We start from the raw sequence: 60,948 nt of genomic DNA on the forward strand, positions 1-60,948 counted from the left end.
TCACAGATATTGAAACCGTTCCTGCTGGCGGGCACCGCGTGCCACCAGCTGCCGTCCAGTCCAGCGCCGGCTGTCAGCCGTGGCATGGCTTGGCAAACGTCACCTCGTACCGTCCTGCCTGCAAGCAGGGAGCCCAGCGCCCCAGCTAAGGCCTGACCCTGCCTGCTTTAATTTGCACCCGTTCCACCCAAGGCTGGTCAAGGTTTGGTGGGGTCTTGTCAGCGAGAAGCTGCCCCAGACGCCTCCACGCTTCCTCAGCTGCACCCTGCGTCTACCGGTGGAGTTTTAACCCCAGTTGTTGTAGCTGGTTTGCTTCGCGAGGAAACCAGTGACCGGCAGAGGTTCGCTGGAGCCACAGCAGATACCTGCGTGCTGGTGGGACACCTCCCTCCACGGCGTCTACACGGTTCCGGACACAACCACCCACCCGAGAGAGCCACGGGCAAGGCCGGCTCCCCGGCACACCCACCGCCCGCCCCTCGCCTTTGGCGCGAAAACGTCTGTGAGGTGGGGGGGGAGGAGGGGAGGAGGGGCCTGGCGGGGCGGGACTCAGCCTCTTGGAGCCCGCCAATTGGCCGGCGCGGTGTCACGGCGGCGCACGTGGGGTGCGCTGTGGCGCGAACGGCGGCGGGGGCCGGGTTGAGGGGCAGCGGCAGCGATGGACCTGGCGGTGGCGGCGGGGGACGCGGGCGCGGCGCAGCAGCACCAGCAGATCCGCGATGAGGTGGCGGAGAAGTGCCAGAAGTTGTTCCAGGACTTCTTGGAGGAGTGAGTGAGGGGGGCTGGGCCTGCCGGCGGGTGGGTGAGGCCCTCAGGAAGCGGCGGGCCGCGCTGGGCCGCAGGCCTCTCACAGAGTGGGGGCCGCCATTTGGCGAGGGTGGGATCCCGTCAGGGCCTGCGGCCTCCGTCCCTCCTGTTCAGTCCGAAATGCTCTCCCGTCCCCTGGGCCCGCCGCTCGGGCAGTGCTCTGCCGTGAGGTGTCTGCCTGGCGAGGGGCGTCGGGGGGCGGCGAGCCGTGCTCCCCTGGTTGGCAAAATCCTTCCCAGACAGCTTTCGACAGCGCTTTTGGTCCCTTTCAACCAAGTTTTGTGACAGCCGCGTTGTTACGCCTTAGTACGTCCGACTCCCAATGTTTTGCCTGCCGAGGGACCCAAACAGTTAACATCACCCTGAGGAAAAAAAAAAAAAAAAAAAAAACCCACACTTTTCTGGTGCAGATTCATTGTTAAACCATTAATAAAATTCTGTATGGAATGCAGGTTCAGTGCGTCTGTGCTGAGGTGTTGACGTAATGGATGTAGCGGGGGGAGCAGAGGAAAAATGTTGTTGGAAAAGGCATTTGCAGGGGACTGTGGGGTGCCGTCGTTCTCTTGCACACTCCTTAACGTGTGCAATCCTTTTCTTTTCTCTCCCGAGTTCAGAAGTATTTGATTGCTGCCTGATGTGTAACTGTGAAACGTTTTCCTGAATCACTTTCAGATTCCAGAACAGTGACGGGGAGGTCAAATACTTGCGTGATGCTGAGGAATTGATTCGACCAGAGCGGAACACACTGATCGTCAGCTTTGTGGATTTGGAGCAGTTCAATCAGCAGCTCTCTACCACTATTCAGGAGGAATTTTATAGGTAAAGTGTAGAGATTACCTGAGAGCTCAGCAATGCTGCAGTCTCAGGCCCATAATGTCTTACCAGAGAGAATTTTATCTGCTTTCTGTATCCTGAAAGCACTTACATTTGAGATTTTTTTTTTTTTTTACTAGACCGAAACTTATTTCTAAACAGATTAATAATTACTTATTTTGCCTCTTTGGAAACCATTAGTTAACTAGACAATTGCGTTTATTCTGATAAAGAAGTAGATGGTCAGTACAGGAATACAGAATAAACTCTAGAATTTCTTGCTCTGAAAATGTTTTATTGAGCCAGTAGCTTATTTTGGCTATCTACTTCTTAATATAAAGATAAAAGTGTCATAAAATGAGACTTTTAAAAGTCTGTTTTAAAAGTCCAGACAATAAAGCAGATGGTATGATTATACAGTAATCTCATATTTAGCATATTTAGTTTTTTGTGTTCTTACATAATGTCCCAGTAAAAAAAACAAACCTGAAAATGTATGATACAAGCCTCTGATGTACTCTAAAGCAAAGAAGGTGTTTTGATAGCTTCTATAAAATTTGAACTTATTTCTCATATTTCAGGGTTTACCCTTACCTCTGCCGAGCAGTAAAGATTTTTGCCAGAGACCATGGGAATGTTCCTTCGAACAAGGACTTTTATGTTGCATTCCAAGATCTACCTACCAGGCACAAGTAAGATGATTATTAATTACAGAAATTTGTGTCAAAAAGTGTCAAAGCTGACACTGAAAATGTTTTGCTTACACAGCATGAAATATGCAGTTTACCAATGCAATTGTGAAGAAGTTTCCTGATCTTGTGCTGGATATTTTCTGAAACAGTTTTTCATTTGTGAGTCATCCTCAGGTACTTACATTCATCATATTCCATGAATAAATGTAACTTACCTGATTTAAAAAAAAAATATAGAGTATGTTGCTTTTGAAGCACCAGTGAAGTAATTTTTGCATTGGTTTGACCTTTACAATTAATCTAAAAGTTTATGTAAAAGCATAAAATGAAAAAGTATTCTAGTAACTTTGTTGCTTTTATCTGTTACAACTGTGTTTTAGTCTCGAGCTGAATGAAACAATATTGTGTCTTAGTACTTGGGTAGTACCCTGGGTCTAAAAATGTCAACTCAATAATTTAACCCCTATGAATTTCTGTTTTAAACAGAATTCGAGAACTGACATCAGCAAAAATTGGCTCACTGATGCGGATCAGTGGACAGGTGGTACGTACCCACCCAGTCCATCCTGAGCTTGTGAGTGGAACCTTCCTGTGCCTCGACTGCCAGACCATGATTAAAGATGTGGAGCAGCAATTTAAATATACACAGCCAAACATCTGCAGAAACCCAGTCTGTGCCAACAGAAGGAGATTCCTGCTGGACACAAACAAATCAAGATTTGTTGACTTCCAAAAGGTACAGTGGTGAGATTGGGGGGCGCCAAGAAACAATGATGTTCTTGTGGTAGCTGAAAGGTGTTGTATGCATTGAAGACAATTACTTTTGGTTCTGTTAACATCAAGACAAGACTTCAAGAAAAGGCACTGGAGTTTCTGGAAATAGTTTCTTTCTGTCTATGGAAGGCTTTTGGTGCACATCGCTTCCCGCAATAATCAGTCAAATGTCAGTCAAGTGAACTAGACTCTTCAAGTTGCTTTTCCTGGCCCTCAGAATTGTCATTGTGGCCCCTCTGCATCCTCTTAAGTTTCTCCTAGACTCTTTAGATACTGATTAGTGAATTTTTTTTCTTGTTCGTCTTATTGTAAGACAAATTTTGTGATTGACATGGATGGCAGAGAGCAAATGCCACTTACCATATTTATTAGCAGCTTAGCTTTTGAAGCAGTTTCAAATTTGGTGACATCTGTTAAGTGCTTAATGTTCTCTCCCTCCCCAGGTCCGCATTCAGGAGACGCAGGCTGAGCTGCCGCGTGGTAGCATTCCTCGCAGCGTGGAAGTTATCTTGCGTGCAGAAGCAGTGGAGTCTGCTCAGGCAGGTGACAAATGTGACTTCACAGGATCGCTGATTGTCGTGCCTGATGTGTCCCAGCTCTCAACACCAGGTTTGTTGCTACCGTTCATGACCTAGATGACATGTCCCTCCTGCTTGTTCTGGGAACTGCTGTTCTGACTCCCACTCTAATGGCAGGAGTGCGCGCAGAAACCAGCTCCCGGGTGAGCGGAACAGAGGGCTATGAGACTGAAGGCATCCGAGGACTTCGTGCCCTTGGAGTCAGAGAGCTGTCATATAAACTAGTCTTTCTAGCTTGTTATGTTGCACCGACAAATCCACGGGTGAGTTTGGATAGAAAGTACATTTAAAGGTATTGATGGTTTCTGCTCCTGTGCTTTTACCTCAAATTAGGGAGCAGGAATCAGTAATGCTTTAAATATGTATGTATACCTGTGCACTGTATGTATACCTTCCTGTGCATTTGACTGTCTTTATATTCTGATTTGATTTATATAGCAAGTTTTTTTTCTTGTCTTTATTGTTCATAGCAGTTTTCACAGATGTGGTTATTTAACAACATTATAAATTCATTCTAAAGAGCTAAATGGTCCATTTGTTTCCATTCAGCTTTCATCCATTTCTCCAGCATTTCCTTTTCCTCCAGGAAATTCTATTGCTTCATTTTGTCACAGGATAAACAGTGATCCTTCTTGTTCCCTCAGATTTATCACATAATGTCTTGGAATGTTACTACAACATAATAAGTAATGCTGACTGAGGCTGGGTTTTAGCATGGTATGGTATTTTCATCTATAATTCTGCTAGCAGCTTCACCATCACATAGCATTAAAAATTGTGTCTGTTGCTTTCTGGTTGTAGAAGTTTCCTGCTTCATTCTAGAGTAATAAAAGAGCTTGTAAATTCCAGTTCATGACGAATGCTTACAAAAGCAAATTTTAGCCAAAGGAAGCCATACTGTTTTACTCTGGTTTTAATCTCTGGACAAGCAGCTCTGGGGTTTTCTCACTATCTGAAGTTAGACTCCATTCATTTTTTCCCCCTAGGAAATTGTCTATTGGTTTTTAAAGGTATAAGGTGATGAGTTTCCTTAGCCTAAGATCAGCTTTTCTGTATGTGTTCCTCCCACTCAGCTTACAGAGAAAGTTCGTATAACCTCCTGTCTGCAGTACTCCCATTCAGTAGTGACCATGTTATTATTTTTATTTTTTTAAAATTTCTTTTGTTCAGTTTGGTGGAAAAGAGCTCCGAGATGAAGAACAGTCTGCAGAAAGCATTAAAAACCAAATGTCTGTGAAAGAGTGGGAAAAGGTGTTTGAAATGAGCCAAGATAAGAACCTTTACCATAATCTGTGCACCAGCCTCTTCCCCACGATCCATGGTGAGAGTCCGGTTGTTACTTCAGAGAGGGAAGAATTCTCTTGTGAAAATATTACTACTTCTTGATGTCTGTGTAGTGCCATTTTCTGAAAGATGGAAAGCCCTGTGCCAACTACCACAAACTCTCCCCCCTAGCACCAGTTATGCTAGAAAAGGAGAACCCATTTCCGGGGTACTTGCTGTATTTAATCACTAAGACCTTCAAGACTAGTCAAAATGGTTGGGTTTGCTATTGGGTGATCTGCTACTAAACCCTACAGTTGGCAGTTGGATAGAAGCTTTATTTTATTTGGGCGTCCTTCAAAAGATTTAAGGGCTCCAAATGCTTATGTACTGTTGTACATATGTATCTGTGTGTGTGTTTATATTTGCAGTCGTTTTTGGCCCAGAGCTACTTTGAGGACTTATGTTGGTTATATCTGAAAAGTTTGATTAGCTGAATTTGGTCCATATTCTGAGCCGCTACAGTGTAAAGGAATTCAGCCACTTCTGAGTCATGCTTCCCTGAAACAGTATCAAGCACATAAATGCAGTTTTAGTGGATGTTTAGCAAATAGGTAAATTCTGAGCGAATGTGCCCAAATACTCTATAATTCTAGTGGGCTGAAGTTTTTTTTTAAATAGGAAAAATATGATGTTTTCTTTGGATTTTTAATGGAGTGTCTTTTCTGGGGCAGGTAATGATGAAGTGAAACGTGGGGTCCTGCTGATGCTGTTTGGAGGAGTTCCTAAGACCACTTCAGAAGGCACTTCTTTGCGTGGGGATATCAATGTTTGTGTTGTTGGTGACCCAAGTACAGCCAAGAGTCAATTTCTAAAGTAAGCATCTCATTAAAATTCAATTTTTAAATATTTTCTAGTGTCACTACAGCTATAAATGTGTACTGTGCCTTTTCCATGTTAAACAGAGGAAAGGGAGGTAAAATATTTAAGCATATTTTCCAGGAATTGTTTGGATGTTGTTGAATTATTTGAATAGGGCTGAAGCAAACTCAACATGCCCCTGTGGTAATAACAAAGAATGAATTGAGATTTTTGTTGTTAGTATTAGAGTACAGGTAGCTATTAAAGTATAGGTTTCCAAATATTTTCAAAAGACATCAAATATTAAAAATATAAAAATTACTACATACCTTAAAATATCAGAGATAGATTAAATACTTTTTTTTTCTATTTTTAGCTTAGTCTAAATTGGTAGGCCCCAACACTTTGAAGAAATACAGTTTTTAACACTGAAAAGTAATTATGAAATATGTTTTATACAACATCTTATGCCATAATGCTTTTTAAAATTTGAAATTCTACTTAATAAGTTTTATTTTATTATGCTACTCATTTACCTCTGTGTTGTTCTCCGTGAAGCTGAGGTTCTTGCAGTATACACTGCAACTGAGCAGTGTAGAGGCACCACAAAAGCTGCCTTAGGCTGCCTGTGGTCAGTCTTGCTGATTCCTGCTATGAAGCCGTTTGTTCCCTTGTGCTGACATTTACCTGACCCATAAGGAGGTGTGTTAGCTTTTGAAGTCAGCAAAAAACTTGTGGGAGGAAGTCTGGATTGTTATTTTTGCTGGTGTGACCACGGGTCAATAGCAGACCTGTGACAGACAGCAGTTAGATAAGGATTAGATTCCAAGGCTTGCTCAAACATCATTAGAGGTAGGAGGACCTACCTAAATATTAATTGCTTCCTGAAGGAAGGAACAAGTCCTGGCCTGAGAGGTTGAAAGCAGCACTGCATTACAGTTACCTTGTTTCTACAGCTTTTAATCTGACTTTTTAAGTTTGTGCAACACAGTTCCTCACTATTATTTCTCTCCTTAGGCATGTGGATGAGTTCAGTCCTCGTGCTGTATACACCAGCGGAAAAGCCTCCAGTGCTGCTGGTCTAACAGCAGCTGTTGTAAAAGATGAAGAGTCTTATGAATTTGTCATTGAAGCTGGAGCACTGATGCTGGCAGATAACGTGAGTCCAGGAACTTGAGAGATTCCTGCATCCCTGGAATGGTTTTGGTTAATGACGAAGAGCCCCTTTAATGATGCCTTTTTTCCAAAAGTGTTTGAGTTTGGATAACATTTTTTATTTTTCCGCTGTAGGGGGTTTGCTGCATTGATGAATTTGACAAAATGGACATGCGGGATCAAGTAGCCATTCATGAAGCAATGGAGCAGCAGACTATATCCATTACTAAAGCAGGAGTAAAGGTATCTTGCGCTGTTTCTCTGGTTCTGTAGTCTGTACGATCGCCTGACTGCGTTACATGCACTGATCTAGCATCATCTGTCGGATTTTTGTGTCAGCTCTGCAGTTGCCTCACTGTGGCAGGACAGAGATCACTTGCCTGCAAAGTTTTTGTGTCATATAGCCAGAAAGAATCAGAAATGTTACTGAAAGGAAAAAAGAGATAGTAGTGGGCAAGAAGCAGAAAATGGGAAAATCCTAACCTTGAAGTAACCCCAAAAGAGGATATAGATTTATGTGTGTTTGTAGAAGTATAGTGTGTATTTGCACACCTGTTGAAAACAAGGTGTTGTGAAAAGCCGATTTAAGGGCTTGTTTCAGTATTGTTGTCAAGAATGTGACAATGTTAAAATATTGATTCATCAAATTGTGTCTTGGGGCAGAGACCTGGTTACAAAGGGCTGGTTAGAAAAGTTTGGGCTCTTTTGGGGAGTGGTTGTTGTAATACCTCCATTGAAATTCTGTCTGTAAGATTTTATGCTGACCCATTTATATTGCAATGAGTTGGTTTAGCAAGTGGTCATGGATATCATTATTCTTTTTTTTTTAATTTTTTTTTTTCCCCGTTGTCAGGCTACCCTCAATGCCAGGACCTCCATTTTGGCTGCAGCAAATCCAGTTGGTGGGCGCTATGACAGATCCAAGTCACTGAAACAGAATATAAACTTGTCAGCTCCCATCATGTCTCGCTTTGATCTCTTCTTCATTCTTGTGGATGAATGTAATGAGGTAATTTTAAGGAACTGTAGAATAATTTATGTCAGATAAGACCTCTGGATGTCTCTGGTCTAACCTCGTGCTCAAAGCAGATCATTGAGAACAGGTTGCCAAGATCTTGACCTAGTGAGTTTTGAATATTTCCAAGGATGGAGATTCTGCAGCCTATCTAGGCCCCTACCACAATGTTTGACAACTCTCTTGTATCTAACCAGAATTTCTTATGGTTCAGTTTGTCAGTTGTCTCTTGTCAATCTGTACTTCTAAGAAAAATCTGGCTCCATCACATCTATAGTCGCCAATGAGGCAGTTGCTTTCTTTTCAAGCGGAACAGAGCCAGCTCTTTCAACCTCTCCTCACACATTGTGTGTTCCTGCCCTCTGACAATCTTGGTGGCCCTCTGAAATCTTATGTGAAGCTGAACTCATGAGCGTGTCTTGCTCCTGCTTTTGTTGTCTGTCTGTGAAGTTAAAAGCTGTCAGTACAAATTTGAACATGCTTTGCTGAATACAAAGATACCGCCTTTTCATCTTGTAGCGATTTGACCTGCAAACTTAACACCATTAGTCATTTTTACAAATCGCTGCTCACTAAGGCTAAGACTGCTACCAGCTGTCTGTGTGGTGTTTGCCTTGGGAACACATGAGATACAGAGAGCAATGTTGGTTCAGTGCTATTCTCTCTGCTCTTTTGCTCAGAGTGATTATATAATTGAAAACACACTGATGAAAGAGGCAGGGTAGGCTGAAAAGGAAGAAGGCAGTTCCCACACTGCAAAGTGCTGCTTTCTGCCTGTTCTGTGGCTAACTTGTAACCCAGGAGAGTTCCAAGAGGTTATAAATCCTAAAATTACCCTTTACTCCTTTTCTACTATGTTTCCTTGTACTAAAAACCTCCAGGGCATTCTCCTGGATCTGTTGGCAGAGAGTCTGGCTTCTGGAAAGACTTGCTCTGCCATGAGGAGCAGAAGTGAGGGAAGGGAATGGGAAGGAAGAATACAGCTATTGTTTTGATATTTGGCTGATGTTGGGCAAGTGTTCTAACAGAGCAATAATGTCCCAGGTTACAGATTACGCCATTGCCAGACGCATAGTGGATCTGCATTCCAGAGTAGAAGAATCTGTTGATCGTGTCTATTCATTAGACGACATCAGAAGGTATCTGCTGTTTGCAAGACAGTTTAAACCAAAGGTAATTAATTCTGCTTTCTTAGAGAAGTTGTTCTGTGTGAGGAGGTCCAAAGGAGTAGTCACTCTATATCATGCTTTTTTTTTTGGGGCAAATGCAAAGACACTTAAATGTCAGCCCAGCTGAGGCTGTTACAATCAGTAGTCTTAACTGCTTTGGCAGCAGTTCTTAACCTCTGTCTGAAATAACTGAGGGATCGCTTCATAGCTTTCTCATACCTCAAGGACATGGGTTATTCAACATGGCTGCTGCAGAGAATTTTTTGTTTTATTGACTTAACACTTAATAAAATAGTTTGTTTGTCTTCATTTTAAAAGGGTTTTGTTCCTCAATATTTCTTTGCTTTTTTTGTGGTAAAAAACAGAACATGGGCAACTGCTCTCAGTACAGATTTTTGTGGTCTGTCCAAATAGCAACTTCGATGGTCTGTGTGTTAGATTTTTGAGAAGTTCTTCTAATGTAGTTCTTCTCAAATGGAAGGAGAGGACACCCTCCTTTACAGAGTTGTGAAAATTCCCATTTCGTTTCCATGTGGTGGGGAGTTTGTTTTCCAGTTGGATATGTGCATGTGCAGATAGACTCAGGTAAAAAACCATGTAGATAAAGCTGTAGTGTGTGTTTGCAAACATAATGAAAGGTAAATAAACATAGAACAATCTAGTAGAGACAGACATGAATTATGCCCAGAAGGAAGTTGGTGGAACAGAAAAATAGAAATCATCAAAAATCTGCTGTAAAATAATTGATGTGTCAATGTACTTAAACTTATTGTAATATTATTACTGTAATCATTGCAATACAATTTTAATATAATCTGATTGTCATATTTACCTATAGTGTGTGTATAGCATAGAATATTCCAGAGAAATTCAGTAGCTAGTACAGAAAAGTCTGGGAACTGCCAATCTAATGCAAGAAGCATTTACTTTAATACTTTTAACATGGCAAACTATCATCCTGTCTTATGTGACCAAGATATCTAAGGAGTCTGAGGACTTTATAGTGGAGCAGTATAAACGACTACGGCAGCGTGATGGCTCTGGAGTGACGAAGTCGTCCTGGAGAATCACAGTGCGACAGTTGGAAAGCATGATCCGGCTGTCTGAAGCTATGGCCCGTATGCACTGCTGTGATGAGGTATCAGTTTTTTTGTTAAAGTCTGTATAAATGTATATATAAATGTTGTGGGAGTTCTGGCTTTGCTATTTGACTATGGTATTGTACACAGTTAAATCCTGTGAGTAAGGAGGAGAGCTTGGATCATGTTTTCACTTGTGATGTGGTCATACTCGGTCTGAATTTGTATGCCAGAAATACTGGTTTTAAGGTATGTCTTGTAAAACTGAGATCAGCTGGTCCAAACTGAGAACATGCATGCATCAACTCTCTCAGCCTGTTACCTGTCAAATCGTGACAAATAGGAAGAACAATCATCTATTAGTATCAGCCAGGGCGGTTGGCAGTGTCTCTCCTAATCTTGTGCAGTTTGTAATCTCTCACAGCTCTCTTCTACCTGCAATCTAAAAAACCAAAGTTCATCAAGTATCTGAACCTCCCTGAGAGTACTTGTGTTTGTGATCTGAGCTCCTCCTCATGTCAACCAATGTTGACCTGTATATTGTGTTATGGCTATTAAACCCAGTATGACTATTATCCGTCTAGTCCCTGCTTTAAAACTCAGCAGGCTTTTTGAAACGTTGATTAGGGGTTACATGATGCAGGCAGTGTTAGGAACTTGCTCACTGATTATGCAAGGACACTCATGGTGTTCTTTTTAATGAAATTCAGCTTATAAAGAAACAGATAGCTTTTAGCTTATGGCTCAGCTAGAGATGATTTCTCCAGTGTTTACTTTTCAATTCTAGAGGACAGTCTCTTTTTTTTTTTTTCCATATTGTTTCTGTTCACACCCATTTCTTCCATGTTTCTTGCTCCACTGATCTTTCTTCAAAATATTCTTGGCTTAAGTAAAAATTTTATTAACGCCACCTGATTGCTGAAGCCTGAAAGATTCATCAGGCTCCTTATTCTCTCCATAACCTTGTGTGAACTCAGAGTATTTGTAGTGGGATATAATGTGACTTGCAGAGTCTTTACTGCTTAGGATTAATCAGGTGAGATGGGTAGAAAGACTCTTTGTCAGAGTCAGGGGTGAGTTTCTGAAGGTATTGGGGGGGAAAAAAAAGCTGCTTTTAACACTGGAAGAGCCACAATGCCTATTTAATGCATGTTTCTTCAAATCTTCCCCAGGTTCACCCGAAACATGTGAAGGAAGCTTTCAGGCTTTTAAATAAGTCCATCATTAGAGTTGAGACTCCTGACATCAATTTAGACCAAGATGATGAACAACACATGGAGGATCAAGAGGACCAAGGTGGAGTGAATGGTAAATTACTTGTAGAGAATTTTTTCAAAGGTGAAAGTACTTCTATCCCTTATGGCCTACCTTGTTTGAGTGTGTGCTTGTCTTCAGTTTCTCAACTATTTCTCATCTAATAAGGTCTAGGAATCTTGACTCCTGTTCTTAACTCTCGTAATTCAGCCTTCTTGTGGGTCCGCTCACCTGGTCGGTCAATGCAAGACTTTTCAGTGGCTCAGAGTATTAAACAGTTAAACGATGTTGCAGATTTAAATCGGGGCATTTGTCCAACCAGGTGAGGCAGAAGCTCCAGCTGGTGTTGGTGGTCTTGTGAACGGGATCAACAGCCATTCTGAGGACACAAACAAGGATGCTGCACCCAAAGCTTCTCTTAGGCTGGGCTTTTCTGAGTATCGACGGATTTCTAATCTCCTGGTGCTGCACCTCAGGAAAGCAGAAGAAGGTAAGAATTTGTTTATTAAAAAGATGGCAGACCCTGAGTTGTTGCTATGTGTGCATTGGCTCTTTATTAAAACAAATTCACCTGAAACTCACAAGGGAAGGTTGTAGCTGTGAAGAAAGCTGTATCTTTCAGCCACTTTGGAGAGAAAGGACTTGAGCATCTCATGTATTAAAAATTCCTTTGATTAAATTCAACAGATGTCTGATAGCATATACCAGTGCTACAAAGTTTTTGGATGAGTGCAGAAACTACAATATCTGCACCCAAAATGCTGAGTATTTGTAGAAGGATGATCTCTTCAGCTTTGCATGACAGTGATTTTCTTTGACCCTCGCTTAGAGGAAAGTTCTACAACTCCTTACAACTGCTTTTTCTTGAAGCTGAAGGCTGATGTGGTTGCTGGGCTGCTCGTTTTAAGCTGTAAGCCACATGGATGCATAGAACTAAAAGCTTCAATTCTCAATCTAAATATCTCCAATTAAACTGTAATACAATAGCCTCCTGTACAAAACATGCTGATTTAAGAAACAGAAGAAAGTCTGATGGCCTATTGCACATTTCTCTCTTCAGCATTGTAAATGTTAACATAGAAATCCTTTTCTCTTGTGGTTTGAACGGTGTCTTACTGGTGCTGTTTATACAAATTATTTTCTTTGCAGAAGAGGACGATTCATCATTAAAGAAGAGTGAACTAATTAATTGGTATCTGAAGGAAATTGAATCTGAAATAGAATCTGAAGAAGAACTAATAAATAAAAAGAAGATCATAGAAAAAGTCATTCACCGACTTACACATTATGTATGTATAGATATGTGTGGATAGTGAAAAGGGTTTTTACTTAGATAGTGCAATGATTCATTTTTAATAGAATACATTGCTAATTTGAGAAATGTGTTTTGTGCTTCCGTATTATTGACTGATGCAGTGTAAATGCCTTCTTTGTTTAACATATGTTAAAAATAATTATAGGGAAAACACTGAAATAAATTAGAGATGTGTATAAGTAAAAGTTCAAAGCGTCACATTACGTCCCTAAAAAAGTGTAAGTGGTATTTTTCTGTAGTTCTGTAGTGTTAGTTATACATTGTAATTAACATTAGAAATGCAAACAACACTTTATTCAGTAGATAGCTTTAAGTCACTGGGGCACTAGGGCAGTTTGGAGAAAAAAGTATGAAAATATAAAATACTTCTAATTTTTAAAGGTACAAAACCACTAGACTGAAGTGTTGCCAGAAAGCATACAACATTTGAGAGATTTCCACAGAACATAATTGTTCAATTAATCAATAAGGGAGGCTGCCGGTTTAAAAGGAGATGCCTTTCAAAAAGTACAAACAAATCTTTCTTGTTCTTGTTCGAATACCAATTTTTTGTCTGTTGCAGGACCACATTCTGATAGAACTGTCCCAGTCAGGACTGAGAGGGTCCACAGAAGAGCAGACTTATGATGAAGATCCATACCTGGTTGTCAACCCAAACTATCTGCTGGAAGACTAAGGACTGAGAACTGGATTGTAGAACTGACTAGTTACATGTTGGAAAATGCATTCTTTTATGCGTTCTTGCAATGGTTGCTGTATAGCTAACGTCTTAAATGAATACGAATGCTTTACTGTGGAATGCGCCAATGTGCGGTTAGTAATATATGATTGCTCATTTACACTGAGCATACCTGGAAGGTTTAAAGAATTTACACACTTAGGTAGTAGTTTTGTTATTAATTCTGGATTTCACTGCCATCTTCCAGATACAGAGGAGAATAATTCAATGGCTCTTTTCAGCATCAAGCTGTGTAGATCCTTCTGTTTTAAATTAGAGGAATTTTGCATTTTTCTTCTATTGTATTTAGTAGACTTTTTATGGTATAGGTTTTTACTATTTTTCTTATTAACATAAATAAAAGTTCATTAAATGTCTGGAGATATGTGGGGGTGGATTTGTCACTCATATGTGGGATTGCTATTTTCTATGCCTATGCTTTGAGGCTGAAAAAATAGTGATCTAAATGCTTAATGTCTTAAGAAAGATTAAATATCCTGGATGACAGATGGTGGTTTTTAAGAATTTTTTTTTAACTTCCAGTAACGGATAATGAGAAACTCTGATTGCTTCTCTTTCTTTTTAGATGGACTAAAAATGTGTATGCTGCTGTTGCTTATGTAAAATAGAAAATTGAAAATAGCCAAGCCCAAAGCAAAGCTGTAAGTCAGGAGGTCAGAAACCCCCATCTTGATGAATGTCTTGACTTGTAAGTGAACTGAAAACTGCCATCCATCATTTGTGAGGGATTTTTAAGAATGTATTTGTAAACTTGTTTGTAGATTTTTCTATAAGAAAATTTTACTTACATTTCTGTTGCTCTCAATTGTTTGCTATATACTATGGGATTATTAAATAATCTATTAAGAATTAAAAGTACCTGAATATTTGTTTTGTCAGCCTGATACCAGCACCACAAGATCAAGAAACAATTGTAATAGCATGAAAAATACCAAAGGTATGTATTCTAAGTATAAATAGTGTGAAATAACTGGTTTTGGAGCAGATCCAGTAATGGAGCTGGTTTGTAAGACAATCATCTTTTTTGTGTTAGTCCCAGCTTTGCAAAGATATGCCTTAGTCTAACAAAGCAAATCATTAAAGATAAGTTACATTTATGGAATGGAAGGAATCATAACTATTTGTCACCAAAACCACTGCCTTATCACTGGGCACTAACTCCAGCTGCAGTGACTTTTCTCCACTGATTTATTTCATAAACTGCATCTGGCAAATGCTACAATTCACCTGCAGCAAGTTTCATGATATTCTGTGTTCATGTACTTCAAAATAAGGACAGGAAGATTACATGTTTTCCCCTCCTCTCCCTCCATTCTTTGTTTGGGAATAAATATTCTTCACATGGGAGAAAGTATTTTTTCTGCTTCTCTTCCCCCAGTTCTATAAACTTTGTAGACTAGAAGGGGTATTCTCTCCCTGAGTTAACACTGCTCTACTGAAAAATAAGCAGCAGGTGGTGCTGTAAAGTTCCTGTTCAATCTTGTGATTCAAACGTCGGGAGTGGTGGGGGAGGGAAAAAAAAAAAAAAGAGTATGTAGGTGTCCAGAACAGTAAGCACAATATTTCAGCAAGCTTTTCAAGGCTTCCTAAAAAAATAGTAACCTGGGAATCAAACAGGGTCAAAGTACACAAATTACAATCCCTGCATAAGCTATAAGATTGGCTATTTGAGTAACAGCAAATATTGAGAGACGTTTTCTACTTAACTTAAAAGATAATATTGCTTGACAGAGCAATAAGTTGCCCAGATGATTCCAGGTATGCTTCAGACAAAAAGCTGGTTATTAAAGGAAATAAATTCAGAGATGGAACTGACTTTTCAATATAGTTATGTAGAATTTTCTGTTTAGTTGATTTAAACATGTTCTGTATTTAGACAGCAAATGGTCTCGGCTCTTCAGTTTTGCTGCATTTAAATGTAGAAAATTCGAGTTATCTCTTCCCTGCACCAGTTCAGGTAGGTAGGTGATCTGTATGTGTCCACCCTGCTGAGAAAGCATGTGTGTTCAAGGCTGAAGGAAGGAGTACTTTGGAAACCAATAAAATTATATTCACATTCCTTGATGTTATCAGGTGTGAGGACGCACATTGTTGCTACTGCCTGAATTCACGTAATAGCCACTTTTCCAAGTGGGTAAGATGCCACATCTCAGGTTTCCTTTATGCAGCCAAGAATTAGAGCACAAACATGCCTCTTGCTGTCCTGCACGCCCTGAGCCATGATGGTACCCAGTCCCACCAATGCAGATAACTATCCTCTTGTTTTCTGCATCCAGAGCTGTGCTGGGATTTCTCTTAAGCCGAAAAATGCCAAGAGCAGATTAAAAGCATTGTCTACTTGTTTTATCTTCCTCTGAAATGGAGGCAGTATCAGCAAATGTCAATTGATGTTCAAGCATAAAGGGGAACCTGAGCATCTCAGAAAATGTTTCTACACGACCTTTCTCCAACTAATTGTTTGATAGTGTTTTTCTATTTGTCCATATGTTCATTCAGCTATTGATTGAAAGTCATGATTTGTTATCGTTCTAGTGTCAGCTAGTTCTGGGAGCATTTATCTGTGTAATAGATAATTTTAGTTAAATATTACTTCTACTGTAGTATAAATAGCGTGGAGTAACTGTTTCTGAAGCAGGTCCAGAAATGGAGCTGATTTGTAAGATAGTTGTCTTCTTTCTGTTAATCTCTCCTAGCCTTGGGATAGATGGGGAATTTGCTCAGAATTTTATTGCCATTGCTGGACCTCTACCCAGTCAGTTAGTAGGTAGATTGCGTCTGCAGAACCAAGTGCTACCCAAGGAAGATCAGGACCCTACCATGGCTGAAGCCCATGATTACCTGTGCCAACAAGATCTTGTGACTCATGAGCTGCCCCAGTACTTCTCTCACCTTCATGAGATCGGGGTGACGCACTACAAAATTTTCCTGCCGTGGGCACGCATTCTTCCAAAGGGGGATGCCAGAAAGCCAGATGAAGCTCAAGTTCAGTGCTACCAGGAGCTGCTCAAGACCCTGGTTGCTGCAGACCTCACGCCGGTGGTAGTTCTGCACCACCAGCGTGTCCCTGGCACTGTGGCCACGGGTAGGAAAGCCAACACTTTTGCTGACCTTTTTGTGGAATACGCAGAGTTCAGCTTCCATGTTTTTGGGGATTTGGTTAATGTGTGGCTCACCTTCAGCGACCTGCCAGAGATCCTTAAAAGCCTGCCTTACGATGACCCCCAGTACGGAGCCCAGGCCCTAGCTGCCGCTCATGAGAGAGTTTACACTGTCTACCACGAGAAATACGCGCTGACGGGTAAGGAGAATGGTGAGAGGGAATTTTTAATATGACTTTTTCACAAATATTTTTTGATGGGATTAAATGGCAACTGCTACATGGCATCTCTCTGTAAATATGCTATCAGTGCTCCAGAACTACTTAGAAATCCTTGAGTAACAAGTTCCTTCAAATCCATATTTTGATAATTGTTTTATCATTTACTGGTAATTGCATTTTTCTTTAAATGATAGCCAAAATAGTTGGGGATAATATGTATGTGTATGTGTGCATATTTAATCTTTTAAGCATCAGGGAATTATTAAATAGCTTATGGTTAATTTGAGTAACACAAACCAGTACTTCAAAACCAAACATTATAATACTTTTATATGCTTTTTCTTTAAGGGCTGTTGTCCACATGCTCTTAATTTAAAGACCAGCAGATGCCCCTGATGAACTGTAGTCTCATACTGTTCATATACCAAACCTTAAATGTGTCCTGTAATGAAAGTGGGATTCTTTGATTCTTCTCCAGTCATCTCATTTTTAAAGCCTTACTACTTATTTCAATGTCATTGAAAACTGGGATTGCAATTGCTACCATTTCAGCTAAGAGAGGAAGATCATGCCATCAGTCAGCGGCTGTGCTCTTATGTATAATGGGTGTGAGTTTTTTCGCTAAGGCATGATGTGTTCCCAAGGAATACAGCTTTGAAGGTCCAGATCTAGCGGTCAAATTCAACTATCACTCTTCCACCCAAAAAGTGGAAATCTTTGTAAACGTATTTACAGAATCCACTTAAACGCTGGTCATGGTTTAAAAAGACATTTCCCATGTAATCAAAGGGAAATTATTTTATTTAACTTTAAAAAGTCAATTTAAAAAGTTAAATAAAGCAACATGAAACAAAATATTTACTTTTTAGCGTAAAATCATAGAATCACAGAATGGTTAGGGTTGGAAGGGACCTTCAAAGGCCATCTAGTCCAACCCCCCTGCAAGGAGCAGGGACATCCCTGACTAGATCAGGTTGGTCAGAGCCTCATCCAACCTGGCCTTAAACGTTTCCAGGGATGGGGCATCCACCACGTCTCTGGGCAACCTCTAAAATTACTCAAATCCAGTCTTATTCTATTTTTTTCTGTGTACAATGACAAAGTCGTAATAATCAAACTGTTTTGTAGATAGCAATGTATTTTTGTGTACCTCTTCCTGACACACAGAGGAAAAACTAAAAACTTCCTGAAATGTACCTCAGAACATGAAGAAATAAGGCCCAAGAAGTCTCCTATGAGATACTAATAGCGTGAGGACGTCTACAGTGTCCTTTGTTTGACTTTCCTCATTGCAGACATTGGGATTTTAAAGTAATTAAATCTTAACCCTACCTGTGTTTCACAGAGCGAGAGAATTTCACGTCTTCTATGATGGACACCTGGGATTTTCTAAGTAGTTGTCCTCTTGGGTCTGCCTTCTTTGTGCCTGGAGTTTTTCTGTCCCAGGCAGACAACTAGTAGAGCTGTCTGAGTCATAATTTTTCAAATTTTTAATTAATTAGTTTATTTTTTTTATTCTTGTATTTGTCAGGAATACTTTGCAGTACAGTTCACACTAGCTGGTGGTAGCCCATGGAAATTGCCCAGCTTCCCTCTCCTGCATCACCTGTCCCCCCAAGTTCCCAGCATCCCAGCAGCATCCAGCGCAGAATGGATTTTTAAAAATAACCACTGTAGGACCAGCAAAAAGGCATGAAATTAAAGATATTACTTAGAATTATGTATGGAGTTGCAAGGCACTGGACAGCTGTATTCAGATACACCTTCCGGCAAGCCACAGTGCTAAGATGTTTATGAGCATTCATGATAAGACAGGGTTTATTGACAAAGATTCCTTGAACTCTGCCTTTGAATTTCTACATTCTTCAACTCTCTGTTGAAATCATAATGGGTATTCTGAAATCAGCTACCTAAGTCTGTCTGATGTTCCACACCTTCAAAAATTTCCAACTGATTTTAAAATAACTGTAATGAACTGATATTTTTTTATTTGTCCTTAATATACTACCAGTAGACTGCCTTTTTTTTTTTTCCCAAGGTGGAAAGCTATCCATTGCTTTAGAAATGGATCACGTCTTGGATAGCGCATCATCAGAATTGCTTTCAGTTTCTCTTCAGGTAACACTTTAATAGACATTATTTCCAAAATTTGATTCAAATTAACTTGATTTTTATGTATAGGATCAAGTGACTTGTTGCAAGTTAAATAAAATTTTATCAAGTTGACCAATTGATCAACTTGGTAAATTTTACTTATTTGATTGGTTTGATCATGTGAAGCTTGCTGATTTTAAAAATGACTTCAGCATCCTTTCTTGGCTAGTAAGCACTGATTAAGATATATGGAGACATATTTGCTCTCATAGTTTATCAATATACATGCTTAAATGACAAGGTGCCTGCAAAAAGTGTACCCATTGTCATTTTCTTTGCAATTCTACTTAATGCACTACCAAAGAAATACATACTTTGTTTTTAAATCCACTTATTATGTTAAAACACAGACTGAGCTGTGCACAGGGATGGCGCAACGTGAGGAGAATATAATCTCTACAAAGATGATGCATCCTTTCTGTAAAGACCAAATTCTCTGTTAGTAGTCATCTTCACCTGATGTAGAATACTGTGAACAAATGACACTGCAAGTTTTTTCCTTGTATTCACAATCCTTCAAAACTTAGTAACAGGGCAAGCAGTGTTGTAGGCTTAACATTTCAAGGCTATTAGCAAGGTGTGGTTTTTAGGGAGAGGAAAGATGTTGTATTAGATGAGCTGACTAAACTACAACAAAGCCTTGGACTGATAAATAAACTGAAAGCTTATCGGTTTTTTTTTCCTACTTCATCAGCTGGTTTAATAAAATAATATGATCTATTCCTTTGATGACTTCTAGTGGGATAACACTTGTAGTTTGGAATGATTACAGATTTCTGCAGTGGACTTTCCCCTAAGGATTACTGATAAGGCCTACACGAACGACATAGTTGCAAAGGTTTCTCTGTCTGATTAATCATAGACAGTGTTACTAATTAAAGAATCAACTGTAAATCATTAATACTAAATTCATTAAATATGGCTAGAATTTTGTTTAGCCATTTGAATTTTACTTTGTTTAGAAGGAGAGATACAAGATGCATCTTCCCATATAGCATCCAACTCATTATATTGTCCAGCGCTCCCATATAGTGGTAAGGGTTTTTACTCCAGTAGTGTATCTGTATCAAACATTTCACAATTTTATATATTTTTTAATGTGATACCTGCAAAAACACCCAACATTTTACTCCACTGTGATTCTTTTCATTTTCTTATTTCCAGGATTCGGTAGACTTTCTGTCTCTCGGCTTTCAGTACTGTTGTGGAAATGAAACGGATTTCTACAAGAAATTGAACAAATTCCAGGTAATATTGTGCACAGTGCTAAAACTATAACAGCAACAACAGAGCATGAATAGAAGGGGAATTTCATGTTTCTTGATGCATGTCTAAACAGTTCTGATTTTCTGCGAGAGCTCAGACAACAGCTACACTAGGAAACAGGTGCCCACTTAGTTCTCTGTTGTTATTCTGACTTAAAAACAGGTGTTCGAAAGTGCTGGAAAGGGTCATCTTGGTAATGCTCATTACTGATGCATTGACGACTGGAATGGCATAATTCTTTTGCCCAGGACTGAAAAACCTTCTCTCTCTCTCTCTCTCACCCAAGTGTTTGATAAGCTGTTAGGCTAATACCTATACACTAAAAGACACTATTTTATTCTAACATGAGTTCTGCAGTGGTACTACCAAACTTCACAGCTCCTCATTAGTAGAGGCACTGCTAGAAATCTTCATGAGGATGAGTTTGTGAAAGGATGAGATCATGTGGCAGCAACAATGTCAGTGATGCTATAAGCTAGTACCTAATACCAGACCTCTGGTAGTGAACTGCATTCTTAAAATCAGTAAGGCGAGAGTCATCCAGCAACTGAGTAGCAGAATAAGGAGCTATGCATATGATTCATTCTCTTTAGGGTTACAGATTGCTGTGGTTACTCTAAAAATGTGGAGTGGGCTATTTATGGCAACAGATTGTTACCAAGTAAGCTTGCAAAAAAGGTGTCCTGGTTCTGGCTAGGACAGAGTTAATATTAGCTTGAGCTGGGAGGAGAACCCAGTTGGTGGCCTGTATGGCTGGGGCACCCAGCTGGGATAGTTAACTAATTAGCTAACAGCTAACAGGGGTTAATTTACCCAAATTAGCCAAAGGGCTGTTCCATCCCATGTACACATGCTCAGTGTGTAAGTGAGGAGGGTGCAGAGGGGAGCCTCCTGCTACGTGGGAAGAAACTGAGTGTGGAGACTTGTTGTAAGCTGTTGTACTGTATTTGTATTCCATCACTGATTTGTTTTCTTCTGTTATGGCTCTTAAATTTATTTTTTGTTTCATGTCAACCCAGGCATTTTTGCTGCCTTTTGTTTACCAGTTTTCCCTTCTGTTCCACTGGAGGGTGGGGGGAGTGAGAGAGAGACTGTGTAGTCTGGTCCCGACCAGGACTAAACTACAACAAAACGACGTAGTTCCTTGTGCCTTTTCAATGATGGGTCAAACACATAAGGTTTCTGAGGTTTATGGTTTGATTTGCATTGGGCTTTTTTTTGGATCAGAATGATGAGTGGTATCTAATGCTGTTCTGGTTTTGTTAGTGAGGGGGGGGCCTAAGGTGGCAGCTTCTGTAGGAAACTGCTAGAAGTCACTCCCCTTTGTTCAGTGGACTCGGCCGGGCCTAGGGTGGACCCACTGCTGGTCAAGGCCGAGCCAATTGGTAGCAGAATGTCCTGTGATAACATATTTAAGAAGGGGAAAATAGGAGAGAGGAAAAAAAAAAAAAGGGAAGAGAAGATGTGAAGAAGCTGAGAGGGGGCAGAGGCAGAGAGGAGGAGGCGCAGGCCTCGTGGGCCTTGCAGGCCTCACCCTCTGGCCTCTCGCCAGGCAGCCGACTGAAGAGATTCTGAGAGGCGTCTGCCAGCCTGTTGTGAAGAACTTTACTTGTGAGAGAAACAGCTGCCGACACCAAGGTCAGTGAAGAAGGAGGGGGAGGAGTAATGCAGCTCCTGGCCAAGATTCCCCTGCAGCCTGTGGTGAAGATCATGGGTGGAGCAGGTTGTCCCCCTGCAGCCTGTAGAGGTCCATGGAGGGGCAGAGATCCACTTGGAGCCCGTGAAGGACCCCACACCGGGGCAGGTGGATGCCTGAAGGAGGCTGTGGCCCATGGAGGGCCCTTGGGGCAGCTGTTCTGGACGGACTGCGCCCCGTGGAAGAGATGACCCACGCCGGAACAGTTTCACAAAGGACTGTGGCGTATGGGTGGGACCCCACAATGGAGCAGGGGAGGAATGTGAGGAGTTCTTCCCCCGACAATGAAGCAGCGCTGTAAAACAACGTGTGGTGAACTGACTGTAACCCCCATTCCCTCTTCTCCCGCCCTGTGCCGCTCAGGGGTGGAAGGTAGTAGAGATAATGTTAAGCTTGGGAAGAGGGAGGAGTGGGGAGAGGTTGTCTTGTTCTCTGTCTCATTGTCCTGCTAGTTTTAGTAATAAATGAATAGTTTTCCCTGAGTCGAGTCCATTTTGCCCGTAATGGTAACTTTAAGGATTTTCTCCCTGTCCTTTGTCTCAAACCTCGAGCTGTTTTTCCTTATATTATCTCTCCCTGTTCTCTTGGAGGGTGGGGGGAGTGAGAGAGAGACTGCGTAGTCTGGTCCCGATTGGGGCTGAACTACGACAAAATCTTACTCTGTTGATTTATGAATTTAACTTTGAAGAACTTTATCACTGATTCTCAGTCTTCTAGGAATTTCCTATTCTGTGTCAAAAGCAACAAACACCAAGAACAGGGTTTTACTAGCTGGCTGATGCTTCTTTTCGTACTAGTCTCTGACTTCTGTTTTTGCAGAGTGTCTGGAAGAACACAGAGATCTTGATTTTTAGTCTAAAGTTCCTTGATTGTGGTTCCATGGAAGAGAATCCTTTCATACCAGTAGCTGACATTGTCACAGGTGAGTGACATATTTCAAGAAGGAGAGGTTTTTTTTAGCTAAGCTCTGCATGACAAATTATAGAGGAAATTCAGAATTGTTCAGTCCAGACTGCTGCTATTAGATGAAATAACTTTCTGGTTTCTTTCATAGCCTTCTTGGAAAACTAAGGGTGGATGGTGAGTGTTGAGGGAGGGGAAACAGGAAATCTTCTCCAAAGCTTTTAATAATTTTCATCAGCCTCAGGTTGCACCAGGGGAGATTTAGGTTGGATATTAGGAAAAATTTCTTCACCAAAAGAGTTGTCAAGCACTGGAACAGGCTGTCCAGGGAAGTGGTGGAGTCACTGTGTCTGGAGGTATTCAAAAGTGGAGCTTAGGGACATGGTTTAGTGGTGGACTTGGCAGTGCTAGGTTTATGGTTGGACTCAATGATCTTAAAGGTCTTTTCCAGCCTAAAAGATTCTGTGATTCTATGATCATTTTTTAACATGAAATTGTAAATATCTAACAAAAACCCAACCTAGTTGATCTGAGAGAAATAGCTGTTAGTTATAAAAAGCACTTTGTTTCTAAAAACGTAATTGTATGTACAAGTAGTGTCATGCAGTCCATGGTATCTAAAGTGTGACTAAGTCCGTTACTTACCATTTATTTGTTTTCAGCCGTTAATAAAGAAGAGGCACATACAATTGGGTGTGATGTTAATGAATTCTTGGACTTCTTATCATCTCATGTTTTAAGGTACGGTTTTTGTCCTGTAAATCAGATATTATGATAAAATGGTGTCCTCTAGAAACCTATGTGCAGGCAGGGACAAGGTAGTTTTGGTGGTGAAGTCTGCTGTTAGTTGCTGAAAGAATTGAGCAGGAATGCCTTTCTGCTGAGCCCAGCCTCCTGCTATTATAGGCAATCCTCTATCCTAGTATTACCCCAATGTAATCCTCTTCCACTCTCTAATCCTTGGTTACCCAAATTGCACCTTCAAGCCAATAGTAACAAGTACGTTTTCCAAGCCTTCTGCTCTTTTCAAGAGCAAAATAGTTAAATAAATAAATAAATAAAGGCAATAGAGGCTTTCCTAGGGGAGAAACCAACTGGGCCTACAGAAATGTAGATGTCATTGCGCAGGGAGATGCTAAGGATTACAGAAGCAGAGCTGATTAATTTTAGCTTATCCCATGGAAACTCATGAGAGCAGTTGTAGCATGTGAAATCACTACACACTGCAAGGATTTTGTTTGCACCTTTGACCTAGCTGTAACGAATTATGAGAATCTGCCTGCAAAGAAATGGTCAGATATATAGCACTTCAGCTTCTCTGCAGTTAGCTCGTTGCACTCCTTTCATCTGCTGGCTGGGTGGCAGTAGGTTGGATTGGTCAGATGACAAAGGAACTATACCTTAAGTGGCTTATGTGAGCTCAAAGGGAAGCAAACGATTCCTTTATCCTCCATGTTTACAAGTTGTGTGGCACTGGCATCCACCCTGGAGATTTTAACTTCTTTTTATTCTTTTTCCAGCAAAACAAATACTCTACAGGAGAACCCAGATGCTGTTCTTGCCCCTCGCTCCTCCTATCAAACAGTTTGGGAAATGTTTGCTCAACAGTCTGAATTGGAGAGGGATTCTTTTCTGCAAGATGTTTTCCCAAGTGGTTTCCTCTGGGGCACATCCACAGGTGCCTTTAATGTTGAAGGAGCTTGGGCAGAGGATGGGAAAGGAGAGAGCATCTGGGATCAGTTTGGGCATGCAGGTCATGTCTACACAAACCAAACAGCAGACGTGGCATGTGACAGCTACTATAAAACCAGCTATGACATTTACCTCCTTAGGGGTCTTCATCCACAACTGTACAAATTTTCTGTATCCTGGCCTAGGATTTTCCCTGCTGGCACCAACGAAACTATCAACTCCAAGGGTGTTGATTATTACAACGAATTAATTAACCAGTTGCTAGACTCTAACATTGAGCCCATGGTGACTCTGTTCCACTGGGACCTCCCACAAGCTCTTCAGGTTCTTGGTGGCTGGCAGAATGACAGTATCATAGATGCTTTTGTAAACTATGCAGACTTCTGCTTTTCCACTTTTGGAGATCGAGTCAAGTTCTGGATTACTTTCCATGAGCCTTGGGTTATCAGCTATGCTGGCTATGGCACCGGAGAGCATCCTCCAGGAATCATTGACTCAGGAGTAGCATCTTACAAGGTAGGGATGCAGGAATAACTAGGATTCTGCAGCTGCCACTGTTGTATTGTTTTCCTCTGATGGTTCTGTACTTAGCTATGTTCAAGACTAACGTGGCCTCTGAGAGAACTATTTGCTTGTTGGATTTATGATACTTGCAAAAAAGGGGTTTGTTAATGGATGCTAGATGTTTAAATTTCATTTTTCTATTCTGAAAGCTGTTGTTGATGGATAGCCAGGTTTTTCTGCTTATTCCAAAACATACTGCACTCTCTGGCTATGATTATTTGTTTTGTCAAGGTTTCCTCTTTTGTATGGAGGCAATGTTCTCATGTGGCAATAATGTCAATGCTTAAGAGTTCTTGTGCAAAGCAGTATGACTCATATTCCTCTGCTTTCTGTCCTCAGGTGGCTCATACAATTCTCAAGGCTCACGCCAAGGTCTGGCACCTCTATAACGACAAATACCGTTCACAGCAACTGGGAAAGGTGGGGCTGGTGCTGAACTCGGATTGGGCTGAACCTAAGACTCCAACCAACTCCGAGGATGTGAGGGCATCTGAGAGGTACCTGCAATTCATGCTTGGCTGGTTTGCTCACCCTGTATTTGTTAATGGTGATTATCCAGATATCCTGAAGGCTCAGATCCAGGAAGTAAACCAGCAGTGCTCCACAACTGTTGCACAGCTGCCTCTGTTTACAGACGAGGAGAAGTCCTGGGTGAAAGGAACTGCAGATTTTTTTGGTCTTTCCCATTACACTTCCCGCCTGGTCAGTGCCAAGACTAATGGGACCTGCACACCAGGCTACGAAAGCATTGGGAACTTCTCCTTGCATGTAGATCCTTCTTGGCCACAGGCTGCCTCTTCTTGGATCCATGTGGTCCCTTGGGGATTAAGGCGGCTGTTGAAATACGTGTCTCAGGAATACACGGGGACAAAGATCCCAATTTACATAGCAGGAAATGGTGTGCCGACAGAAGACACAGGAGATCTTATTAATGACACTCTGCGAGTGGATTATTTCAACCGGTACATCAATGAGGCTCTAAAAGGTATGGAGAAGTTTAATTAATTAATTAATTAATTAATTTAATAATGGCAACTAGTTGTTCTAAGCCTTCTATGGTGGTTAACTGTAAAACATCACCACTTACATAATGATATGAGGTCAGCTGCCTGTAGTGTGACCTCATACACTTCAGCCTATCTGGTGTCCAGATATGAAACTCTCCATTCTGTTTAGATATGGGAGTAGGTTTTTCATATATATGGGTCGGACCCATATACATTCATATATATGTAGCCTGGACCCTAGCATCAGTATTTATATACTTCAGCTCCCCTGAAGGTGTTTTGCTTGCAGGCAGGCTCTTGCCTGTAGATCAGGACTGTACTGTCTTTACTGATTAGGAAGATCTAACTGACATCATCCGGTACCATTTCAGGTTAGAATTTTTAGGGAGATATTTATATCTCAATCACTTTGAGCAAGGTTCAAGGTATGCTTGTATCTTTGCAAACTGTGTCTAATTGACGTGAAATAATATTAGTAACTGACGTTCTGGACAGGTATAGAGATTAGAGATTTTGAATAGAGATTTGGTTGATACTCTCTTGAGATACAAATCAATACTGTCAGGAAATTTTATTAAATATGCTATATTAAATAGGTTGGTGATCACTGTACAGCATTTGATCTTCTTGACCTAGTTATCAAGATACTGATAGAATTGCTAAAGGAGCTACAGAAAACACAATTTAGGATTGCTGCTATGCCTCAGCAGAAGTAAAGAAGATGGACTGCATATGGGAAGTGAGCTTTTCTGGAAAAAGAGAGATTTAGTGCTTTTTTGTAGGCAATGTGAGAAAGGATGCTGGACTTGCCTCTGCTGGTATTGGATACACTGTTCTGCTAAAAGAAACTCCTGTGCTCAGGGAAGATAAGCAAGCACTGAAAAGATGTGATGTTTCAGTTTAACCATAGTGTTAAATCTAAAAGTGCACCAAGTACCTAAACTGATGAATTGCGTTGAACACAGGGAAAGGGATACCAGTGGCACAAATGTCCTGTACTCGGATATCTCGACTAGTATTTCTTCTGTCATGCATTTTTATCACTAAGCATTTGACCAGCTCATACTACGGTGCTGACTGTTTTTCTTGCCAGATACTCTAATTGTTCAGGGGGGTTTCTTGCCCAAAAGACCATTTGTAGATGTTTGGCTTGTGACACTGTTGCCTTCCATTGTGCTGTGCTTGTATTGTGCTGCATTCAGAAAATGTTCGGATCAATAACAGTGTCTTGTATTGTTTCTGTGACAGCGGTAAAACTAGACGCCGTTGATGTTCAGTCATATATTGCTCGATCCCTGGTTGATGGCTTTGAAGGCCCAGTGGGGTACAGCCTAAAATTTGGGCTACATCATGTGAATTTTGAAGATAGCAACAGACCAAGGACTCCCAAGGCATCTGCTTATTTCTATTCCAGTGTTATTGAAAAAAATGGTTTCCCATCCAAAGTCTTGGACAGAATTTCTAAACCGGTGGTGTTTGACCTACCCGTGCCATCAAAGTTGCTGAATTTGCCAGCATCAGAAGTCCCTTCCAAGGCAAAGGTGGTCTGGGAGAAGTTTTCATCTCAAACAGACTTTGAAAGGGACATGTACTTTTACGGGACATTCCCAGAGGACTTTACATGGGGTGTGTCATCTTCTGCCTACCAGATAGAGGGAGGCTGGGATGCTGATGGCAAAGGACCGAGCATTTGGGATAACTTCACCCATGTTCCAGGGAATATAAAGAATAATGATACTGGGGATATAGCTTGTGATAGCTACAACAAGGTGGAGGAAGATATTTACCTGCTGAGAGCCTTAGGGTTAAAGAACTATCGTTTCTCCCTGTCCTGGTCTCGCATTTTCCCCAGCGGAAGGAACAACTCAATAAACAACCATGGAGTTGATTACTATAACCGACTCATTGATGGACTGGTTGCAAACAACATCACTCCAATAGTCACTCTCTACCACTGGGACCTGCCACAAGCTCTCCAGGACATTGGTGGCTGGGAGAGCAGCGTGATGATTGACCTGTTTGATAGTTTTGCAGACTTCTGTTTCCAGACCTTTGGGGACAGAGTGAAGTTCTGGATTACGTTCAATGAACCCCAAGTCATTGCCTGGGTTGGCTATGGTGAAGGGACATTTCCACCCAATGTCCATGACCCTGGCAGTGCTCCCTACAGGGTTACCCACATCTTACTGAAAGCTCATGCCAGGGTCTACCACACATATGATGACAAATACAGAGCAAGTCAGGGAGGGATCATTGCTCTGTGTCCCAATATTGACTGGGTTGAGCCGAAGACACTGAGCGACCCCAGGGACATAGAAGCTGCAGACAGATACCTGCAGTTTTTGGTGGGGTGGTTTACACACCCCATTTTCAAAAATGGTGACTACCCTGAGGTCATGAAGTGGAAAGTTGGGAACAGGAGTGAGCTCCAGAACCTGCCATCTTCTCGCCTACCGGTTTTCACAGCGGAGGAGCGTGAATACATCAGGGGCACGGCAGACGTTTTCTGCTTCAACTCCTACACCTCCAGAATTGTAACCCATTCAACGACGCGGTTGAGGCCCTTCTCTTACGAGTATGACCAGGAAGTTTCAACAGAGGTTGACAGCTCCTGGCCTTCCTCAGCTGTTAGTCGCCATCGGGCTGTGGCCTGGGGGCTGAGGAGGCTACTGAACTGGATCAAAGAAGAATATGGAAATCCCCCAATATACATAATTGAGAATGGGGTGGGGATAAAGACCAAATCGGATGTTGATGACAATAGCAGGATATTTTACTACAAAACATACATTGATGAAGCTTTAAAAGGTACCAGTGTTTGCTTTTTTTCTGTTTGTGTTGTGTGTCTCCTCTCTAGATTTCTGGTTACTTTATTCCTGTGAAGAATAGTTTTTAATAGTGACTGGTATCAGTCTTTAAATATTCTGAATACAATAAAAATATAGTGTTTCTTTTTATGATCTCCTTTGCATGGCCATTGTGTGCTTTGTATCCTCTAACTATGAAGAGTCTCTTAATGATCGTAGTTGACCAATGGCAGCTTTATGAAGCTAGAAGCGTGTAAGTGCTTGCATGTGAATTCCTTGTGCTTCATTTAACGTGTGATTATGCTACTGACACTGTTCCATTTGTTTCTGATCTTTCAGCTTACAAGTTGGATGGTGTTAATTTGAGAGGATACAACGCTTGGTCTTTCATGGATAACTTTGAATGGTTGGATGGTTATGATCCAAGGTTTGGATTGCACCAGGTTGATTTTGACAATCCCAACAGGCCAAGAACTCCAAAGCGCTCTGCTGTGTACTATGCAGAAATCATCCGCAATAATGGTATCCCATTGCCAAAAGAAGATGAATTTTTATACGGAGAGTTTCCAAAGAACTTCTTGTGGAGTGTAGCAACTGCAGCGTATCAGGTTAGGAAACAGAGACATACTCTTAAAGTATCTGTGGACAGTTAATTCATTTTGGATGAGACACCTACAGCTTTTGCAATGTTAGGTTTTTATTGTAGTTGAGGGTTAGGGTAACAACTGCTGTAAAAGGGAGGAACTTGGAGATATTTAAGGACACAGTTATACCACAGGAACTGAGACAGCAGCATGGGCTTTACAAGAGCCAGCCAATGTGGAGTGGCAGGTGAACTGAAACAATGCCTGTCCTGTGACATTGTGCTTTGCTAGTATGTCTTCATTGAGGCCAAAGGGGTCTTACTAGTTTGATACAGAAAAAGCATTGCTATTTCTAGTCTGAAGCTGATAAGTCAAAATATTGTGTGGTGCCACAAAGACTAACAGGCTGAATTCTTTTCTAGGCCAAGACCTAAATTTAGGGTTTACTAAAAATTCCCCTTCCTCTTCAATTACAGATTGAGGGAGGATGGAGAGCAGATGGGAAAGGACTCAGCATTTGGGACCAGTTCTCTCACACTCCCTTGAAAATCAGCAATGATGACACTGGGGATGTAGCTTGTGACAGCTACCACAAGATTGAGGAGGATGTGGAAATGCTGAAAAACCTCAAGGTGTCTCACTATCGCTTTTCAATCTCCTGGTCCCGCGTTCTCCCGGATGGGACCACCAGATACATCAATGAAATGGGACTGAACTACTATGAAAGGCTTATCGATGCGCTTCTGGCAGCTAACATTATGCCTCAGGTAACCAAAACCAGTAACTTTCAGGTAACTAGAAAATAGCAGAACCCAAGCCTGATGCTCAGAGCACATCTGTGTGTTTCCCTCCATGCCCTTCTTCACAGAGAGATTGGTTGTCATTGTGTTTTGCAAGGAAACATGATTTTTGCATAAGCAAATGAACTGGGAATATAGTGATATGTTAGAAAATACTACCCAGAAAGATCACAGTAACCTTACTGTTGGCTACTTCCAATTACCTTCTTGTCCCTCGTGTGCTTGGAAGTGGATTCCACAAGGACCAACACAGTAATCTTTCAGGAGACTGAGGTGAGGCCAACTAACCTGTGGTTCCCAGGATTGCCCTTGGAGATGGGTGTAACATTATTCTCTTCCCAGGAGTCAGGAAGCTCCACTGATCAGCATGGTTTGTCACATATTATAGTGGACAGTGACCTCGCCACTACATCAATCGGCTCTTTCAGTACCGTTGGGTGAATCTGATCTGTGCCTGTAGATTTGGACACACAGCTTTTCCGCTTCTGCGTGTTGCTTCTCCACTGCTGGCTGTCCCTGTCCTCCCAAACCATGCGGATACATGTAGGGAACGCACATGGCTGCATCAAACGCTGCATACATGTGTATGTGCACAATACAGAAGGCAATCCGGGAGTACCTACACAAGCGGCAGATGAAGCCTAAGCAAACCAGTGCTCTGGACTGGTCCAGTGGATGTAGAAGCCCAAACAGGTGTTCTGTTGGACTGTATTTCATCTGAGAGTCAGGGCAGGTGCAGCAGTTCTCCACTGACGAGTTCCTGCTATCACTAGGTTGTGGTGGATTTTGGTAAAAGCTTAATCTTCACCATCAGGCAGTCCCTAGAGTTTGAGTAATTTCCCTGTGTCCTAAAGAAACTGAAATACTGGCAAAAAAAGTATTTTATTTGAATGCATGACTGATTGCTACGAACTCAAACACCATTAAGAAGAGGTAGCTGAAGGTCAAAGCACAGTTTATTTATGTTCATAAATGAGGCGGAGTTACTGTCCTTAGTTCCAAAAGTAAGAGTGGCTGGTTGAGTCCTTTCTCTTGCTGTCTTTCCCCACAGGTAACTCTCTACCATTGGGACCTCCCACAGGCGCTGCAGAACATCGGTGGGTGGGAGAACGATACTATAGTTCAGAGGTTTAAGGAATATGCTGAGCTCCTTTTCCAGAGACTGGGAGATAAAGTGAAATTTTGGATAACCCTTAATGAACCTTACAACACCGCATATTTAGGCTATGGTGCTGGCACAGCTGCTCCAGGTAGGACTGCTGGGCATAACCTTGGAGCCTTCTCAGCGCTGTAGGCACAACTCTGGTTTATGCTGCAGAAGAGCAGATGCGAGGGGCTTGCAAAGGATGGTGTGGTTGGGATCAATGGGGTTTGGACTGCTGTGAGGTGGTGAACGGGTCCTTCTTTCACTTTGCCTGTCCCCTCCAAGACCCATCCTCCTCCTTCCACTCCTTTGACCCACCCTTTCTTTGTAGCCTCTGACTACACTTGCTGCGTGGAGCAGACCTCATTTCCAGACCAGCTATCTCTGCCAAAGCAGTGAATTCAGCCTAGGGCTGAGCCTGAGCGCACCAGGCACTGCACATTTATTCTTTTCTCAGCAGGCTCTAAGTGTCCTGGGTGTTGTGTTAACCTGGGAAGCAGCTGATGAGAAAGCCGGGAATTGCTGCCCTACTGCCTGTGCTGTCACTGTCTCTGCAGGCATCTCTGTTCGGCCAGGGCGAGCCCCTTATGTAGTGGCACACAACTTAATAAAGGCCCACGCGGAAGTCTGGCACCTCTACAATGAGACCTACCGGGCCAAACAAGGAGGATTAATCTCTATCACCATCAATTCTGACTGGGCAGAACCAAGGAACCCACACAACCAGGAGGACATCAGTGCTGCCAGACGGTACTTGCAGGTACAGACACCTCGGTCACAGCTCTCCCTGCTGCTCCTGGGTTTGCTCGTGGTGGCACGCCGTCCCTGGGTGCTGGAGATGCCCAGAGCCCTGGTCAGCATCTCACTGAAAGAAAAGGATGAGCCAGGGGTGTCGCTGCAAGGAAACGGATCAGCCTCTTCTGCTGGCTGATCAAGTACGCAACAGAAATGAGAAAAAATATGTTGCAGGGACAAAAGCTTACTAAATTTACTGCCATTATACAGGCATCCCTGGGTAACTCCATGTGTCTGTCAATTATAAATTCAGGTACTGCCTATAAAGCAGCACATGAAGGAGAAATGGTTAAATCCCTTGTTTTGATACATAATTTATCCTTCTCCCTTATTTCCTGGCTTAGTTTTATCTAGGCTGGTTTGCTCATCCCATTTTCAAAAACGGTGATTATAGCGAAGTGATGAAAACGAGGATTCGGGAACGCAGTCTGGCTCAGGGTCTGAGCCAGTCCCGGTAAGAGCCCAGGCTTTATCTGCTTTTGTTTCACTTGCTGTGCTGAAACCTGCTTTTCTGATAGATGTGCTAAATTTCAATGATTCTACTACAATGTTACTGTAAAAATCTTAGTGTATCCTCACAGAAAAAATCTAGTGTACATTTTGCCTGTTCCCTGTCTTCACCTCTCTTGCAAACTAAATTTATTGATATAACTAATATATCTCTGAGGTAATAAGCTGGCAGCTCAGAGCGATACAGTAAATGCTCTGCGTCAGACACAGTGCTTTACCTGACGACTGTGGTAAATGTGTTTTAACTGTTCTTAAAACTGTACTGAACTCGAGCACTGAGAACTCATTGGTCCCTCTGAATTACATTTCTTATTTTCCCTTCCCATTAATCATTCTCAATGTTACTGCGGTGGCAGTGCTCCATCATGAATGCTTTTCCTTTTCTCTCCCTTCCTAGGCACATAAAAGGAAAGCACTTTTTTCACCCCTTCACTTTAATAGCCATCTTAAGTCTGGGGCTATTCCTGATCATTCCTCTCTGAAAAGGGGAAAGACCTCTTGTTTTGAAATGAGGGCAATGGTGAAAGAGTCAGAGTGTGCTCTGCAGCAAAGGCAGGTGTCTTCAGGATTCGAGTTACGCTTTTGTATGTGCCCGAACACTTGCATTCTTGGGTACTTTTTTGGACACGTTATGTCTTCTCTGGCAGTTGCTGCCATTAATAAGAGAGCACTGTGCGTTGTTTTATGAGATAATGTGCCCAAGCATCTCAATCTGGGGAAGAAGTCCTGTCCTCAGTCTAAGACTGCAAACTCTCAAGCATCACCAAATTGCCAGGAGCACTGCCTGCGTTTTCAGCAGGGGTTGCCTAGGGACCTACTTAGCAAGAGGATTTTCTCCCTCTTCTGCTAAAAGAGAGTTGAAACCTTGCTCCAGGGTACCCTGGATGTCCCAGACTCCGTTTCTTACTCTGTGTAGGGCTGCAGATCCTAAAGAGGAATGCTCTTCCCTGAGGAGGCCTCGCTTTTGAAAGGTGACAAGCACTTCGGGATTAAATGGCAGCCTCCAAACACAGAGCCCAGTTCCCAGTTTCTCCTGGGTTTTCCTGTGTTCCTCCAGAAGGATCCCAGTATCTCCTCTTGTGCACGTGGTGCTGGTACCAGGGATTACCAGCATTACACACAGGGTGTGTTTGAAGTGTGGATCTCGGGGAGAAAGCTCCGAAGTTTTTGTTTCCCATGTAGAAGCCAGAGTTTGAGCCACCCCTGGCTTAGCTTCTGCAATGGCCTACCAAGCAGTACTACCGCCACACAGGGAAGAGCTCCTCTTGTAGCAGATGCCTGCTCCTCTTGCTGTGAAGCACAGCTTAGTGCAGACAGCTGGTTGCACCTTCAGTGTATGCAAGCAGGAGTATGGTATTTTGAGGGGGCTCATGACAGCTCCCCTGAGGGGACAGGACCCTCTGGGTATCACTGGCTGCTAGGAGGCACCGTTTCATGCTTCTCTCTGTCAGAGCCACCCATGCTCTTGCATGAGACAGCTCACTCGCAAGCACAGGACATGACAACCAAAATGAGTGTCACCAGCTTGTTCCAACGCATTCCTCACTGGGCATGCACTGTTTCTTGTCTCATAAAGCAGAATGACAGTCAAACTTCTTGTTTGACCATGAACAGGACCTCTAGCCCTCAACTGTCTCTTTTCTGGTTAGTGAAAGGTCCTTTCTTGGAGAACGTTAGATCAGGCAGCATGAATTCCATGTTCCTGCAAAAGCTTAGTTTAGTTTCTACAATAGGACCGAGGAGGGGTAGAAGCAAAAGAAGGGGAAATCCTGAGAAGATTTAGATTTTGAGGGGCTTATGCTTTTCTTTGTTTTCTGTTGCAGACTTCCAGAATTTACTGAAAGTGAGAAGCAAAGAATTAAAGGCACATATGACTACTTCGGTCTAAATCATTACACTACAGTTTTAACATACAACGTGAACTATCCTACCGGTGTTTTGTCGTATGACTCTGATAGGTAAGAGATGAATGTAAATTATTGGTCAAGTAAAATATGCACACCTGGAGCCTCGGCCAACTCAGCAATGTAAGCTGATAGCAAATGAAGCAGAGGGATGGGTATTTTAAGCTGTTATAACCAATACTAGGGAAAATATCCCCAAACAATACCTTGTAGTGCTGCTGTTTTCATAAAAGTCCAGCAACAGCCCTTTTTTTTACAGACCTGATGATAAACGTGACCGTTTAAAACGGCACAAAGAAAATTAGAGGATCTACTAAAGGAAGGAATCTCCACTTCTGAGTCTCTCAATGGTTTAGGATCAGCTGTAAACAGTATTTATCATATTTCCTGCCCCTGATCTGCAGTTTGACCTGATAGATTATCCTGGTTTATGGATATGGCTCCATTTGCTGTTAAACAGTTGTTAGTTCCCTCACCACATCGGGTAAATGTAAGCACAAAGTCTAAAAAACTAAATCACTTCCAGCTTGCCACAACGTCACCTCTGGTTCTGTGTATGCAGAACTCGGCACCGTATTTCTCAGCCTGGCAGCAGTGAGGTGCCAGGCACTGGGACTGGTCCCTTGATCAGCGTGTCTTCCTCTGCAGGGGTGTAGCTTCAGTAACCGACCGCAGCTGGCTGAACTCTGGTTCCTTCTGGCTAAAGGTGACACCTTTTGGTTTCCGAAAGCTCCTGAGATGGATAAAGGAAGAGTACAACAACCCTCCTATTTACGTGACTGAAAATGGGATCTCGGAAAGGGGAGCCATAGACTTGAATGACACTTGGCGCACACATTACTATCGGAGCTACATTAACGAAGCACTGAAAGGTAGGAATGAGTATTTAAATCTAGGCATCCAAATTGCTAGAGAGCAGCAGCATCTCGCCACAAGACCGTGTGTAAAGCAAGTTGTGAAGAGCTGAAAGACCACTGCCATCACATTTGCAAGCTGCACACCCACATGGGTTTACTGGGTCCATTTCTGAGAGCCTTTGGGTTTAGCACAGACTGGCCATGGAGAGGCAGGCCTCTGCAGGGAAAGGTGAGCTAAAGGGAGAACAAGCCCTGCAGGGTGACTGCAGCTTCCTTGTATTACTGCATCTGGCAGGAAAAGGTGCCACCACTTGATGGGTTAACTGTTAGGAATACCGATTTGAACTTCTATGTCTAAAAGCTGCATCTTTAAAAAAACCAACCAACCAAAAAAAAAAAAAAAAAAACAACCCAAAACCAAACCCCAAACTAGTTTCAATTACAGCAGTGGGCAAGCAACATCAGTGAAGGACTCCTTCAGTTTGCGTTTCTGACACACTGGGGCCTGTCAGCCAGATGTTTACAAAGTGCTTGTTTGCTCCCTTTTAGCAGCAAGGGCCCCACAAGCACTTGTTTAAGCAGAAGTTACACGTTGATGGCTCTTCTTCTCTGTTCCTAAACTCTTGTTTATTGGACAAAAGCTTTGATTTTTGGAGCAGAGGAAAGCAGTCTCCAGTACTGGCAGGCTGACTGAGCTACTCTGGTTGCTCCTCCGCTGCAACTTGGCAGCAGAACTACCTCAGACCAACTGAGCTAAGGCATCATGAGCGAGAGGTGGGGATGGGGAGACAGTAAAACCAGAGCCAGTGTGGCAAAAAACCTCACTGTTGGCCTAGTGGTGATGTCTCCCGTCACCCAGCTGCACAACTAATCTGTTCTGTCTGGTCCTGGTAACAGCTGTTGTGCTCGATGGCGTTGACTTACGAGGCTATGCTGCATGGACGCTGATGGACAACTTTGAGTGGGCAGTGGGCTTTGATGAAAGGTTTGGGCTCTATCACGTGAATTTCACAGACCCCAACTTGCCGCGGCGCCCCAAGGCCTCTGCCAGGTATTACTCCCAGATCATAAGCTGCAATGGGTTTCCCGACCCAGCAACGGGCCCACATCCCTGTCTGGAGCTGGAGCCTGAAGGTAAGTGATAGAGCAAAAATCCTGCTTGTGTATGTGCATCTCATTCTAGTCCCAAAAGATTTCCGTAATCTATAGTCTCCAAAGACACCATTATTTTCTGTAATACTCTTTTTAAGGGCTCCAGTAGCGCACTGACTAGTCCTCAGTTATGACTGAAGACATTCATGTGGAATTGTGTCACATCTGTATGTCAAAATTTTGTGTAATAGCACCTTGATAACATGCCTGTGTCCAAAATGCAGCAAAAAGTTATTCCATTCTCCTTTTCTGTGCTTAACAGAACTACCCAAGGTGTTTTCCAAACATTCAGTATTTCCACATCACTTTTTCTAAACTATTTTGAATACTTTATACAAATCAGTGTTTTTGGTAAGCCTTTGGAAATGGTCTTTTGTCATTTACGTTCTCTGAATTAGAGGCATACATTGAACAGGTTTTAAAATAATTGTTATCAGCTTTAGGGGCTGCCAGAGCCTACTTCCCTCTCCTGGCATCTCAAGAGTTAAACTGTGAACCACAATTGCGCCTTTACACTGAGCTGAAACTGTGCAATGCACACACACACACGTGAGAGTTCACTCCTGGCTGTGTACTAATACTTCCTTATTGTTTCCCCACGGACAGTGACCCCAACAGATGCCACACCAGGGCCAGCTGACGGCGTGCGCTTTCTGGGATTAGATTTAACGTCGCAAAGGGCAGAAATAGCCCTGTATGTGCTTTTTGCTCTTTCTGGAGTTGGGGTATTGGGCTTGGCTCTTTTTGCATGTATGTATGGAAAGTCATCCAAAAAATCTCGCAAACGGTCACACATGCAACTTACTAAACTGTGAAGCTTCCACTTGCTAAAGTGTTTGTTTGCTTTGTTTCTTATAAGAAGAAAAGCCTGTAGCACTCAGAAAAGAAACCTAGTGCTTGTCCTGCTGCAGCTTTGTGTCCTGCCTTAGAGATAGCTCCTCAGCATTTTGCTGTTTGCTTACCAACTTCAAAATACAAAGGAAACTTTTTTGTCTATTCTTAGCTGTCTCTTTTCTCCCCAGACATTATTGATTTGATTTCTTAAAAGTAAATCTGCATAAGAATTCTGAACTCAAACTGTTCTTGCTTCAACATCTCTTGGATGATGCGGGTCTCTTCAAGGGATCGGAGACCATTCCCTAGAAACTCTACTGATGCTTAGTGGTTTTTAAAGACAATTTATTGTCTATATGGATGAAAAACTGCTCCCTAGGAGAATGTACTGTTCCATTGCAGCTACTGCCCTGGGCTCTTCCCCCGTCTATTGAATGTACAGTATTTTTTGAACTATGTATCATAAACTATTAAAAGAACAATGCAAGTGACCCTAGTGCTATGCCTTCACTTGTGAATGGAGTGCAATACTGAATTAAATCTCCTTTAAATAGGAATCTGAAGCAGTGCAGTGCACCTGTAATAATTGGGTTATGTGGGGGAAGGAAGGCTGATACCCTTCCTCGCAGGAAGGCTATAACCCTTCCTCCACAATTAAAGCTTCCACGCTCTTGTGGTGCAGCCTTCTGCTAACAACAGTTCAAGTTTATGTGACGAAGACCCATCTTCTTTCTTCCTGTAGCATATAGCCTGGACCCAAAACACTATTTCAGGATGTGTTCTACCAGATTTTAGTATTATTTTAATATTAACAACTCCTGAGTGAGGTCATTTAAACAGGAACAAATATTTTAAATTTCAGTGTATGATCCTAACTGCTTGTCTCCTTGTGACACAAGAAGAAAAAGTTATGTTTTCTGGAAAATAGTTTATTGAGTGCTTGGGGAATTAAAAACTACAAGGTTTTGCTTGCAGTTGCAGAAGCAAGAAAAAAGTTAAACATAAATTAATTACCTGATTTGCTACTTATAGTGCTTCTAAAACCCTCATTTTAATCAGTCATTGCCAACCATGACCTTTATATTAATATCTGGCCCTTAAATTGATGTAGCAGAATATTTATAGATTAAAAAGTGCCTTCCTATGGCAGTAGAGTACTGATTATGAAAGCTGACGGAGATTTTTCAGTCGTCTTAACTCTTTGCTTCTAGGCCTCAGTTATACCCACTTGATTTTTCAGACTTAGGTGACTTTATTCCATACTCCACTGCAGGAATTAAGTAATTCAGTCAGTGCAGAATAAGCCCCACTTGTCCAGAAGCTTCAGTTGACTCAGATTGAGTAAGAAAGAAAAAAAAAAAAAAAGCCAGACAGTGATTACTGCAGTACTCAAAACTACATTTGCTGTGTAGAATTTCCATTCCAAGTATTGTTTTCATCTTCTCCATCATCTTGAGTCCTCAGTCTATATATTTTGCCTTCTTTTTTGAAGTCTTCTCCACGCTTTTCCACTACTCGCTTCCTGACTGCTTGCCTAGGGTACAAATGACAGTGAGGTTTGACAGTTTCCCCTGGTAATAATTGAGCTTATTGCAGTCACTTGTGGTCTAAATCATGCATCAAATAATCCTTTTCTCCAGCCCTTTGTTTCCTTGGGAAGCAATACCCAGCTGAAAATCTGTCATTTAGCGGTCAGACAAACTGACGCAATCTCATTTCCCCTGGAAAGCACCTGGCATGGCTGCTGCACTTGAACCGGCCTAGCAGCTCTCCTGGTACAGGGACATCTCGTGCTCCAGGAAATACAAAACCTTAACTGTCAAAAATCAGACTTCAGTTGCTTGAGTTACTTGTACAACCATACCATAACAGTTTGACATCTGATGGTCTAAATTTTTATCTTCCAAACATTATCTATCAGCTCAAGGGAGCCCACACTTGTAGTTACAGCCAAATTCCCTATTCATAAATGACTGCAAGACAATACGTTTTTCTACTCTGTAACTGGAAATTAAGGCAAACAATAGGATCTTGCTTAATCACACAGGTTAAAAACCAAGAAACCCTAGCCCAGAAACCCAGCCACCAGGTTATCCCTTCCAACCAGATGGAAGGGTGGTGGGTAGAAACTGCAAGGAGAACACAGCAGTTAGGAGACAGACACAGTTCAGTTCCCCACTACACCATGAAAACAATTCCAAGAGGCAGTTTGAGAAACAGCTGCCTTGAACAGCTGTGATTACCTGCTTTGCTCAACACTGGTAGATGTTGAAGGATGTGAATGGTCTTGCTGATGAGCTGATCTCACAGTGGACTGTGAGGGGGGTGGACTCGTAAACAGGAAGTTGCTAATAAATCTCCAAACTGCTAAGAGAGGATAAAGTATTGTGCCCAAGAACTTCCACAGATCACCGCCTGAAGCTTGAACAACAGAAGTAGCAGGTCTTCCCGCCTGGGCATGAACGCATAAAGGAAACTTGTCAGATATCAGGAGTCATGCTCTTGTAGACAGAGTATTTCATCCGTACTTTAGAAGCAGCTCAGTGGACACAAGAGAACTCCTTTGGTTATACATTAGTCATACATCTATGCCACCATTTATCTGTTTCAGAAAAAGTCCCCCTCCAAATCAGTCCTGACAAAAATTAAAGTAGTTTTGCCATCTGTCCTAGACACAGAAAATACCCAAATTCAAGCCAAATATTATCATGGCCAACTAACAGCAGATACACAGCTACAGTACCGCTCTCTGTGAGGAAATGAAAACCAAACAAACGCAAAACCAACACCTACCGGCAGCAATACTACTGAAGCACTGGGTGCCAACTCTAGCTCCAGTAATTTCTTTCCATAATCTTCTTTGGTAAACTCCCTTCTGGGAAACATTGTCGCCAGTGAAAAATTGCCGTAAGCATTACCAACCGTCTGCGAAAATATAAAGAAAACATTTTTAGTTATAACTGTTCACTCTCAAACAACTGCAGATTGGCCAGTCAAGAATACCTGGCCATATTGACCCAAGAATTCTGTATCAAACTATCAATCATCTTAATAGCGAAAAATGAAGGATTTTTCATATCCCACTCTCTCTAATGAATACAAAGGCAGTTGGTGGCACTGGAAGAGGCTGCTACCAAAACCCCCTTCAAATAAGCAAAAAGGAAAGTAGTGATGACAATTCCATCACAATCAACATCTAGTTGATGCTTCACCAAGCTGTTACCAGCACATAGCTGAGAAAACAAACCACCAATTTACCTGTGCAGCAAACTGCCTTGCTTCTTCCAGTCGTGCTTCAGATGGGAACTGGTTAGTAAAGGAAGATCCATCTGGGAGGCGGAACTGAATCCTGGCTATTGCACTGCAGGACAGGTACCGGGGTCAGTCAGCAAGCATATGAACAGTTACAAATGCTCCTGGGGCTTTAGCTTGGTAGTATTGAAATGTGGAAGAGAGGGACAGTCATCCTAATTGTGGCAGTGCAGATGGGTTCTAAGTTTGGATCCACAGTTGACAACCATCCGCTCATACCTCACAATGCATCTTCTCTGGTTTTTATCAGAGTCAAGACCCATCACCATTCAAACCAGATATTTATGTTAATCATTCAAAAGATGAATAAATCAATGAAATACAAACCATATTTCTTTTGTGTAGTCTGCACCACTTTCGTTCTTTATTCAAGGAGTTGTACTACAAGGGCATAGACACTTAAGCTGGCTTGGCACGTAGTTCAGCTAGCTATGGGCCAGCCTTACTGTTCAAGCTTCAACACCAACACAGGCTGCTGCTCCTGCACCTGCCCTCTGTCAGGGGCAGCACTCAACTCAGGGCGGCTCTGTAACGCCACATCTGGAGTCTATTTAGAGTAGTAGTGTTAGGCAAAGCAGGAGACAGCTCCTACCCAGGCAGCTGATGAGCCAAATCGAGCCTTGCTGCATCCAAGCCGATTGCGCACACGGCCAGACAGCTGGGTCAGCACCACGCTCCCCAGCGCAGCTCTGACATTATCTAGCCCTTCTGTCCAGGCACTACCCATCACATTCTCACCTTACCTAGTTCCCCACCTAGCCCCATTATACCTGGTATTGAAATCAAAGATCAGACAGCAAAAGCTCTTATGTAACTAAAATAACATACAAGGAAAGGTGGTTAGTGTTTCATAATCAGGAATGTCAAAAAGATTAAAGTTATCAGAGATTATAATATTGATGTAAATAGCTACAAATGAATAACATAAAAGAAAGCTAACTTTTTATGTCACTTTTTAAACAGTTCAACGTGGCATCCATTAATAGATTAGTATGTATATTACGTCTCTTAAAAGTTTACATAAAGTTTCTTTACCTCTCCCCCAAAATACAGAATTCTTTCCCTACAGACACTCACCTTCGCTCCTTTTGAGATGCTTCTTTTCTGGCCTCTATTTCAGCCTGTTTAGCCTGAAGAGCTGCAGCTTTGGCAGCTTCTGCTTCTTCCTTTGATTTTGCAAAGCGAGCTGCTCTCTCAGCACGATCCTGTGAAAGGACCAAACAAAAACCTTAATTTTTACCATAAATTGTAGCTTAATGTTCATTAAAACAGAGGGCTACGATCTGCACTGAGTACCCAAGCAGGAGCAAAGGCAGTAGAGCTGCAAATAATTATTCGCTGCCAGACTGCACCAGCTCATGTCATTAGCCAAGATGAGCCACTTTCCATGAGTCACTTCACGCAACAGTTGTTAACAGATGATCTTCCCATGCAAGTTTAACACTCCAGTGCATAGACAGGGATTTTATGAGTTACACAATCACAGTTCTAAGTGTTCTAGGCCAAAACCTAATATTGGGGAGGGGTTTCAATTGTTATCAATTGTTTATATCCACATACATACACACATATGTACAAACTTAGAAAATTATCCTCACCACCATTCGAGATAACTGTTCTTCTGCACGCTCCACAACTAAATATCCCCTTGCTCCTGTTCCAGAACTATAAATTGCAATTGTTTTTATGTTTAAATGATGATTCTCCACTGGACTCAAGCAGTATGACAGAAAAGTTGGTATGTTTGTTCAGACAGAAAAGATCACCATTATTATGAAAGCAGAAGCCTTGTTTTATACGCAGGAAATGCTGCATAAACCCCAAACACAAATTGTTACAAGGCCACAAGGATTCCACACAGAAAAATGGACAATCTTTTGAAGTTTCACCAAATGAGAAAATTTATCCTTTTAGTACACCAGTGGCCCTCGTGTGAGAGAGAAGAGCAGGCTATCTTCCAAAATGAAAAATTTACCATTGCAATCTGTTGCCTTATACGCTCTCTAGCAGCCCTCTCTTCTGCCTTTTCTCTGTTCCTTTCCTCTAACATACGTTTTGTTAATTCTTCTTCCTGTCGTCTTTTGTACTCCAACATTTCTTTACCAGTTTTTCTCCGTTCAATTTCTTTCTTAATTTCTTTCTGAATAAACAGAGACATAAAAATTGGACCACAAAATTGCCTTGGACAAGAGTAAGACAAGACTGAAGAACATTTGTTTAAAAAGGAATTAAGCAGTCATTCAAATAAGGGTATAAAAAAAACTGCAAGCAGTTTTACATCTTTGTGTTACCTGTTCTTCTTCTTTCCTTTTCTCTTCTCGTCTCTCTTCAAGCTTTTTTGTTATTCTAAATTTAAGAATAAAGTGAAAAGTCTTAAAATTGCAGTGTCTGTTATTAACATTTTAAAGTTTTAATGAAGCTTTTGCAGACACTTTCAGAAAAACGGAACACATGAAAATTAACATGAACGGTATACACTGCTAATACTTAGTGTACAGTAATGGTTAATACACATGCAGCTCTATCATCCATAAAAAGATCACGTGGTGATTCACCACCTGATTTCCCACATGTAATGGAGTTCTAAGGTATTCCTTCTGTCCTTTTACATTTAGTAAATGAAGAATTTTACATATTCTTACTGTTGAACCAACTTGTGAGACAATAAGCAAATACTATTTATGATCTGTGGTCACAGAAACACTAAATCTCAATCTCTTCTCAGCTCTTTAAGCCATCTGGTTTGTTCTGCACATCACTTCCTAAAGTGGAAAGCAAATAATATATAGCACTGACATAGATGCACATGCACCTGTCTCATCTATCCAGAAAGATGCCTCAGAATAAGAATCGACTCAAAAAAACATAGCCATTTACAACGTATTTTAAGTCTGGGGAAAGGGCAGGCACGACCAAACAACATGAGAAGTCAGATAATCAGAAAGATTTTGTTTGTATGGTAGCTGTTTTGCTTTTTAAAAAAAGAAAATGGTAATTACCATGGAGCTTTGCCCCTTTTTTCCCCTGAAAGAAATGCTGTAGATATATACAAATACAGCATAACTTAAGATTAATGCACATTTTAGAAAGGAACTTCAGTATTTAAATTAAAATATTGACTGCATTTTCTTATCAGTGGTAAGTAAAAATTATACTCACTGTCCAACAACTTTGGGAGAAAAATGAAGTTAAACGTGAAAAAGTTTTAAAATATATTTATTTTAGAAGTATAAATAATCCTCTTTACTAAGTATGTGTTACTGGTTTTAGATAGGATATTACAAACCATATCAGTCTTACAGATGCTAAAAAACAAGTTATACACCAAATCTTTATTTAAAAACAATCAATTTAATGAATGAATCATGTCTTGAACTAGATGTTTCTGGTCACCATACTTTAAAATACTAGAACTAGCATTGCTCATCAGACCTTATTACTGTTCATTGATCAAAACAAAGAAGAGCCTCAGAACAGGATTCCTCTGGCTTTTTCAATATGCCTGGACTATAAACATTCATCAAATGGACAAAAATAAACAGAAATAAGATGGCATCTGTGTACAAAAATCTGTTAGCACTTTATTACCCCAGTTTCAAGTGTTCAGTTCAATGTTTTAACTCGTTCAAAATTTTTGCAGCAAATGTATTGTCTGTATTCAAGTTACATCAAAGCAAGAACATCTTTAGTTTTCCAGATTAACCTTTCAGACTAGATAATAAATTAGATTAATTTAAAAGCTATTTCTGTATCAACCCTAGTATTGTCACAGACATCTAAACAAAAATAAGACCACATAAATGGTAACAGAACAAGCAACAAAAATCCTGTAAATCTGTTCAAAATACCCACCAAAACCCAAACTCCAACAAAACTGCCTCCTGAGAAACAAATACAATACCTTAGGAAGTCTGCAAAAGAAGACCTACCTTTCTACTTTGAGTGTAAGATCATTCACAGGCTGAGCATCACTCACTTGCTCATCTGAAGAATTAGTTGCTTCATGGCTTGCTTGACCTGAATTCGCTCCATCTTCAAGTGATGTACAAGAAAGTAATGCATAAGAGAAAAAAATAAAAGGTGTATTTCTTATCCCTAAAAATTATTATGCTCATGGTTAACAACTAAGATATGTCAAGGAGATACCAGGTTCTGCTATGCAGACTCCTTCCCCTCAACAATTTGGTTTCAGGTTACTAACCCAAAGAAACTTTGATTCCTAAACTGATTCCTATTTCCAGAAAGTGTACACAATTTTATTGTATTATAAACCATAGATTTCTCACTCATTAAAACTGAGCAGCATGAAAACCTGTTCTTCCCTCTAGACCTGCAAGAAGCATTCTGTGGTATCCAAGTTTTTCCTCAACAAGTCCACTCAATATATTGCCTTTTATGTACCATCATATAACAACTTAAGAACAGGAAAACTATTTCAAAAGGGAATTAGCTAGTACTTGTGTAAAAATACTGACCATTACCAGCAGAAGGTGTTATTGCCTCAGACATAACAGACTCAGGAGAGTCTGCTCTGGATTGCATATTTTCTGGAGCACCATCAGACTGAGAGGACGGACAGGGGGCAGATGACAGACTTCCATTTTCCAAAGGCTGCCCTTTTGCTGTGTGCATCTAAGAAATCAGGGAAAAAAAAACAAGACTATGAAACGTCAAATATTTTCCATAGGTTCAAAGATCAAGACTAAGCTATTTTTGGAGAATCAGTCCTATTTAAAATACGTAAGTAAAATTATCACATATTGTTGAATATGATGCAATCTATTTTTTCCTAATTTTAGTCTTACACTTGACATCAAAGTGATTAAACTATCTACATTTATATTATGTTCCATAGCATAATTTTATAAATCCACATTACAAAACCACATATGAACTGAAAGAGTAATCAGTATGTCATTCCAGTACAGAGTTCTTGACATATTTCTTCAATACTGTAGGTGTTACAAAGATGATCTAAAACAATCTGTGAGAAAAAAAAAAAAGAAAAAAAAAAAAAATAACACTCTTGCATGGTGCTTTCCACTCTGTTCAATCTGGGTACTGAATTGAAGTTTGCAGATGTTGTTGTTGGAAGGATATAGAACCAATACCTCACACTTCCCCAAGGCACGTGCTAAGGGCTAGGGACATCTGTCTGGAGCATGTGAGCACACCAAACTTGATCTGAAAGATCCAGTCTGTCAGCAAGCGTTACCTGTTTAACCTTATGGATTCTGGTAACAAGTTCTTCAACTGAAACGCTGCCAGCTATTACTTCCAAAGGGATTCCATTGTCTCCTATAAAAAAACTGGATGGAACGCACACTACAGGATCTGCACAGCAACAGTTAAGGGCAACAAACGACAAAAGTTTATAAAGCCACTTTAAAAGGAAAAGCACAAGACCTTCCTACAGAACCTTCTAGCCCAATATTCTATCTCCACCTTGTTGCCAGTAGTCAGTATCAAGGGAAGAAGAAAAAAAGATGCTAACAAAAACACTGGAAAACACTACATAAAACTGATTAATAATTCTTCTTTTCTTTGAAACGGCTTAAGTCTAAACATTTTGCTCCAACACACAGATATCTGACAACTGATTATGCTTTGACTTGAAAGATTTTTAGTGAGACAGCCTCTTAACGTAGACAATAGTTAATTAAGAAAATCCAAGTTATAGCACTGAATTCCCTTTCTCAGCATCATACAGAATTCCTGAGCTATAAGCAGCAACCTACTTAAGGCAGGCAGATGTTCACCCAACTTCCTACCTGTGTGTCTGATACAACCCAATCCACGACTTGTTCCTCCTCCTCTGTAACTCTGAACTCCAGCTAATAATCCAAAGCACTGCTGGTTTGTTCTCTCATGCTGATGAGTAATACCAATGGGTTATTTTGTTTACATCAGGCTTTGAATAAATTTTCTATTTGAAGAATTACACAGAATTAACCTTAAAAAACTCCAACTTGTTCACTTTCTCTAAGAACTGACAGTAAGTTGAATACATAGATGGTATCTTTTAACTACTCAGTTTATTGCATATTTTTATGCCATAAGAAGTATTTTAATAACATTGCTTGTAAGTATTTGTCTTAAGAACGGTATTAACTTGTGAAGAGCAATTATCTGTAATCATAATGTAGCATCTAAACTGATCTTAAAGGATACAAATTTGAGAAAACTGCAGGCATGCTTCACTGTTTAAAAGAAAAGATTCATTTAGGAGGAGGAATTACTTCGCAACAACTTCAGATTAAGTCTTTCATCACAAAAATAACTGTCCTACTACCACACACAAAACTATTTAAATACTTGAGAGAACACCAAAAGCAAATTTGCATTGCATCTTCTCATTAACATTTAGCATAAGTGTTGACATGGTGACAATCCCTGGTTATCACAGCTGACTACATAAGATTTAGGGAAACAGTGCTAAGAAGCAATTGAGGAAAAAGACATTTAGTCTTTTGAGTGCAAATAACATAGTAAGTCTAATAAAATGTCTACAGAGCATTTCAAAATAATACCATTTTCAGAAATAATGCACATGGCTGAGTAATTTACCCAGGAACCTCAATGGCTCTATTCTACATGTTACAATAGAGAAAAACACATTTTCTCTGGGGCTTTAGATTTTTATCTTTCTGAATTCATGACAGTTTTTAAATTTATTATGTAACTTGGCAAATCAAGAACTGCCTCAAGAGTACATGCATTTTGATTTCAGCTTTTTTATGTAACTTTCGTGTCTTTTCCTACTGAAAAGAGGACAATCTCGAGTATTCTTTTACGAGTACTGAAATACAGTCTGAAATACGCAATGAATATTCTGCAGAACACAACACTAAATGTGGAAATTTGGAATTTTCTCAGGCTCTAGTGGCTTCAGGAGTATTGAGTTCACTTATACTCTGGAACTTTGTATTTAGACTATCTCCAAATCAGGGCAAGGACTTCAAAAGGCTCTTACTTTCATCATAATCAATGAAAGACTGTATGACAGACAGAATGAGAATAGGACCAAACCTTTTGGTGTCGATTTTAATAGCAACAAAACCATCTGAGGCAGCTTCAGTCACCTTCTCATCTTCCCACCTTGCAGCCATCTCAGTAGATTGTTCATCCTCACCTGCAAGATACAGCACGTGTGAAACTAAACACACCACAAATTACTGTCTCTGGTCTGATTTTAGCTTTGCTTCCGTTGCTTGAAATCACCTTTGAAAGACACTCTTGTGATTATCTGCAAGTTAGGGTTTTGGGTTGGTGGTTTGTTTTGTTTTGGTTTTTTTTAAATAACCTGGAGACAACTCACTCCAGCTGATTCACTTTGCCAATATGCCAAAAACTTAATATATCAAAAATCCTTCCAAGCCAGCAAGCATGTAGCTTTTGCAGTCATTCACCGGTATGGTGAGCTGTTCCAAAGGAGCAGAAGGGACTGGACCACACAGATGAAGTAAAGATAGAGGAACTGGAGGTGACGGCGAGTCTGAAGATGGTCTTGATTGGGACAGCCACCGAAGGGCTCATTTTCCTATTACAGTGAGTAGGCTTACACTTCAATATTGTGCTTGTAACTCTCATCATATGCAAGCAGATCCCGCAGCACAGAGCGAACCATTGCTTCTCCTTGATATTGAGCTTCACCTGCTAACATGCTAAAACTATCCACTGCTTACCCTTCATTATAAATGTAATTACATATTGGTACACCAGCTGCTAACAGGTAAAACTACATTTTCCACCCCTTGTAAATACATAATTCAGCAGACAAGGCTTCACAGTTTGATGGTGTTGGAAAAAAAAAAAAACAACCCAAAACAAAAAGCATGCATTTGCAGGATTATTTGTAACTTAGTTTTGTATGCCAGTTCCTGACATGAACAGTAACAGCAGGAGGGGAGGAAAAGGAGGAGCACACAGGAACAAGAAGAACAGTAGAAGAGCTACTTAAGTAAGGGAAAGTGAGGTGGTGTTCTGGGCCATAGATTCCCAAGTGTTATTTTAATCAGAGGAAACAATGTGAATCACACATATTCTCCAAAGCACCGGTTTAGAGAGGATTTAGGATAAAGAAAATACATTGCAATGAATACTAACCATCTTCCAACAAGTAAAGTGCAACCATTTGTTTATCTTCCATCTGTATCACTTCCTAGCAGCTTGGAATTGACTGTACTCTTGATGAAGAATTTGAGTCACAAGTATAGAAGAACAGTAGTCCGTTATTCAAAGACAACAACAAACCATTTGTTTGTTTGATCCCAGTTGCCATTTCAGGCAGTACTTTTCACTTGGTACAGATCAGGAGTTACATGTGCAGTCCCCTGGTGAAGCATGGCTGCCTTAAGGCTACGCCTGACTGGCCACAATGCTTCTCAGACAGACATGTATCAAAAATATACTGATTCTGGAAAAGTGTTTTCCAATCATATGTATTGATTTTTTTCCCTGGAAGTATTGCAGCAAGTAAGAAACTATTTATCCCTATTACAATTATTCTACACAAGCAAGTAAATATTTTGGGTATTTTATGTAGGAATCTTTCCTCTGCCTTTAACTGCAGGGCTTCCAACTGCGGTCAATGGATGCAGCTGTTCTGCCAAGAGCAGTTCAGTCTCCTCCCCCATTTCCAAATGCTCAGACAGCTGCTTCACCACACATACTTTTTCAAAAGGACACGTGCTCTTCTGATTAGGCTACTAAAAATATCTCAATACTTGCCTAACACTAACTTTTCCATACAAACAACTGCAGTAGAAGAAGAATGCCAGAAGACATAAACAGGTCAGAGACTGTTCACAGCACAGTCTCTGAGAGATGTGACCCATGAATGGAAATGCTGATAACTCACATTTTATAAAGCTCTATGCCATGAGGCACAGTTTAATATTGTGACTACCCATGGAACAGTCACTTATTCTTGTACACATTTTTGTTTTGACAACCCTTCCTGCTTTGGAGGTCAAAGTTCATTTATTACAGTTTTAGAGTAGTAATAATATCCTGAAATGAAAACTGACAGGTCATAGGAAAAGCATCAGAAAAGTCACGAGGTCAAGCTGAACAGAACTTGACATAATTCATAACTCTGCCAAACACTGAGCTATCACAACCGCCTCAGAATTCTAATTCTCAAGACTCTCAGATTTTTAAAATGTTTTTTTTAAGCATCCTTTTATTTCACTCGTAGCAATCAAAAGACCTGTACATAATTCTCAGTCACACTTGCAAATGTCTTGCATTTGGCCAGGTAACTTTAGATATCTCCACAGGGAAAATGTATCCATCATTTCCAATTAGCTGAATCACTTGAGAAGATACACTTTTCTGCAACGATTTAGTTTGTGCTTGAGGAACTGATTCAAAACCATCACAGGCTGTCAAAGGATTTTAATTCTCCTATTCCTCAACATACTGTCATCAGGGAAAGTGTTTTCCTTTCAAGAAGAAGATGGATAAGTCCAGCTGACTTCTCAATGTCCAACGTTTCATAACTACTCAGTATGACTAAGGATTGCCCACTCTGGAAATGACGGCAAGCAGACACATTAAACTGTTCACCTCCTCCTCCTTTGCAGCATTTTACATATTTAACTTTGAGAGTGCTTTGATACAGCTTGGGTACAAAAAACTAACAAATGCTTTGTTGATTTCAAATCAGCGTTTTGTAAAAAAAAAAAAAAAATAAAAAAAAATCTAAAAGTGAAGCTATGAACAAAGGAAGGAGTGTTTCTACCAATGTTTCTACAAAGAAACAAACATTTTAGCTTGAAGTGTCATCGCGTCCGTCCCACCTCCATTTTTCACTTCTGAAAAGAAAGCACTTTTTATGAGTGGTCTGGTATTTTCATGTTCAGAACATTTCTAACTTTTAGAAAGAATAATCTTAAACACTTCGTTCAGCACAGAGGCTACATCTGAGGAGGTTCCTTATCAAATGAACAATAAACTTCAAATTAATAACTCAAAATGCGAAAGGAATTTTCTAACTCTCTAGGCTTAAACACCATCTACAGAACAGCTACCGGCAAAATACCAGAGACGTTCACCAGACCTGTTTCAGCATCAAGAATTCTGTTTTCCTGGGTAGCAGCAGAACCCACTAGCAATTATTTGATGCCACAAAGTAACCCTCCTGCTCCTCAACCGCAAGTCCTTGCTTTGTGTGTGTGTGTGCAGGAGTCTCTAACACCTCACCTTAATGTTTTAAAATCAGTTTTGTAAGGCAGACACGCTTCACCTCATGCTCCCTGCAGAGTATGGAGCAACTGCTTTTACTACAACTTCTCATGCATCCAATAGGATCTTTAATACTTCGACAACTGCATCACCAGAACTACGCTGTGAAGATTTTAAAAACCGAACTAAAAAATATTAAGATTACAGCTGCAAAGAAAAATGTTAAAGAAAAAAAACTGGTTGAACAACACGCAATTGCAGCCACAAACACCACTTCATAGTTAAGATAAATAGTCACATTATTCCTTGTTTGACTAGAAAATATTCTACAATCAGAAAGAATAATCCATTTCTTCATTTTCTAGTGCTTCTTTAGAGAAGTGCCATGAAGATGGAGAGAGAGACAGAGAAATGACAGCAGAAACCAAACAGAGATGGACCTACCAGAATTGTAATTTTTGCCAAGGCTGTATCTAATAGGTGTCCTCCACAGTGGGCATCTTAAAATTACTGTTAATTTATATTTTCCATTTCTCTCCACTTTTTCCATTATTAACTTTTTGTCCCCACATACATCATTGGACAAACTATACAAAACACAATAGATACATTGAACACTTCTGGAAACCATGTTTTCCTACTCAGAAACCTGCTTTCAAATGCTTGTCTCCAGTGCCTACGGGCAAGCGTGTAGCGCAAAGACTCAAAGCTATCGTCACCACCAACTGCATGATTTTAAACATGGATCTACCCAAACAACAAACTCAATCACTGCTAGGATCAAACAGACTATTCCTTCAGCACTCTGCATCCTTCAAACACACCTGCTTCCACACACAGTGAGATAGTATGTTCTTGAGCTTCCCAGTTCCCTTTCCTAGCAGGCATAAGAGAGCGGCTTCGCGACCAGCTCTGTCACAGGCTCCAGTTTATTGCCAATCAAAAGTCAGAGTAGGACAATGAGAAATAAAACCAAATCTTAAAACACTTTCAACACTTTCCCCCTACCCTTCCCTTCTTCCCAGGCTAAGCTTCACTCCCAATTTTCTTCAGCTGCCCTCCCTCCACAAGTGGCACAGGGAATGGGGGCTGCAGTCAGTTCATCACACCTTGTCTCTGCTGCTCCCTCCTCCACACACTTTTCCCGTCCTCCAGCGCAGGGTCCCTCCCACAGGATACATTCCTCCACAAACTTCTCCAGCTTGAGTCCTTCCCACAGACTGCAGTTCTTCACACAGTGCTCCAGCGTGGGTCCCTTCCACGGGGTGCAGTCCTTCAGGAACAGACTGCTCCAGCATGGGTCCCCTGTGGGGGTCACAAGCCCCGCCAGCAAACCTGCTCCAGCGTGGGCTCCTCTCTCCATGGGTCCACAGCTCCTGCCAGGAGCCTGCTCCAGCGCAGGCTTCCCATGAGGCCACAGCCTCCTTTGGGCATCCACCTGCCCCGGTGTGGGGTCCTCCACGGGCTGCAGGTGGATCTCTGCTTCTCTGTGGACCTCCATGGGCTGCAGGGGTCAGCCTGCTTCGCCATGGGCTGCAGGGAAGTCTCTGTTCCAGCACCTGAAGCACCTTCTCTCCCTCCTCTTCACTGACCTTGGTGTCTGCAGACCTGGTCCTCTCACATATTCTCACTTCTGTCTTCATCTGCAGTTGCATAGTTTTTTCTCTTTGTTTTTAAATACGTTGTCCCAGAGACACTGCTGCCATTACTGAGGGGCTCGGCCTTGGCCAGCAGTGGGTCTGTCTTGGAGCCGGCTGTCAGACACAGGGGAAGCTTCCAGCAGCTTCTCACAGAAGCCACCCCTGTAGCCCCCTTGCTACCAAAACCTCGCCACATAAACTGAATACAGAGCACATGAAACATCCAAGAAATTTAGTAGAAAACTTTTAACCCTGAGCAGGGAGTCAGGGGGAAGATGAGCCTTTAATGAAGTCACAGCACATTATGTTTCATGTGTGAAGATTTTAAGTGTTGCGAAACACCAGTGTCAGGAAGTTCCTTGTTGTTTTCCACTTGGCTTTCCATTTAATTTTGTACAACACGCTACGATCACCTCATTATTGCCTACGAAGGCAGAGAGCTATCAGGACAATGGTTAAAGGCTTTCACATTATAGCACCCACTTGCCATCATGATTTGTGGGCTCTAAAATGCTGCCTTTAAGCCTGCGTACCCTACCCAATCCCTTCCTCCAACACCAACACAGCAAGCATGTTGTGGGCTGAGAAGATCTTGATTTCGAGCAGTATGTTCACTATCCAGTACAAAATGCTGTTCTCAAAGTATAAAGAGACTTGTGTCAACAGAGGAACTTAACTGCACTTTACTTTTCTGTTCATATCCCCTTTGGGAGTGAATTTCTCCTTGAAGCTAAGCAAATCCCACAGTTCAATAATTCTTAAGGGAACAACATAAGTCACGTGTTTAGCATGGTTGTTTTTCCACGTGGCATTTGAAAAACTTCAAGCCACTGGCAACAGCAAAAACCAAAAAAAAATAAGACACACATAAAAACATAAGAAGGTTAAAGAGCCTGCCTAACGTCCTCCTTTCCCTTTACCCATTCTTATTTTTTCCAGACAGAAAGGCAATGTACACAAAGACAACGTGAGTTTCTACAGGTTTCTTCAATTATCGTTCATTACAGAATAAACTACGAAATTGAAAAGAACACGGCCACTGTACACAAGCAGCTATGAAAGTTACAGCAGGAAGAACTGGATGCAGGCTTATCCAAGGATATAATGAAGGGAAAAGCGAAACGCCGAAAGAAGGGATTTCTGTGCCCACAGCAGTGTGCACAGCCGGGACGCAGCACAGCAAGGACAAGGCCCGGGACAGCTCCAGAGCAGGCCCCGCACCGCCGGGCCGGGCAGCAGGGGCTCGCACTGACACAGCAGAAATCCCTGCACGGCGGGAGGCGGAGGCGGGGAAGCAGCAGCTGCCGAAGGCGCTGCCGAGCTCCGGCCAGCCCCGCCCGGGGGCCAGGGAAGGCGCGGCGCCGGCTGACAGGGCCGCGGGCTGGCTGGGCCCAGCCGCCGGGGAAAGCGGGCGGCGACACCCACGGCGGGGATGGATGGCAGTCCGGGAACTGCGCTCCACCCGGGCGCCGCCGGAGCCCGGGGCTGTCCCCAGGGACGGCACGGCAGCCCTGAGCCCCGCCTGAGCGGCGGCGGCTGCTGCTCCCGGGCCCCGGCGGCGAGGCGACCGCAGGCGCCGTGTCAGTGCGGGGGCGGTCAGGGCCTAGCTCCCGGCGCCGCCCCCCCGCCCCGGCCGTGCCGTGCCGTGCCGTGCCGTGCCGTACCATACCTGACACGAACACGACGAAGACCGAGCTCCGCTGCTTGGCGGCGGCGATGGCGGCCGGGATGGAGCCCCCGAACCACATCATGGTGCCGCTGCCGGCCCCGGGCGCTGCCAGTCACCGCCAGGCGCATGCGCGGCGGAGACCCCGCACCAACGTGTTGTCGCGCGCCTGCGCCGGCTGCCGCGGCTCGACCTCGGCTTCTGATTGGCGGTTGATGGCCCACCCCGTGCGGGGTGGCGGCAGATTCGGCCCGGCTGGGCGCCATCTTGGCGCCGTGGTGCCTCGCGTGTGTCCATGGCGGCGGCTGCCCCCTGAGGTGTGTCCCGCCGCGAAATGGCTGAGGCAGCCCCGGCCGCAGGGTGAAAGGGACTCACGCACCCAGGGCGCGCATCGTGCACCCGAGGGCCTGTGAGGACAGGATGGCCACAGGTAACCCTGGCCCCAGCGTACACCCTGGGAAAGTCAGGGGTGCAACAGGGGAAAAATTATGGAGGAGGTAACAGTTTCATGGAAATCCGTGCTAAATATGTCAAAAAGTAGAGAGTGTGGTGTGCACAGATCCGCTGTGAGTGGCAGGAGGTGAGGGCAGAACATTGGCCATGCTCCCTGGTCTGCCAGACGGTGTGACTGGGATGGTGTGGCATTTCCAGCACAGCCTTAGCGGGGATACAGCCAGCAGAGGCAGACAGTCTCTTTGATGGACGTTTCACACTAACAAGGATAGGACAATTTCTTTCAGGTGCTCTGATGATAAAATTCTGAAGCACATTTAGGACTGTGACTGTGTATACTGGGTAACTATTGCTGAGGCAGATACTGTCAAACATTTGAAGCCCAAAAAATAGTCTCTCAGCCTGGAAAGCCTTTCAGTGTTGTATGGAGTGTAACCTAGAGTTTAATAAGAAAAGGCACGAGATGATGACAGCGGCAAATCAATATTCACAACAATATACAAAAATGGTTTTACTTCTCTCAAGATGCAGCATGTGGAAAATGTGTCCCAGTAATCCTGCTGACTGGGTAAGCTTTGCATATACATACTGTGCTTCTGCAAGTTTCTTAAAAAAGTAACCATCAGAACATTATAGCTTTTCTACTGAAATTATTTTTTGGTATTTTCTTTCTTCATGGTACAAAATATATTTAAGAACAATGCAAAAGTTTGAATGGTATTAAACTGTAAATTATTATTTTTTTTTAAGATGAATCAAAAGACATGTTACACATATGCGTATAGAGGAAGAGGTTAGGTTGTACTGTGTATTAGTATCCGAAGTGTCTGTGTATTAGATATTAAGATCTGTGTATTAGTATATTAAGAATCTGAAGAATTTGGAAACGTACTAATTCTCATGACATTCCCAACTGCTGTAGCGTGCATTTATTGCCTCTCATTTGAAACCCTAAGTTGGAAGCCGAGTTGCATGAGAAGGGCGAGTGAAGTGTCTAACACTGTATTGTTTGGAAATTACTTTGCAAATATGATTTTTAAAAATTTCTATACCACTTCAAGGAAGGAAGATATTTTGTTTAAACATGGAAGTGGAAGGGCTTACTAATGACTGGATAGGTAAATTTTGTGAGGGTGTACAATCTTTCCCATCATCAGGAGCTATTTATATTACATTCTCAAATAATTACAATTTTACAAGTATAACTCTTTAACGGTAGGGTCACTGAGTTGCTGCTGTTGCACGTGTCTCTGCTGCTGTAATTAATCTGAGAGCCCCTAGAGCAGGTGTCCCTGGGAGACAGCGGAGGTCTTCGATTTGTAGGCCTGGGAACAGGGAGGGGTAACTAGTAAGTAGAAAGTTCTATTGAGAAATAAGAAAAAATAATTTGATAGCAGAAGCATTACCTGGAATTCAGTTCCCTGCTGTGCTGCCAGATCCCTGGCTGACTTAGGCAAATTGCTTTATACGTAGGGAACATTTGTAAGGCAGGACACAGATCAAGTTGGGTGGGTTGCACCATCTCGAACACGTGTGTGCATGTACACAGAGACGAGGCAAACTGTGCATGGATCAGGGTAACTTCCACAGGCTCTTTAACACCATTTTGAAAGGGTTCTCCTACATCCAGCCTGCTTCCCAAAATGCTTGTAATCACATTTTGTAAGGTCTCAGTCCACCTCTAGAGCATTCGCTATTGCAAGTCTAAGACTCTTCAGAACATATGGAGCCAAATTTGACTGAAATTTCATCTCTTACTCCTGTAGAAATGTCAGTTAGTTTGTTAAAATGAACCCAAATTCAGCACTCAGTATGGGAAACAATGCAAGACAGCCATTTACATTTTAAGAGATTAATTTCACCCCCAAACCAGCACAGATCTACTTGGATTAAAAACAAAAATATTTTTATTAGTTAATTACTTTTTAAAACTGCACTGTGTCTTCACACTAATCAATGGTTCATTAACAAACCAAAGTATCAGTTTAAGCCAAGTAAAAAGGCGACACATTTGCATAAATATATAGACAAGCTCTGGTGTGTTTCCTAGTCTGTATAAATCAATGTGGTAGACTGTCATAACACACTTGATGCTGTTCAAGCCAGTCCTTATGGCAGCCAGGCTCTAGCATGCCTTACACCTCTGTTGCACCTGCATCTGAAAAATGTCACTGCTGTCAGCACAGTGTATTAACATCAATCTGTAGTCTAATTCAGATTCTCAGGTAACCGGGACATGGGAACTGAATTAAAAATAAACATCACTGTTAAGCTTTATCCACAGCAGCACAGTTTATTTTTATAATTTATACCAGTTTTAAAAGCATACAACTACCAGCAACATACAGATTTTCCTATACCGCTCTTTGGTTTACAGCACTAGTCCTATCTGACATTCAACTTTCTCTTCAGAAGTGCAGAAACAGTTCATTGCAGTTGCACGCATCCCATGTAATGACTAGGCTTGTGTGCTTTACCAGTAACACTGAAAAATGAAAAAAAGCAGCAAACTCTAAAGTGTTTGTGCCCTGGACCAAATTTTAGTGCTTCTCAATAATCTCTTAAGCAAGATCCACTTTCAATCTGACAAATTTTGACAAATGGCAAACACTGGAAAACGTCAAGTAGTTACAAGCAGGATAAAAAATAAACCTTCCTGACAAGGGGCTGCCAAACAAAGCCAGGTCCGTACTCCAGCCTTACAAGCCTAAACACACAAGGCAGACATTGAACTAGATGGAGGCTCATTCACGTTGCGATAAGAACCTAATTGCATACATTTTCAGGTCAGCCAAGAGGCAACTTCAGTTACACTGGACCTTCTGTCTGAAGTTTTCACATGTGAATAGTGACTTTGCTCTCAGGTTCCGGAATAAGAGAACTTAAAGGGACTTAATTTTCAGAATGTTTTGGAAGTTAGGCCCTTTTAAGGGCTGTGGTCTACACCCAAGAAATAAGGCTTTCAAAATGAAGTCTCATTGACATTGTGCACTTCAAGTTTATACTTGTTGACATCAATAGCCAAAAATACCCAAACTCCAAACATTTCAAATGCAAATAGGAGCACGACATTGTCTAGAGGCAGTACATCAACCTTCATAAAGACTGAGCTGTGGAAACATTGAAGGAATTGAAGTAAGTCCTTTCTCAGCTGGAAATGTATAAAAATTCCATCTACAATCATTTTTCATGACCTGTAACATAAAAGTGGTTTGATAAATTTTCTCCAAAACTTCATATAAACATTCTTTGCCTCAGAGCTAAATATGGGAAATTACAGCCCACACCAGTTTCCTAGGGGAAAAAAAAAAAACAACGTCATGGAACTAAAATAGATATTTATAAAATAAGTTAGTTGCAAATTTAATTATGACTTCCCTTTCAGACATCCAGACAAGTTAGTACAAGATTAACTCAAAACAACAAACATGTCAAATGTGAAGTTTTAAGGCACAAATGAGTATTATAGCATGAGGATAGAACTACATCCCCTGGAGAGGAAAATGGCTGCCATTACTAGATAGGAGAAGGGTATAGAGGTATTTGAATAGCACAAGACAAAGTAATGGTCTTACTGTGAAAGGCATGGTGCTTAGCAAAGTATCTCATTTGATTCATCAAGCTGAACAGTTCTTACAATTTGACAAAACTGAGCTCTCATCTGTACCGCCTGGGTCTTGAAACGTACTGTGTTCTACAGCAGGCCAGTAGGATTAGGAATGGTTGCAGGTAGGAACACCTGAGCGCTACAGAGTCTTCAGTACACCACAGTGCTAGATTTCTTTCTTTGTAGATGTTCCACTACTTTTCTTTTTATGTCACTTTCTAAGTGTATGTGTGTGAGCGAAAGAAAAGGATTTCAGATTAAAATAGGTTAAATTTGCCCAGGGGGAAGTCTCAGGTAAGATGCAAGATGCCCATTACCAATGTTTCACTTCATAGCAATCCAGTCTTACTGAAACATGAGGCAGGTGAGGCTGTGAGTAGATTCTCAGGTGTGCTGTTATCATCTACCCAAATTCAACCTCATGGCTCTGTGCTTTTGAGTGTTCGCAGAGTACGGGGCTTAAATTTGTTTTTTTTTTAAATTTTGAAATATAACTTTCACTGTAATATCACAAATAACATTGGATCTGTTCACCGGTCAGGGATGGATTTTACCTAGTAATAAAACTGTATTCATTAAATTTAAAATAAATAAATAGTAGCCTTTGGTCGAGTAGGTAATGGCCAGATTTGTTCAATTTTCCCAGGTAGTCTTCCAGTGCTTTCTCCTCAGCTTTAAAAGCTGTAAGACATGTTCCCAACCAAATGAAATGTATTAAATGACTGCAATATAATTTAAGTCCCCACTTAATTACTTTTGCCACTATTTGCTTTAAAAATGGCTTTAATGTTAAATGACAGGAAGCTCAAATATACTGGAGTACTAGAAGATCTGTTGAGAACACTTGAGAATGCTAGTTTTACTTGCACTGTCTATTTTGTGCCATAAAGTGCATTTATTTGCATCCGAATATATGGAACAAATCTAGTGCCAGGGATTTTGTACGCAGTCCCTAGGCTTATGTGTTTCAAGGAACCAAAAGGGCCGAAGTGTAGAAGCCAGGAAGATACAAATGGTCTTGGTTAGATGAGCTTACCACTCTGCTCACTTACTAGAGACAGTGTGAAATAGCACAAAATCAGGAATGAACAAGACTGTAAAGCAGAACTATTTGAATTCTGTGCCCGCTGTAGACATGAGAGGCCTTTAACGCTTCCAGAGTCCTGTTAATTGTATCTTTGCAGCTCACATCAGCAGGCCCAGATCAAAGAAATGTAACTGACCTTGTTTCACGCAATGGAAAATATACTCAGAAAGGCCGAGCTGCCCGTAGTAACTGTAGGTAAGTATCAGATTCAGGATTAGAACAGAACTGGCTTATTAAATGTTCTAATTTTTAATTCCAGGGCAATTTTCTCAACTTACTTGAGAAGAATGAAATTATTTGCTTGTTCCTAATCAGCGTATCCCTCCCCTCCTTTTGTTTGGATTCCTTGTGTCCTCTATGCTTACTGCTCTCATTACATTTTATTCTCTTTAGTTATTATGGGAAAAGATATTAAATGAAGCAAGTCATGCAGCATCCTTTGGAAATGGTTTAATTTGATGTTTGATTTAGTTCTTGGGTTGTTCGGAATAGATGGAAGCTCTTGACTATTGACTACTCTTCTACATCTGTGAAAAATCTTGTCCTGGAACATGTTAGCTACAGGAGGCAGCTGCTTCTCTAGGTTGTGACACCTGTTGTTACAGGCCTTTAATCTGTTAACTGCTTTACAGGATTAAAATAATAATCTTAAACTAGCACTGGAAATCTGCAAGAGGCAGTGACGGAACCTGTGCATTAGTCATGTTATCTCTGTGCTATTCAGAGGAGGGGCCGACTGTAATCTGCGTAAGCTGAGGTTCTTCCCATCTTTGGTTTTGGGTGCAGTAAACTACAGCAGTCCAACCTGAGGAGGAAGACATATCTCCCTCTCATTCAAGTAGTATATTCATTCAAGTAATAGCGTAAGAACTCAAATGCCAAGTGCCAGCCTTTTAGAAAAGCAGGCAGGGATAAGATCTGTCTTTTGGCTAGGGCCTCAAAGCTGAACTTTTTCTCCTCTGTTTTAGAGGGGAGCATCTGAGTGTAAGTAAGTTTACCTTTGGCCACATAAATACCTGTTACTACAGCATTTTGCAAAAATCAAGTCCCATATACCTAATTTATTAGGCTACATGATTCTGGACAGGCCAGTTTTCTTCCAAGTACTTTGATTCATCACATGAAGGACTGAAGAATTGAACATGCATAGGACTGTTCTTGCCACTTTACGTGTTTTATGTTTGGTTGTTCAGAGATAGGATTTTTTGTACACCAAGTGAAAATGAATGCTGGTTTAGGCACCCATACTTTTCCTCTGTAAAATGTGTTTTTAAACATAATGTTTACCTTAAGTATCCTCTTAGGGAAGTTCCAAATGCATCTTTGACAAAGCAGCAGCCTTAAGAAAGGAACAAGTAGTTGGTCATCTACACAGCAAATCAGTGCCTGTGCTAAAAAAAAAAAAACCAAAACAACCAAAACCAAACAAACGAACAAAAACCAACCAAACAAACAAAAAAACCAAACCAGGAGCAGTCCCTTATGGTCTCTGA

General features: G+C 41.6%; 3 protein-coding genes across 6 annotated transcripts; 2 read left to right on the plus strand and 1 right to left on the minus strand.

Moving 5' to 3' along the window:
• Positions 1-644: 644 nt before the first annotated feature.
• On the plus strand, positions 645-14,382 carry MCM6 (minichromosome maintenance complex component 6). Of its 3 annotated transcripts, XR_015258892.1 has the most exons (18): positions 645-768; positions 1,480-1,626; positions 2,202-2,312; positions 2,799-3,048; positions 3,530-3,695; positions 3,782-3,927; positions 4,835-4,985; positions 5,662-5,803; positions 6,806-6,947; positions 7,079-7,186; positions 7,797-7,952; positions 9,003-9,131; positions 10,104-10,265; positions 11,379-11,514; positions 11,783-11,950; positions 12,610-12,749; positions 13,338-13,588; positions 14,080-14,382. XR_015258892.1 is itself a non-coding variant. In XM_086750621.1 (17 exons), the coding sequence occupies exons 1-17, from the start codon at positions 659-661 to the stop codon at positions 13,449-13,451; spliced, it is 2,478 nt and encodes an 825-aa protein (XP_086606747.1). In that variant the 5' UTR covers positions 645-658; the 3' UTR covers positions 13,452-14,382. The 3 variants fall into 3 exon arrangements, 2 of the variants coding, with proteins under 2 accessions (XP_086606747.1, XP_086606748.1); XM_086750621.1 differs by having other exon boundaries at positions 13,338-14,382; XM_086750622.1 differs by having other exon boundaries at positions 11,379-11,502; positions 13,338-14,382.
• Positions 14,383-16,157: 1,775 nt separating this feature from the next.
• On the plus strand, positions 16,158-37,948 carry LCT (lactase). The gene is made up of 17 exons (XM_086750620.1): positions 16,158-16,812; positions 18,872-18,951; positions 20,152-20,235; positions 22,769-22,871; positions 23,515-23,593; positions 24,373-25,060; positions 25,448-26,093; positions 27,364-28,923; positions 29,262-29,530; positions 29,983-30,273; positions 31,358-31,556; positions 32,008-32,210; positions 32,590-32,699; positions 34,579-34,713; positions 35,308-35,531; positions 36,414-36,650; positions 37,275-37,948. Exons 1-17 carry the CDS (start codon positions 16,158-16,160, stop codon positions 37,481-37,483), a joined length of 5,772 nt encoding a protein of 1,923 aa, XP_086606746.1. The 3' UTR covers positions 37,484-37,948.
• A 462-nt stretch (positions 37,949-38,410) lies between these two features.
• On the minus strand, positions 38,411-54,444 carry UBXN4 (UBX domain protein 4). Of its 2 annotated transcripts, XM_086750967.1 has the most exons (13): positions 54,312-54,444; positions 47,844-47,946; positions 46,986-47,014; positions 46,030-46,148; positions 45,290-45,446; positions 44,744-44,846; positions 43,106-43,160; positions 42,790-42,954; positions 41,892-42,019; positions 40,761-40,863; positions 40,296-40,427; positions 39,746-39,954; positions 38,411-39,036 (listed from the first exon to the last, which is right to left on the minus strand). In XM_086750967.1, the coding sequence occupies exons 1-13, from the start codon at positions 54,391-54,393 to the stop codon at positions 38,898-38,900; spliced, it is 1,524 nt and encodes a 507-aa protein (XP_086607093.1). In that variant the 5' UTR covers positions 54,394-54,444; the 3' UTR covers positions 38,411-38,897. The 2 variants fall into 2 exon arrangements, with proteins under 2 accessions (XP_086607093.1, XP_086607094.1); XM_086750968.1 differs by lacking the exon at positions 46,986-47,014 and having other exon boundaries at positions 46,030-46,123.
• Positions 54,445-60,948: the final 6,504 nt, after the last annotated feature.

Source organism: Chlamydotis macqueenii, chromosome 6, assembly GCF_036417535.1.
Source record: "Chlamydotis macqueenii isolate bChlMac1 chromosome 6, bChlMac1.mat, whole genome shotgun sequence".
Lineage (NCBI taxonomy): Eukaryota > Metazoa > Chordata > Aves > Otidiformes > Otididae > Chlamydotis > Chlamydotis macqueenii.

Excerpts from the sequence above, each read along its gene's own strand:
- MCM6 (XM_086750621.1), top strand. The coding sequence starts at position 659 with ATGGACCTGGCGGTGGCGGCGGGGGACGCGGGCGCGGCGCAGCAGCAC. Across the intron at positions 6,948-7,078 it reads CACTGATGCTGGCAGATAAC|GGGGTTTGCTGCATTGATGA; the intron begins GTGAGTCCAGGA and ends TTTCCGCTGTAG. Across the intron at positions 7,187-7,796 it reads TTACTAAAGCAGGAGTAAAG|GCTACCCTCAATGCCAGGAC; the intron begins GTATCTTGCGCT and ends CCCCGTTGTCAG.
- LCT (XM_086750620.1), top strand. The coding sequence starts at position 16,158 with ATGGAGCTGATTTGTAAGATAGTTGTCTTCTTTCTGTTAATCTCTCCT. Across the intron at positions 32,211-32,589 it reads CTGCCAGACGGTACTTGCAG|TTTTATCTAGGCTGGTTTGC; the intron begins GTACAGACACCT and ends TTCCTGGCTTAG. Across the intron at positions 36,651-37,274 it reads TCTGGAGCTGGAGCCTGAAG|TGACCCCAACAGATGCCACA; the intron begins GTAAGTGATAGA and ends CCCCACGGACAG.
- UBXN4 (XM_086750967.1), bottom strand. The coding sequence starts at position 54,393 with ATGATGTGGTTCGGGGGCTCCATCCCGGCCGCCATCGCCGCCGCCAAG. Across the intron at positions 45,447-46,029 it reads GAATCCATAAGGTTAAACAG|ATGCACACAGCAAAAGGGCA; the intron begins GTAACGCTTGCT and ends CTGATTTCTTAG. Across the intron at positions 44,847-45,289 it reads AACACCTTCTGCTGGTAATG|ATGGAGCGAATTCAGGTCAA; the intron begins GTCAGTATTTTT and ends CATCACTTGAAG.